This window comes from Ceratotherium simum, chromosome 11 (assembly GCF_057802395.1).
Source record: "Ceratotherium simum simum isolate JZ-2026a chromosome 11, ASM5780239v1, whole genome shotgun sequence".
NCBI classification, from domain to species: Eukaryota; Metazoa; Chordata; class Mammalia; order Perissodactyla; family Rhinocerotidae; genus Ceratotherium; species Ceratotherium simum.
Window position 1 is genome coordinate 71248833 of NC_141910.1, and position 72089 is coordinate 71320921.

Sequence of the window (72089 nt, forward strand, 5' to 3'; positions counted from 1 at the left end):
TTAACATTATATTAATACATGGTTATTTTTCTTGCGAGGAGATATGAGCTTCATGTATCTTTTCTTGGGTGGGTAAAATTTTATTTTTTCCATAGGTAAACTTTTAAAAGTAGCTTATTTATATTTTTTCTTCCTGGATGAACCCTTGAGAATGGGGACTATATATTTTTCTTAACTGGTTTGAGTGAAATTATATGATGAGGGAAATTTTGATAAATGAATACAATTCTAGTCTTCTATGTTTCTAAATAACATTTACTTCTCCCAATTATTCACTTGTACTGTTAATTATTTCTTGTTCAAGAGCCAATGGATTACAGTTCCAAACCAAGTTATAATCTTTTTAAGGGTAGGAGACAAATGGTATACTAAGTCATATGATATTAGCAATAGAGGAGATTAAAAAAAAAGGAAATGTCTTAAGAGGCCAGATGGATAATGTAAATAAATGATGTTAATCAGATGTAAATAATAGAGTGGACTGTGATAAATGGGAACTTTTTTGCTCCTGTTATGTATATGTTGTCCAAATAAAACACTTGTCAGCTTACAAAAAATTTAGCCTTCAAGCTGCCTGTTGCTAATCACAGATTCTAGTATATATCCCCATTTTATAGTTGAAGAAATGGGTCCAGAGAGATGAAGTGATTTCCTATTCAAAATGCAAATTAATAGCAGAGGTCAGGACGAAATGACCAGTTCCCAGGGCAGAGATCCGTGCACCAGCCACTTCAGGTGCACTGATTTGATGGCAGCCTCATTTGCTGTCAACACTATTTGTACCTCACATTGTTACCCTGTGACCTCTGAAAAACAAAAATATTTTAGAAATTGCACTTACTCTTTTTATCTCACACCATTTATCTAGTAGGTACTTACTGTTCAATTTACTGGTAAAAAGAGTCCTCTAGTCCAACGGGACCTTTTTTGTTTTCAGGCTTTAAAAACAATATTTTAAGTCATTTTACAAATAATTTATAAAAATAAGAACAAAAGGATAGTAAAAATCAACCTTATTAGAAACTTTAATAAGAATTTACACATGGGATACCCAAATTTATATTCCACTTTTTCCTAGTTTTAATATATATATCCCCCACATGGGTAATACCCTTTGAATGAAACTAACTCTCATCAATGGGCATGCACAACCATGGAACATATCTGTCTTGTAAATAACAAATCCAGATTTCAATGCATCAGCAATACTTCTTCTTGCACATGCTTTGTCAAAATGCAATTTTAAAAAAATATATTTTTGACAGTGAATAATTTGGATGAAGTGAGAAGAGAAGAGAAGATGTAGAATTCAATCCTTTTTGCTTCATAATTGCAAAAAACATTTTCATTTTTAGATTTGTAAACATTAATTTGTGTGATTGACTCAATGCTTTTCCCATTATCTGTTTCCTGCAATCACGTGCCTTCAGCGTTTGCCAACTTATGTACCTACCATGTCAAGTAAATTTGGTGCACAGACTTAGTAAAAGATGGAATAATTCAGCCACACATCCTTTATGCAAAGTGAGATGATCCAGATACCTGGCATAAAATATTTTGTGCTGAAATCCTTATTGGATGACAAACTGGCCAGGAACACAATATTTCCTTTTTGTTTTAGAAATATATTGTTCACCTATTGATTCTTGAGTTGAGCAAATGCATCCAGGATATTTTCTTCTGAGGTTTTGAGTATACGAACCACTTTACTGTGATCATTAATGTCTTAAGTGCTGCTAATGCCTGTTCATCTTTTGATTCATCTAATAATTGTGAATCATCTTCCTTTGTAAATTTTCTTCTCTTTGCTTTTATGGGCAGGAGTGTAAAATTCTGACTTCTCGACTACATTCAGTATTAACTAACAAAATTAGAATGTGATGTCTGTAGACGTCTTTTATACCTTCTTGAAAGATGATGCAATATTTTGGGCAACAAAATAAGAAAACTGAAAGATAATGCAAGAGTAAGGTTTTATTTCAGTTCTGCATCATTCTTCTGGCTGAATCCATCATTCTCCCATGACGTAATTGTTTTTGCCTTTTTAGCATAGTTGAGAATAATTGATGAGTAATAATGACATAATTCCTCAGAAGATAAAGAGCAAAATACTTAAGATATAGAAAAAATAAGAACACTAAGGTTTCACAATTTATTATACATTTATAGAGGGACTAAATGGATCCAAATAATTGCAAGATAGAATCCATTTCACTGAAATTTTTTTTAAAATAGTGAATTTTCTATTTGTATTTTGGGAGATTCCTAAGAAAAACTAAAAGTTATGAAATATCAGTTTTTACAAAGAGTTAGAAATATTTGTAAAAGAAAATTAAAATCTAAATTGGGTCTCATGGTCTCTGATAGTACACCAAGGGTTAATAAGTATATATCTTGTTCTTAAGATTAAAGTACATAATTAGATAACACGCTTTGATTACAAAAATGAAAACAAACTTCCCCAAAAAGCAAACTGATGCTAAGAGCCATATATGTATTTTAATCAATAGCAAAGCTTCTAAGTAGTAGGTAGAAAAATTTGCCAGTGATTTACTCTTGCATTTTTTCATTTTCTTCCTTAGAGTGGGACCTGCTAGATGACATATACAGACGGCATTTAGAAGATACTGGTTCTGAAGTAGAAAAAACATTCTGCAAATTGGCCTTATCCTGCAGGAAATCCACCTCAAATCCTGCAGAATATTTCAGGGCAAAGATTTCACACAATTCATCACTGGTGTGAGTTTTAATTGGAATACACCCAAAACCTAATAGTGATTTAGAGCATAACCGTTTGCGCTCCATAGGACTCCACCATAATGAGACTTCCTCTTCTACAGGGTGGATTATTTGGTCAGATGTTGTCTGAAAGCCTAGAAGCCTTCAACACTAAGTTTCAAGTGTGTATTGAAATATTTGTGCCCGGTTGTGTTTAGAGTTATTGTTAAGGTAGATAACTAGCAACTTCTTCCATTAGTGACGTACAAAGTTAATGACTTTTTTCATGCAAGAAGTTTCTTTCAATGCAGATCTGTGGTGGGTAATGAAAATGAATAAACAATTGCTTTATTAGATATCAAATATTTTAGTAGATGTTTTGTTCTGTTGTATTTATGAGTAAGAGATATTTTGAAGTCCTTTGTAAGCAAAGCTGTTCAAATTATAACCCGTTTAGATATTTTTTCTATTGATATTGGAACTATTTTCCTAAGCAGAGGTTCTGTCTGTTACTAATATGCTATTTCTTACTGTTATAGACAATGTTGTATACCATATTTTATAATATATATAAACATATATATATTTGAAATTTGCCTTCATTCAAAAAATATGTGGAGCAATTTCTGTTAAAAGACACAGGTGCAATAGTAAATTTAAAAAAAATAAATTTTATTTAGGAGAATCGCAGATAAAAGATAATAGATCAAAAAATACATAATTAGCCCTACTGCTTCTAAAACCCCATTAAAATGAGAACAAAGGCATTTTTTTTCATAATTTTTATTTATTTTTTTTCCCCCAAAGCCCCAGTAGATAGTTGTATGTCATAGCTGCACATCCTTTTAGTTGCTGTATGTGGGACACGGCCTCAGCATGGTCGGAGAAGCGGTGCGTCGGTGCGAGCCTGGGATCCGAACCCAGGCCGCCAGCAGTGGAGCGCTCGCACTTAACTGCTAAGCCATGGGACCGGCCCAAAGGCATTGTTTTGAAGACACAAATCCACAAAGACGAAAAGTTTAAGAAAGGAGATCAGTATAGAATTTTGGAAGCTGAGGGGAGATGGATGTGTGATGACTGAGTTAGCCCACCAGTACAAAGTACAAAAAAGTGCCTTTGGAAGTTAAAATCATAATAAAAAATTTAAAAACTCAGTAGAAAGTTCAAAAGATGAAGCTAAAGAACTCTCTCAGAATAAGAAGGACGAAAAGATGGAATGATATAAGAATGAAAGCCAGGAGGTTTAATATCCAAAAGACAGAGTCGTAGAAAGAGAGAACAAAAATAGAGGCGAGGAAATCATCACTGAAATACTAAAAACAACACCAAAGAAATAAATGAAGACAGTTTACTAGAACGAAAAGTCTTTCTAGATTGAAGTACTCTTGTATGCACAGTAACACAAGTTAGAATAGACTTCACCAACTGCTATCCCCAAACACACACACGAATCATATACATCCCTAAAGGAAAAGAAAAGGTCATCCTCACAGAACCAGGTTACATTTGGTCATCTCTCTAGAAATTAGGAAAGTTAAAATGCTAGAAGGCAATAGAACAGGGTTTTAAAAATTCTGAAAGAATTTTGATGATTTATTTTAAAAATATAAAGTTACATAATACCTGATATGATTATTGAGAGAAGATTTAGACTGTCGGGAGTTTGACTTTGAATTTGTGATAAGTGCATAGAAAATTAAGCAAACAAAGAAGCAAGACAATTATTACAAGGGAAATAATGATAATAAAAAGCTATGCAGCAAATGAAAAGCACACAGGACAGCACCTTGCTCAGTTGAAGATCATTTGTACTGTCGTGGGAGTGTCAACACTGAATACTCATGGAAAAGCCCCAGGTATTGTCTTGATGGGATGGGGAGATGGAAAGGTGCTCCTGCATGATGAGGGTGGGTGAGGGGGTAAATGAGAATTAATGGGTTAATTCCTTATCTTTTAATTTGGGATACTAATTGATAATGTCAAAAATCAAAAAATCAGGAAATAATAATAGAAGCATAGTATATAGAGATATAGAAGTAAATACAAAAGAATCAGTTAAAAGATTTGAAATCTCTGGGATCTACTATTCCACACAAGAACAGGTCGGTGTAGCATCTCCGAGCGGTGCCACCTGTTTTGAGAGAGTTCTGTGTGTTGCGTTATAATTTACTGATCACCCGTGATGCAACTAGTCTGCAGTTGGCATGTTTGGATAAAGGCTGATTTTCTTCTCATTGAAGGTAGTATTTTTTCTATATATTTCAACCTTTTTGTCAATTTCAATGGGCTGCAAACAGAATGGAGTAGAAACATGGTAATCCCACCAACCTAAATTGGAATTTTATTTTTTTATTAGTTATCTTCTCTCTCATTCGTGATACTGCAGAAGGCTGTCTCTTTCAGTGTGTGGTTAACGCCACAATTCTTTCCTCTTACTTCCATCTTTTTTCTGCCTCTCATTTTCTATAGATTGGAAACCAATTAAAATCATCTAATTCACATAAATAGGTTATGAGTAAGATCTGAGGGAATATCTATGAATAAATGTTCTCCTATGGAAAATGGACTTATGACATTTATTTTCACTCGTCTGAAGCCATTACTGTTTGATTCTGCCCCTTTCCTTTTTGATTTCACATGAGGCTTTTGGATAAGGACCTTGCAGACAAATATGTTGGGACTCCATCTGTTTTCATATTTTTCTGCATCTGAAAGTGGAGAATGAATACACCTTGCCCACTGTTAGCCTAACTTAGGTGAACACCCAGGGGCCCTGATTGTCAAGGCGGCATTCTAGTCATTGGGCTGTTGCTATGACAATAATCTTTCAAGTACAACCAAGTTGGTTGAGAAGGGTATGAAACATTTGTTTTAATCCTGTAACTGAAATTAATGATAGATGATATGTTAACTAAGATGAAATATAGGTACAGTTCATAACATGAGACTTTTATTTGAATAATTCCTTACAAATTATAAATAATATTAGGGATATAGTCCAAACATGATCTTGATTAGAAATGATAGATGTTTCAAATTTTCTCTTGATGTTGTCTGACTCATTGCAGACACCTAGAACTAGTTGTTGGAACGCATATTTAGCCTATCACTGGCTCAGTAATCAATTAGTGATGTCTGCCAGGGCCATAGGATTGCTTTCTTCTTTGACAGTCCGTTGTCTTTACTTGCTTTTTTGTGTGTCTCATAATTTTTGTTGAAGACAGACATCTTGTGTAGCGCAGTGGAGACTGAGGCAAAGACTTCTCATTCCTGGAAATTGGCGTACCTCATCTCTTTCCAGGCCTTCAGTGTGGAGGTGGAGCTGGAGGTAGTCTAGTCAAGATTGAGTAGCTTTTACTTTTAGTTGTTGCTACGGTTGCTCTCAGGGTTATGCAGGATTCTCCTCTTAGGTTACCTTGTGTCAAAGCCAGGAGTTGTTTTGCCAGAAGGTTTTTCTCGACGTCTGCTCCAACCTCAGCTTCAGGTCCTCCCTCTGCACCTGCACCCAGAGGTCATCCTCAAGCGCATGACATCTGCCAGCAGGAGCAGGTCTCTGCTGTTGCTTGGCACTCTGCGCTGGCTAGTGCAGTTGGCAGGGGCTGCTCACTGCTTTTCTGACTCAGCTTCAGTCTCCGGCAGGAGCTGCGTACCCAGCTCAGGAGCTGGGCCTTCTCGGGAATCTTGTCTTTCTCCAGCTGGAGGAGACTTGTCATGGCTTTGGTCCAGGACGTCTTCCTGCCCGTCTTCCAGGGAGTGAGAGATTTGGCCTGTTCCTGTCACGTATATCTTCACAGTTTTTCTAGACATGATTTTAAACATCTTTAAAACCTGCAAAATAGATATGGAAGTAGAATAGGAAAAAGTTTATAAATAAAATTTGTTCAAAATTGGCCCCTAAAAACTTTTCTGATTATTAATATTTAGTATTTGGGGACTGAAACAACATCTCTATAGTGTTTACAGCTGGGATTCTATTCATAAACCTATTTAAAATTAATAGCCTCTTGACATAGAATATCACAAAACTTAATGAGCCATCAGTTCTCACTACACGTTTCTCCTAATAGTGGAACTTGCTGGCCAAGCACCATAGATACAGACTGAGAATCCTTTTCAAGCCAACTGACTTTTGTGAATTGTCTGCAAAATCCCCCAACGGGTCCTCAGTACTTAAATACTTCATGAGAGGGGGCTTCTTTTTCAAATGTGTTTAATGAAGTTTTATACATTATTTGATTCTGTGATTGAACACAAAACATTGATGAAACAATACCATCCCCCGGAAGTGAGCAGCTGCTGAATGATATCTCACCGAGGATGGGCATTTGATGATTTCTGTTATCAGCTTGTAGCAGCAATGCTATCTTGTCTTCTCTCATTCTGTGACTGTTGTGGAAATGACATTGAGAAAATGAGAATTATTATGTAGAATCACATAGATCGAAGTTTAAAATACCCCAGATAGCTCAATCTACCTAAAATGTTCAGCATCTGACTGCTGTATTTAATAAAGTATTTTACTCTGAAACCATGATCTTCTCCCTTAAGACTCACAATCAAACAATTCTTCAACATTCCAGGACCTAAACATCCTTCTAGCCTGCCACGTTTTCACAGTCTCTCATCTTCCTCCAGTTTTCATTTCTTGGTTACTCAGCTTAGATTCTAGAATATATAATTACATCTTCCTTGAACCCCTCTTCTTTTATTCTAAATTTCCTGGCAGAATCTGAACCTTGGTTAAGTCCTTCCTTTCCAAAAACCCTTGGCCTGTACTGTGCAGCTGGGTTACAGAGAAAGATACAAGGAGGAGATGGACTCACTTTAATTGCTCAAGTTGAAGTGAATTTCCTGGGCCGCCACTGCTTGTTACTACATTTCCCTCGCCCACTCTCTTCCACTCTCCTAGATGTCTGGTTCAAGCCTTTCCCTCTCCTCTCAGACCTTCAACACTTTGTCCTCGTCCTCATGCTCAGCTGATGGCTTTATTTCCTATGTCACTGAGAATACAGAAGTCAGCAGGTCAGAAATCCTGCATGCCCCTCCCCCAGCACACCACTCACCCGCCCACTCCATCTATGTCTATACTCTTTCCTTCCCGCCCCTTGTGGTGAATGTGCTCTGAAAGCCAACTCTTGATTTGCATGCTAGATCCCATTTTTCTTTCCCACTCAGTGTTGTCATTTCAGCCCCTCTCTTCTCTGTATCATCAACTTCTCTTTCAAAAGCACACAAACATGCATTTACAGCTCACATCTAAGTAAAACAACAAAAACAAAACTACAAATAAACAGTTTCTTCTACACACTTTTCTCACCTTATCGGGAAAATCCCATGCTTGACCTGTCTTTTTTCAGTCTTCTCTCCTATTCTCTCCTTTGCTTGGACCTGTTCCAATTAGGGTTTCATCTCAACTATTCCATCAAAACAGCCATCTTCAAGATTCCCAATGACATCATGATGCCAATTCAAAGAATTAATTCTCAGTCCTGCCCCTAAATGACTTTTAGCTGATTACATCTTCCTTAAAATTACTTTTTCCTTTGGCTTCCCAGTCTTTCTTTTTCTTTTCTTTTTTGAAGTATAATTGATGAATAAAAATTGTATATCTTCATTTTTCTCTTAACTTCCTGATTGCTCCTTCCTCATTTTCTTTGATGGTGTGTCTCATGTCTCCAACCTCTAACTGCTGGAATATCCCGAGGCTTAAGTTTTGACTTCATTTTTATCTACGCTGATTCTCAAGATATCAGTATCTTTGAATATCATCCATAGGCTGATGAAACATTTATGTCTGTAGCCCAGACATTTCCCCTGAATTCCAGACTCATCTGTCTGACAGTCTTCTTAACAGTCTACCTGAATACCTAATATATATTAGAAATTTCAGAATTTAGTTTTGGACATATTGATCTCCTTTTCACTAACAAGTGACAGCAACAACACACTCTCCTTCCCAAAACAAAAAAACCCAAAAAACTTAAATCTAAAAAAAACCCTCTTTTTTCTATACTCTTCCACATCTCAGTAAGTGGCAAGAGTATCTTGCAGTTACTCAGGCTGAAAATATGGGATTCCTAGCTGGCTCATTTATGTCTGTCACACCCACATTCAATCTATCCACAAATGCTGTTGGTCTACCTTCAAACTTTTCACCATCTTCACTGCGTTCACCACCCACACTCAGGTACATCTTGGCTCTGTGTTTAACTCTTAACTGGTCTCTCTCTGCTTCTGCCCTCGATCCTATAAGTCTGTCATCCACACAAACACAGAGGAATCCTTTTAAAATATATATCAGATCATGCCAGTTCTTTGCTCAAATGCCTCCTATGGCCTCACTCAGAGAGAAAACGAAAGGCTTTCTATGGCCTACAAGTCTGCATTTTTGGTGCATTCATGCACACATCGCCCATTCCCTTCTGACATCCTCTTCATTCACTTTGTTCCTCACCCCTTCTACTCCAGCCACAGTGCTTTGCATGTGGGTCCTGAAAAATACCAAACATGCTCCCAGTTTGGAGCCTTTGCATGTGTTTCTGCTTTGCCTGAAATGACCCCCCTCTCCTCCAATACATATAGCTCACTTCCTTTAAGATGTTGCGTAAATATCACATTATTCGAGAGCCCTTTCCTGACCCTCCTCTTTTAAAACAAACCTCCACGTCCACTCCAGCACTCCACATGCCCCTTCTTTATTTTCCACATCTTCACTTGCTTCTTCTCCATCTTTCCTGCAGCAGTGTGCAAGCTCTACGGAGCCAGCTACTCTCGCTGTTTCGCTCACTAGTTCCCTGTGTCCTGAGTGTTCCTGGTATGTAGCAGGGGTGCCGCAAAGCTTAATAAATGAAGTATTCAGACCAGTGTGTAGCTTCATTTCAAATCTAAATATACAGCCTGTCTTGTAATTGTAATAAACCTATGATTGAACAAGCTACCAAAATATGTGATATGAGAGGCGTTGAGCATATGTTCATTTTTTGAAATAGGTAATTAAATTATCTTCAGAGGGCTAATAGTTTTCAGATTTTAATGTCCAAAGTTACCTGATTAATCCTCAAAGACGTATTAAAATAGTATTTACTTTCTCAGCTAGACCAGTATACCCAAACACACTCAGCTGAAATGCAAAAATACTTTTTATTTCATGGTACTATATTGTGTTTATTAACATGATCAATTGATCTTAGAATCTTTCTTAGTCACCTCTCCAGAAATCATTTTTGAGGGTATTCTATGTGCTATTTTTGAGGCACTATTCTAAACTTGGAAGAAGTCACCAGCAATGATGTAAAATATAAACTTGCTTTAGGAGATCACAGTCCAAGGAAAGAGACAAACATGTAAATATGAATGTGTATGACTCTTTGTGATAGTACAATGGAGTGATATACAATGGAGAAATGAAGAAAATGCTGTGGAAACACAGAGGGGTTATCTAAGGAAATTAGAGAAGACTTTGCAGCAGATGCTACAGGGAAACTGGGTTTACAGAAGACAGGGCCTTTGCTAGCAGAGAGTGCACAGAAGGGCACCCAGAATGTTGGAACGGCATGTGCAAAGTGCATGGAGTGGGTGTTTGGTGTGAATGCAATTCAAAGTGTGTGGGGCAAGGCGTAAACCAGACTCAACTTGGAGACAGCAAAGGAGATAACCCTAGGGGATCAGGGTTGTTTTTTTATCCCTTATCATTTAGTATGTACATAACAAACAAGTGTTGAGTGAATAAATAAGACTGCAGAGTTTCCACCTCTATCCAAGTACTTGTAGAGAGGAGGATATAGGCATAAAACAGGTATGATTGTAAAGAAGGAGTGTATGTGCTCCATGTCCTTGAGTGGGAGAGGTAGGCACAAAAGTGAAATTTGTGGGGTTGTTTTAATGAAAAAAATTAAATTTAAAGAGTCCATTTAGGAGCAAGATCATGATAAAAAGTGGATAATTTCTTGAAACAAAATTAGAAGTAAAAACACTTCTAATTAAAATATACTTCTAAAATTAGGAGTATAAATAAGACTAGAACTTGAAAACGTGTACATTTCAATAGGGAAACAAATCTCCATCTATTACCTTGAAGCCCTTGCCGCAGTGTGTGACGGGAAGAACAACAGATCCGAGAGCGATCTGGGAAGAGTCTTTGTTTCATTCTTTGTTCGTTTTAGTAGAACAAAGCAAGGCAAAGCAGTGTTAATTCCATAAAACTATTAAAGCGAAGAATCAACTAATACTTAATTGTTTAAAATGCATTTTAACACTAGAAATTATTGAAGCATCTTTTTGTACTTGTGCAATCCTTTGAGACTAGTTAGTCAGTACACTTCTTTACTTTTGAGACTCAGTTCAGCTCCTGTGGGCCTTTGTCTCATTCCCTCCAACCTCCATAATCAATATGCATTAATATATTATCTTCTGATTTCATTCTTTCTATATCTCAGTAGTATCACAATTCATCCTCAATTTTCTATTATCTCTTTCCTCTCCAAGCCCACCCCAAAGCTCTCCACATCTATTCCCTCTCTCTAACCAGTTGCATCCCCTGTGCCCATCTGAACCCCTATTCTTTTGTCAACCCAGGTCATTTTACATTTTTGCCAAACAGAAGTGGCTTGCCCCATCAGTCACCTGGGCTTGAAAGCCCTGTGTTATTACCTATTCCTCATTTCTGTTCACCCCACCTAATCAGTTATTATGGTGTATTCACACTTGCTACAAATGTCTCCTGAGTCTGTCACCCTATTGCCCACAATATTTCACAATTGGCCAGTTGGAATGCCCTCTTTGTGAGCTTCCCTTCTTCTTCTGTTCTGTTCCTAACCCTTCTCCTAGGTTCCCAGTGTGAATCTCCTAAAGCGTGCTCTAATCAGCTACACTCTGCTCCACACCTTTCTAACATGAGCAGAGTTAGGTCCAGGTTCTTCTGGTGACACTTGTAAGAGGGCCAGCACTTGCTGAACATTCACTCTACTGTAAGCATCTAACAACACTTGCTCGAGTTCACACTTTCTAAATGTGAGCGCTGGGACACCCACCAGCTTCCTAGACACCTCTGCAATAAAACCAAAGTGAGATTGCCAAACATGTGCAATGATCTTTGAACTTGGTTTTCATTATTTTATTCTCTTTCCCATGCTTCTATTTCTGTCAAATTATCCCCATTTTTAAAGGCTTATGTTAGGTGCTACCTCTTCCGTTTTCTTCTGTGTGCATCCTAGATCTGAAATTGTGTTCCCTCATTTAGATTCACGTAGAGTTTTGCATTTCTGTATTAAAATTCAGCATCTTCTGCAAGGTATTACAGTTATTTAAGTACATGCTTTATGCATGTAAAAAATACATAAAGCAATATTTTTCAGGCATTGAGTGGACTGTGTGTGATTAGAACATGGGTCCTAAAGCAGATGCCTGGCCTTCAATATTGTTCTGCCACTCACTATCCAAGTGACCGTAAATGGATTACTTAACCTCTCTGCATTTCATTTTTCTCAGATGTAAAACGGAGATAATAATAAGACCTATCTCCTAGGGTTGTTGTGTGGATTCCGCAAGTGAATGTACATAAATTCAAACTAGCGCTTGAAACTCAGTTAACACTCAGTAAACGGAACTCTTATGAGAGCAAGGTTCATGACGTCTAGGAAGCGGCACTGTGCCTCTTACGGGGATCATCTCAGTATATCCCTCTCAGGTGAGTGTGGGCAACAATTGAGAAACAGATTCTCACTGTCACTTCCACCACGTCAAGTAGGATTTGTGATTAAATATTATATGGAAGTAATACTTTTCTCTGCGTTTATTTATACACTTCTTCAATGTGCATCACTTGCATGTTAGATATTCAGGATTCCAAGACGAAAGCTATATCCTGCCCTACAGGAGCTTAGGATCCAGTCGGGGAGAGTATAGACCAGCGACTGCAGCTCAGCGTGTTGACGGCTAAGACGACAATGGCTGCAAGGCCGGATGACCCCCACCACGGCTGCCTGTCCTGTGGGGCCCTCACACGCAGCTGTTCCAGGTGCTGTCGATGGCTAAAGTCTTCACATCTACCATGCCCAGGGGTCTTAACCTTTTCAATTCGTAGGACTCTGTTAGCTCTGGTAAGAGTGTAGACTGCCCCCCAAGAATTCTGCTTCAACAAAAGGTTTAGAATTGAGGCCACCAAGGAAAACTGACCTTCCCCTAAAACCGAAATCAGAAGTTTAACCTAAGAAAACATTGTAAGAACTAAGAACCTCCTTGATAATGAGTATATTATTATTTAGGCACATAGTTTCCTGGTTTAAAAAACATGCTGGGAACAGAGTGGAAAAACTGGCAATATAGACCATTGTGAATTAAGCTCTGCAAGGCTTCCTGGATTTCTTAGACCCAGGAGAGGCACCAGTGCACCATTTCCTATGTCTGGGGAGAACAAAGGCTGTATGTTTTTCACCAGTGTCAACTCAATATCCATTACAGTGCTTGATAAATAGTAGGTGTGTAATAAACATGCAGTTAATGAATCTGAATTAATGAATTATCTGAATTAATACCTGTTACCCCAGTATTATTGAGTTATTATTCTCCTCATTTGCAGATAAAGTGATTCAAGAGGTTGTTTTCTGCTTTTTTTTTTTTTTTTAAAAAAAAGCCAGCAAGTGATGGAACTGGCTTTCAGCCACCTGAGTGGTTCCACAGCCTCTGCTCTGAGCAGATATTCTGACCTGTCCTTGACAGGAGTTTGTCTACACAGAGACCTCTCAGCACGGGGAGGAAGGGTGCGTATCCTCCAGGCTGGGGAGGTACACGGCTGGGGAAGGCTTGCTGCAGAAGCGACCGTTGATCCGAGCCCTGCGGACGTGGAGGAGCGGGCCCTACGGAGAGGCGGACGAGGCCCAGGCTGAGCGGTCCCTGGCGGGAGGCGTGGAGTGTGCACATGCAGAGCCTGGTCGAGAAGCGCCTGTGGTTCAAGGGGCTGCAGCTTACGTGTGTGCGTGCGCGTGAGTGTGTGAGAGAGTGTGAGTGTGTGTGTTTATCTGCGTGTGCACCCACAGTCAGGCATCATGGTGAAAGACAAGGCTGAATGGACAGATCAGGGCCACTGACTTGGCTTATTTTTGATGCCAAGAATATGGATCTCATTTTGAATTCAATAGAGGGTCAGCAGAGGGCTGTAGAGGGAAGGGCACTATTTATGATTTAGAAGATAGCTCGGCTTTCCTTGTGAAGGATGTTTTAAATGGACAAAGTGGAGGCTTCTGCAGTGTTCAGTGTAATGTCTAGTGATTCTTAATTCTATGAACTGAGGTATTTCCATGTGAAAAGGTTGATTAAGCTTGGCTTCTTGGACGTAAAAACAAAATACATAAAAATCAAACACACTTATCCTGTACTCAGGAATTATCTTTTTAAAAATTAATGAGCAGTATATTATTTACACTGTAGTTACCCAGGGCTGACATAACAAATCGTCACAAACTGGGTGGTTTAGAACAACCGAAATGTATTCCCTCACAGTTCTGGAAGCTGGAAGCCCGAAGTCAAGGTGTCAGGAAGACCGTGTTCCCACTGAAGACTCAAGGAAAAAAATCTTTCCTTGGCTCTTCCTAGCTCCTGGCTGTTGTCAGAAATCCTTGGTGTTCTTGGTTTGCAGACACATTGCTCCGTTCTCTGCATGGGTCATCACATGGGCTTCTGCCCTCTTTGTGTGTCTGTGTCTCTGCATGGCCTTCTTATAAGGACACCAGTCATTCGGCTAAAGGCCCAGCTTAAGCCAGAGTGGCCTCATCTTAACTAATTACATCTGCAAAGACCGTATTTCCAAGTAAGATTACATTCTGAGGCTCTCGGTGGACATGAATTTTGGGATGGACACTAAGCCAGTCCAAGCATTAAATCTCATAAAAACAAAGTGGACAAGGTTAGTTCGAAGAGACAAATGTTTTAAGTTGACAGTGAAAGTAAATAGGATAAAATTAATAATGGTCTAAGAATTATTCATCCTTGGAATATTTCACACCAAGTTGTGTGTGTGTGTGTGTGTGTGTGTGTGTATGCGGTGTATGCATGTGTATTGCCTTCTCAACATCCAAAAATGTTTCTGATTCCAGTGTTGTAGTTTATGTCATAATCTGTAGCTGTAATTCACAGAGCAGACACTCACAGCCAAATTTTCTCAGGTTTGTGAACACAATTTTTCACAGCTACGTTTTATGTCTTTTTCATCATAGCCTCATAAAAAGCAGCTGCAATTACCAAGTGTATTTTTATGGAAGCCACATTTGAGTCTGCGATATGTGTTCGCTCTTATATCATCTTGTCTGGAAAAATTGGGAGAAATAGTTGTGCAAAAAGGATATAACCAACAAGAAAGCCTAAAGCTCTGAAAAAAATGCACCGTACAGGAAAGATGGTGTGAATATTTAGGAAGCCATAACTCTCAGTCAGGAAATTGTTTCACTTTTAAGAGGCAACAGTAAAAAATTAGTGAAACAAGGGCCTTAATGAACATGGCACATTGAGATGAATAAAGATACGATGAGACTGGGGTTGGCTCTGGGGGACTATGAGAAAGGAAACGCGCATTGAGCTCCTGGGCTGTGTCCAGTCTTTTATGGCTTTCTCTGCAGGTTTCTCTAAAGAGTGAGTTAATTTTACTCTTGCATACCATGTTCCTTAGTGCCAGGAAGAGATGTGAAAGTCTTGCTTGCTTTCCAGTATATCTCACAATCACTTTACAGCACGAAGCTTCCTTCATTGAAGTCGGTGCTCCCGTTTTGTGGTTATTCACCAGTTTCTTGGTCTCTCCCTTTCTCGCTGGAGACTACAGTGCCTAGCCAGTGATATGGCTTTCCACCCTACTCCTGTCACATTTCTGAGTCGCTTCATAAGCTACATGGATGACCCAGTCAATGCTCCGGTCCTTCCAAACTCCTCTTCTCCAGTGAGTCCACTTTATTCACACACGTTCCTGATCACCCCATGAGGCTTGCCACCTCCGAAATAAATCACCATTACAATCTGACCACCAGCTCTCATCCTTTTAGCTCATTTTCCTTACACTCTTAATTGGACACCACACAAAGAGCTTTATTACAGACTTACTTATCATAGTGAAATATTTTAAATGTTCCATAAACTATGATCTATCCTTTTGTAACATTAAAATCTATTACGTGAAATTTTTACTGATACAGACGTGGGAATAATAATGAAGAGTAAATTTTAAGAAGTTGGAAATCAAAATTGTTTGCTGATGATGAGTAATAAGTTTGCAGAAGAAAATGGTGGAAAGGAGGTGCAGCAAAGTATTAACAGTGTTTATATCTGGTTCTTGGAGTTAGTATTTCATTTTATGTGAATTTAAATAAGTAAATCTAATTACATAGTAAAATAAATTAAAATACTTGAATTCAACCAGAATTTATTTGGGGACCATTATTTCTAAGCTCTCTGCTACCACTGAGGGCGCAGAGATAAATGAGTCACTTCCCTATGAAGATCTCAGAGAGAAAGATGAAAATATTATATAAGTAAATATCATTTTATTTCATAAGAGAAATTCAATTTATCCTTGTTTTTAAGCACTAGCTGTGTTTAAGAAAGAGTAACTATTGCGAAGCTGAAATACACACACATCTATGTATGCATGCATGTATTACGTATATATGGAAGCCTGCATGATTATTCTTCACAATCAAAATTGGATTATTTCTTGAATAAAGTGTAATGGCTTAAACTCTAACTTTTTCAAAAGACATGTAAGAAGTGTGGATTTTGGTATATGCGTTAAAGTTGAGACTGGCTACCTGATCTGGTCCCAATTTATTCCTGAAGAGCATTCATTGTAAGTAGTGCCATTAACAAAGCAAGTGGTCAGCAGATGCTTCCTGTTTGTGTAGCTGCGCCCTGACGGTCGTCCCTCCCACCCCATCAGGCATGAGAGGCAGCATCTGTAGATTGGGGAAGGGGAGGTTGACAAAGGAGAGTTAGATTCTTCCCATGTCCAGAAGGATAAGTGTTCTCCACTGTCTGGGGAATTTGGAGAGAGCTCTCAGAATTTCTTTCTTTCTTTCTTTTCCCTCCATAGGAGAAAAGAAAACAGAATATTCTAATTTAGAAATATTTTACCATTTTTATTGCAAGTTTATTAAAACTTGAGTAAAACCCAGTCCTTTGAGGGAGGTTTACTATTGTTTTTGAAATTCATGTCAATAAACAGTGTGAGTATCTCTATTAAGATAGTGATTTGGGATATAATAAGAGTAAAAATAGTAACCAGTAAGAAAGTAAAGACATGATAAAAAGGGATGGAAAGAGAATCGATGAGAAGAAAGTAAAACCAAGAAAAGCCTGGAATTTGTCCTGTTCTAACTAGAAATTTCAGTTGCCTAGTTCTAGTTAATCAAGTGTTTATTTTAAATTCCTACGTATCTCCTGTTGTGTGTATGTGTTATTCATTCATGCTCAAACATCCACTGAACTTCTTCTCTGTGACCTTCACATCTTAGCTGCTGGAGAATCACAGGTTAAGGCAGGGCCCCCTGCTACTCTGGACATTGAGTCTCCTAGTTGTAGGAGGAATGCGAATATGTGTGCCCCATGGCCTACGGGTACAATGGAAGAGAGCAACACACACACACATGCAAATAAATAAAATTTAAATTAAATAAAGTGAAAAGAGAAAAAGAAAATAAGGTGATTGTTAGGTGAACTAGTTAGGAATGTTTTCCCAAGGGAAATAAAACAAATTAAATATGGAGCTAAGTAGGAGTTCCTAAGGTGGAAAAGGCATTTCTAGAGGAGGGACGCCCTGCAAAGGGAAGGAGTCATAAGAGCCAGGACTGCTCAGGGAAACACATGCGGCTCCATGGAGCTGAGCGTAAAGGCTGTGGGGTGTGGGGCCCGCTGCAGACTCTGGGACCAGCTGCCTGGGATGGCATCCCAGTGCCTCCACTATGAGATCTGGATTTAATTAACTCTCTATAAATAAGATTCTATCTAATAATAATGGTTACCATAATAATCCCCTCCTGAAGGGTTGTTTCCAGCATTAGCTGAGTTAATACACCTGAAATACTTAGTTCACACTCAATGCGTCTTACTTACCATTGTTGGGGTAGGGGGCATTGAGAGATGCGGCTTTCGGGGATGGAGAATGAAAGCCAAGTCTTGAAGGACCTGGAATGCTATCATGATGACTTTAAACGTTTTCTTTTAAGTAATGGGCATTGTTGAAGTATGTTAAGAAGAGAAATATGAATAGTTTTGTGTTTTTAAAAGATTAGTCGTACTGCATTGTATTACTTAGAATTGATATAACTTTGATCAGGTATGTTTCTTTTGATTTTCAGCTAACAGCATATCTTTAAAACGTGCTGATGATATTTTTATTGCTACCATTTGGTTTGTGATCTTGGATAAGTCAGCTCTCTTGGCATCATGCTAGATGACTTTTGAGATCTCCAAATTAAAACATTCTATAAGCAGAAACAACGTGGTTTGGAGAACAAGATTGCAATGGAACTTTACCCATTGAAACTTTTCTCTATGTCATAAATTTTTTTGGTGCTTTATGCTTGATTGTTTTTATTCTGCTATGTGATAGGCATTGTTAGTCTCCTTTCATCACAAGGGTCCTAGGGCAGTGTCTGCTCTGCCTGGTCTCCACCACCTAGCAGCCATGTGATTGTGGGCTAGTTCCCAAGCCTCCTGATGCTCACCGTCTCCATCCGTGACATGAGGGTTATGATCTTGCCTGTCCCACATTTGGCTGTGAGGATGGCGGGAATTAGCGTGCAGTCAGCATTGTCACTGCGCACGTAGCACTGTATAAACATCAGCCCCGATTACCGTTCCTGTGTAGCAGCTGTGTGTCTGGAGGTTAAGTACATGTGGAACTTCCCTCAACCTGTACATGTGGGTGCCAGGACTTGGATTCCGACCTCACCCGAAGCCCAAACTCCTTCTGATGCTTCGTGCTCAGATATGTGGGAAGATGAAGAAGATGGAAGCCAACTGTTTTTCTGTGTCCTAAGGAGTAGATGAAAGAAGAGAGTGAAATTGTGACTTGAGGGAGAAATAGGAAAAGCGTAGAGATGAACTTTCTAATAGAAGAGATGGCTGCACACCGTAATGGAATGCTGAGAATTATTGAGTTTTTCTCTGGTGCTTTTTACAAGTAGGAGGTGAAGGTCTGCCTGTGACTGTTTTGAGACAGCACAGTCAGAAAAACCTAATCTTCTACATTGGGGGAGGTGGCTGTAGAAAAGGATGGTTTTAGTTTGGTATGTTTTATAGCAGGGGGGACTACAGTTCTCAAGCACAATAGCACAGTAAGCTGAAGTAGGCTAGATATAAAATTTTGGAAAGCCTTTAAATGAAAAGCAGGAAAAGAATTAAATTTTCTATTGATGTGGAGAGAAAAATTTTTGAATAGTTTCCCCTAAGTATAAAAATTGCTTATTCTCCTGAGAATAATGATCAGAATAGTCAAAAAAAATCTTAAATATCAAAGTACAAAACAAGCAACCTTTACTTTGTTTAGTTTTCCTTGGCCTACACCTTCCACCTCCACCCCAACACCCACACATGCACATTCACACACACACACGCACAAGCACACATGCATGTGAGCCTCATGTACACAGTGGTAAAGAACTCTTAGACTCAAGCAAATAATTATCACCAGTAAGCTGTTTTTTTCCTTAATTGAAGGCTTGAAGGTCAGGAGGACCAAAAACAAATGCAACAAATGTGCTGGGAAGACTAAACGCTCGTCAGTGCTTTCAATGTCAAAGGCCCAGTATCTGGCTAAATGCACTTGGGGTCTTTATGAGACAGAGGCAAATAAAGCCACGCATTCGCCACAAAGTAAGTGTCTTCATTTTGAAAGCTTCAAAGGGGAATATTAGGTGCTTTAAAAACTTCTTTGTTCTCTTCTAAGAAAATAATTATGGCGCAATTTATCCTAATTCAGATTTTAAGGCTTGATTAGAGATATGCAATCTTACCTTCAAATAAAATATATAATTTTCTGCAGTGCATGCATTCATTCACTCATTCTTCTTTCTAAATTACAGCAAATTGCTCCAATTTTAGTTGCTTGTAGCGTGCATTTAGGCCACTCAGAAGCCTGCCTGCCCCTCCACCTATGTGGGCCGTACAGTCACTAATAGAGAACGTCATTTTAATGGAGAGGAGTGAATTCTGTCATCTGGCAGGACCGTTAACACAAGAACACATCGTCCTAAAAGGAGAGGGAAACAGCTGTCTCATGGAAGCTTCCTCGTTCGTAGATGGTTAGAATTTGCCAGTGGCTTTTGAGAGATCTTCCTTGTTTTGCTCTGCTTTTTAACAGCTTTTATCCAACAAAGCTATATTTAATTTGATTGCAAGTCCACAAACGTTTGAGAGCCTCTGAGGAACAGGGCACTGCTTTTGGTGCTTGGAGAGGAGTCAGGTTGGAGGACAGCAGATGGAGACAGGTGAGATGCTACCCATGCTCATCCTGTGATGCTGAGGAGAGGGATGGCATAGGAAGAAGAAATCTATTCCTGGCCCTGTGATGAGGCCGTGACATGCATTAGCTCATCCATTTACCGTAACAAATTCACGTGGCAGGTGCTATTCTTATTGTGTCCATCTTCCTGAGGAGGAAACATGTTTGATTAATAGATGGTAAGTGGCAGACCTGGATCTGAGCTCAGAACTCTGAACTCAGAACCCATGGATACAACCACCAGATTATACTCAAAGAAGACTAAATAGTTTATGAAAGGTCAAATAGTAATTAGCAGTGGGGCTGAAACTGAACCCAGGCTTTTCTGATTGAAACAGTATACATTTCCTGTTGTGTTGGTTTTCTGCAACTGACTCAGATTTACACTCAAAAGTTGTCATTTCTTTGTTATTGTTATTGTCTATATAGATGGAAGAATTCACTTATTTTAGGGATGAAAACCTTATTCAGTTTGACAAGCATAATTGTCCAATGAATCCTTTTCAACCTTATAATGTTAATTTATATATTAATTTGTAACTTGAATGATAGCCTTACATGGTTCAAAATTTCAAAAGTACAAAATTGCCAGTAATAAAGAATCTCCCTGTCTCCTCCCTAACCCTTTGCAGCCACCAGTACCCCTCCCTACAGACCATCTACTTCAGCCAAGCCTCGTGTATCCACTGAGCTATGGTATGTATATTTAAATAAATAAACATACACATTTTGCCTAGCTTTATACAAACAGTAGAATAACAGACACATTGTTTGGGGCTATGCTAATTTCACTTAACAGTAGACCTGGGAGCTCATTCGATATTAGAACATAAATAGTTTTCTTGGTCCTTCTTTTATGGCCTCATAGCTTTCTACTTGGTGGATTTACCATAATCTATTTAACAAGTACCTATTGATGGTATTTAAGTTGTTTACAATCTTTTGCTATTAGAAAAACGATGTAACAAATAACCTCTCACGTGTATCACTTCATATAGATGCAAATATATCTTCAGAATATATTTCCAAAAGTGGACTTGCCAGGTAAATTGTATTTTAACATTGATAGGAAGCACTAAATTACTCTCTATAAAGGTTATGCCAACTATCTCCCCACTAACCAAGTATGAGATTGCAGCTTCCCCACACTCTAGGAACCACATTGCATTAAACTTTATGTTTTTTGCCAATCTAAGAGATAAACTTGACATTTGAGTGGTCTGAATTTGATTTGTTTTATTATGAGAGTTGAAACATCTCTTTATATGTTAAAAGTTATTTGTTTTCTTTTCTTTTGAACTATCTAGTCATGTGTTTTGCCCATATTTCTATTGATTTGTTGGCATTTTTCTTGTCAGTTTGTAGAAGTTCTATATATAATAGGGACATTAACCTTTTGTTGTACTATTCTTTACATTTTTTTCTTGTTTTGTCATTTTTCTTTTGACTTTGCTTATTTTTTTCACTTAGGAAAGTTTGGTTTTTATGCAATTATCAGTCTTTTATGATTTCTGGGTTTTGTGCTACATATAAAAGGGCTTGATTTGCTAAGCTATCATAAAATAATTCTGAAATTGTTTCTTCTAAATAGATTTCTGCTTTGAATTTTGCATTTAAATCTTGGATCCATTGGAGTTTATTCTGTTGTAAGTTGTGGGGTATAAATCCAATTGATTTTATTTTTTTCCTAGATTGCTACCTTACTGACTTAAAATGGTTTTATTCTTTCTTAAATAATATAGCTTTTACAAAATAGAATGTTTAAAATTATATATCTTTCCCCAATAATTTTACATGACATCTTTGTCATATACTAAATCCCTTTGTTTAGATGTATTTCTGAAATTTCTACTCTTTTACATTGATTTTTGCCAACTCACGTGCCACTAAAACGATGTTTTATTTATCATAACTTTATGACATTTTTTTTGTTATCTGATAGGACTGTGTCTTAATCTGCTCAGGCTACTATAACAAAACATCACTGACTGGGTGGCTTAAACAACAGACATTTATTTCTCACAGTTCTGGAGGTTGGAAGTCCAAGATCAAGATACCGACAGACTGGATTCCTGGTGAAGACTGTCCTCCTAGTTTGCATTGAGTAGGCTTCTGGCTTTGTCTTCTCATGGCGGAGAGAGAGAACGCTAGTCACTTTCTTATAAGAGCACTAATCCCATCATGAGGGCTCTACTCTCATGACGTCAAATAAACTTAATCACCTGCCAAAGGCCTCCCTCAAACACTATCACACCGGGGGTTAGGGCTTCAAAGTATGAATTTTGAGGAGATACACACATTCAGTCTATGACAGACTACAGTCATGCATCACTTAATGATGGGGATATGTTCTGAGAAATGCATCATTAGGTGAGTTCATCATTGTGTGAACATCATAGAGTGTATAGCCTGGTACGCACCTAGGCCATTTTGTACTAATCTTATGGGACCACCGTCATATATGTGGTCTGTCGCTGAGAGAGATGTTATGCAGCTCATGACTGTAGTTTCAATAGATTTATTATTTTCTGTTTTTCTTTATGTACTCATCATTACTTTTGTCTTTGTTAATCTCTTTCTCTTGCATTCCTTATTTTATGAGAAGAGTATTATCCTTCCTCTTGAATTGGAAATATAATTAATTTATATTTCTTATAATTTTTGTGACTGTTTGCCTTAAGACTACATATTTTCTACTGGACATTGCTTTATCTGCAGTCCAAAGAAACGAAAAGACACGGTGTTTAGTATTGTTATATTTCAGATATTTTACAAATTTAGTTGATTTTCTTTCTGACAGGAATATTTTCCCACACTAGGAGTTAAGCACATTGTTGGGTTTTGGCTGTGTAACCAATTACTGCTTTTATTGCATTGTAATCAGAGTATTTGAGACTGAAATATATTTCAACTCTTTGGAACGTATGAGTAGGTGTGTGTGCATGTGGCTGTACTTGTGTCAATTTTTTGGGAATGTTACTTGAAATAAACATTTTCTCTCTGTTTATGCTATAGGTTTTGATATATGTTAGACTTACCTTTTATTTAGATCTTTCATATTTTTTATCTTTGTTATTTGGCAAAAAATGATATGTCTCTATTTTATAGAGTGCTTCTATTTCTGTTTTTAATCATCTGTATTTTTACAGAATGAATATTAATGCTAGGTTTTTGTTACATAAATATCTATAGTGCTATTACTTTATCTTGATCTACAACCATCACTTAATAAAGAAAATATTTATTCTTATATTATGATTTGTAAATTATATGACTTTTGGCTTGTATTCACAGCTGTCTGATATTTGCATAACAATATTTTTATTTGAATTTTTTCTTATTTAATTTCCCTATTTTTTTAATATTTTCAAATATTCATAGTTTCCTGCTTTAGTAGTACTTAATAAATAGAGACTAAAGTTGAGTTTTGCTTAGTGATCCAATTTGAATTTGTTTTTTTTTGTTTGTTTTTAATAAATGAGCTCAGCTTGTTAATACTAACTTAGTGCTATAGCTGACACAAATGTTTTTAATTCTGTCATAATTTTATATATACTTTCTGTCTTTAATGATTTGGTTATTTTTTCTCATCTTTAACAATTTCAAGGAATATAAAATGTTCTCTTCATTATGTAACCATAATTTTTACAATTGGTTTTATTCTTATTCCTACAGTTACATATTCAATACTCAGAGCCAGTTTCTTTCCCAATTAATCATTATTAATTAAAGCTTTTTCTCTAGTGATGGGTACAATATCTCAGAGTTCTTGCATGTTTAAGGCAATTTGTTGTCTTTTAATTGAATAAGAATATAATTGAGTACAAGTTTTAGGACCACACATTATTTCCTTAAGTAATCTTTTCTTGTTCTTACAGTGTCTTTTAGCCTCAAAACTTGCAGCAGAGAAAACGATCTGATGTTAGTTTTCCTTTATAAGTGACTTGCTGTTTTTCCAGAATACTTCAAGTAATCTTAATTTTGGTTTCTAGCAAACTTTTTTAGCTTACATCTCAGTGTATACTATTTTGTTACAATGTTCTTGAAGATATGGTGTACATTTTCAATATATAGCATTGAGTCTTTTTTTTAATTTAAGGAAAGTTGTTTCACTAACCCCTTCCTCCTTCAGAGACTACAATTGTGCATATCTTGTCTTCTAAAATTTCCATTTCTCTTGAATCCTGTAATGCCCAAATACAGTAGCAACTAGCCACATACAGCTATTTAAATTTCATTTTAAATTAACTAAAATTAAAAATTTAGTTTTTCTATCGAACAATACACTTTTTAAGCGAAAAATAGCTACATATGTCTGGAGGGTACTGTATTGGGCAAGGTAGCTATAGAATATTCTCGTATTCATAGAACAATCTATTGGCTAGTACTGATAATCCTTTAAAAGGTTTTCTACATTTACATTTTATTTTTCCCACTTTATCATGTTTATGCTCCATGTCCATTACTATATTTTCACAAAGTGAATTATATATTTGAAGATTTGAAATTTAAATAAAGTAATTTTTTTTTTAATTGAGAATGAGAATGGAAAGTTCAAAGTGGTTGTAGAGAAAATAACGGTGTTTAGTGTGTGTGGGAGGAAAAAGTATGTTAGCTATAAGTCTTGTTTTACCTTTAGGACTCCTCTCTTTTCTGGAACAATACACCCAGTTGTCTCAGAGAAAATTATGAAGTGACTTATGTGTGTCTCTGTGGTCCTCAGCACTTCTTTATTGTGTATTTTTCTTCACATTACACACAGTGCTTTTGCTTCCCTATGCCCTTCATTTCTCTCTTATTTCCCTTAGTATCAGGTTAGGATTCCACATCAGTCAACTACGTCATAATGTGAGTGAGCACGAAACATTTTTATTCTAAATCTCCTCTATGCCTGGTGTGACAGCTAATTTTATGTGGCAACTTGACTGGATCATGGGATGCCCAGATATCTGATTAAACATTATTTCTGGGTGTGTCTGTGAGGATGTTTCCAGAAGAGATTAACATTTGATTGGGTGGACTGAGTGAAGTGGATCGCCCTCCCCAATGTGGGTGGGCATCATCCAATCTGCTGAGGCCCTGAATAGAACAAAAAGGTGGAGGAAGGTTGAAATCTTTTTCTGCCTGTCTTTTGAGCTAGGACACCTTCTCCTGCCCCTGGCACTCCTGCTTCTCAGGCCTTCAAATGTGGGCTAAAATGTACTCCAACAGGCCTCCAGCTCTCAGGCCTTTGAACTATCCCACTGGCTTTCCTGGGTCACCAGCTTACAGACAGCAGATCATGGACCTTCTCTGCCTCCATAATTGCATGAGCCGATACCTTATTTTATCTAGATCGATAAAGACATACATACATACATACCTACATACATAGATGTAAATGTCCTAATGGTTCTGTTTCTTTGGAGAGCCCTGACTAATGCACATGGGAAATGAAATGACTAATCATTGAGCAAATGATGAAGTGAGGAATAGGGCCTCATAAGGCCAGTAAACCTGTTCACTTCTTTGTACAACCTCAAACATGTTAAAATCTTAGTAATAAAACAGAACACTTAGGGAGGATATTGTAATAATGCCATATAATCTGAATTTTCACTAACAAGTGAGAAAAAAGAGAATCCATCAAAGTAAGCTTTATTTGACATCAACTGAGATATCCACGTGGGCCAAGCACTGTGTAGAAATAAAAGATGAATGAGCTTGTCTCCGTGCTTGAAGAACTCACGGTCCTTTAGGGGACGCTAACAAGGTGCATGAGAATTCATTCTTGAGGGTTCTTACATTTTTGATCAGGCTGCAGAAAAAGAGTGTGTAACCATCCATTTGTGACCATGAAGCTTGATCTCTGGCAGTTTAGAAAGTATATGCAGCCTTCTTTTTATTTGCCTTTTACTTTTGGCACAGATGCTCTAAAAACTTTTCCTATCTCGTTATCACCTGTCTAAAATATTCATGAAATTTTGGCTTCTTTTCCCTATTATATGGTATAGCTTACATATCAAAACAAATGATTCACACAAGCCTCTCATTTTCTGGAAAATTTGGGGCTGAATTTCAAGGAGTCACCAAGATTTCCTGGAGAGAACATACTGCTTTGTGTTTCTGGGAAACAATCAGACTATTTAAATCAACATCAAGGTGAAATAATAATCTCAGTGCAGGTTTTTCTAACCCAGACTATGTTCCAGCATAGTAGGGAGATAGCTAATGTTTAGAATATGGAGCTGAATTATGTGTTTCTCCTTGAGAGAATAAATGTCATGCTTATTGTATTAATGACAATAGCTACCATTTATAGAGAACCGAGTATAAATGGTTGTAAGTCATTTTATATACATTTCCAACTCTCCTGTAGTATAGATTTTCTAACTTTATTTAACAGATGCAGAAACTAAGGCTCAGGGAAGTTGAATGACTCACCCAAGGTCACATAATTTGTATTGAAACTACCTCTCTGTTTCTAACCCATATGCTTGTTTTCATTCTCTGGAACCCTCTGGTGTTGCAATGGATGCTTTCAGGCCTCAAACTTTTCCTTTCTACATTGTCTTTTCAAAAAGAGTAGACACTGGGTTAGGCAAAACGTTTCCCATTTCCCCTTCGGTCACCTTCGTCATGGTCAAACATTATGTGGAAGGGGAATTGAGATTAAGTCAGAAGGCCCAGGTTCCCATCATACCTCTGCTGCTCTCTGGACATGCACATGTGGCTCCACTTTACGGAGCATCGGTCCCTTTGTCATTCAAGGACATTGGGCTTTGTGAGCTCATAACAGTGCTTAGAGCTCTGAACATCCTCTAAGTTGGTAATTCTTACTACAGTGCTTCATCCACAGGCCGTGCTCTGTGAAACAGAATCATCTATACGAAAAGCCTATCCCTATGTGAATAGGTCCCCAGGCACTCAAAGGAGCTGCTAATGACCCAAAGAGCTAGAAGCTAGCAGGCAAGTGAGAGATGTTTGAGGGCAGGCATTTATGTCGATGCTCCTCAGTTCACGCCATAAGAGCCCCAATGTGACTCCCATTCTAAATTCTGTGATGTCTATATTGCACTTATTTGTTTGTGTTTATTCTCTGGCTAGGATTATTTGAGTGCTATCTTTCTTAATAAATTTACACATGTATCTTTGTTTCCCTAGAATATATGGCACCCATATGAATTCAATAATATACAGCCTAATTAAATGTATTCACCCTTGTCAACATTCTGAGTGCTGACAGAATTTGGAATTTCAGATTTCACGATTTTAGCATTGACCCTTAAAGAGATTATAGTATAGTGGCAGAGACGAATATTTGTACGATTCATCATAACACAAAGTAGTACGTAAAATACTAGCAATATACCTGAAGTGTTTGGGGAGCATCAAGGAAGTCTTCTACAGTGCATCATTATGTCGAGAGTTGTCTCTAAGCTCTGGTTTTCAAATCCACATTCAGTGCACCCTTTTTCTTTTTTTTGACCCATTGTTCCATATCTCATTTTTGTTCTCTTAACATTCCTATGCACTGAGCACATCAAGCCTTTCATTTGCTGGTCTCTTCTCACTAAGGGTGACTGTGATGGTTGATTTCATGTGTCAACTTACCTGGGCAATGGGGGGCCCAAATAGTTGGTTAAACATTGTTTTGAGTGTTTCTGTGAGGGTGTTCCTGAATGAGATAAATATTTGAATTGGTGGACTGAGTAAAGCAGACTGCCCTCTCCAGTGTGAGTGGGCCTCATCCCACCTTTTGCAGGCCTGAATAGAACAAAAGATGAAATCAGGGAGAATTTGCTCTCTGCCTGTTTTACAGCTGGGACTCCAGTCTTCTCCTGCACTAGGATTGGACCTTAACCACAGTCTAAGTCACTGCTCTGGAGCCCCACCCACCTGAGAGAGGAGGAATCTGAAAATAGAGCCTGAAAGCACTGACTCTAGAACCCACTCCTGGCCCCTCCAATTATTGGCTCTGTGATGCTGAGCAAGATAATGATCTGTGCTTCAGTTTCTTCATCTGAAAAATGGAGATGCTCATAATGCTTATCTCTTAGAATTAATATGAAGATTAAATGAATTATATGTGTAAAGTGCTCAGAACAATGCCTGGCACCTGGTGATCACTATGTATGGTTAGATACTATCAGGAAAAGAAGTCCAGAAGGAAAGTTGGGACCTTGAGGAGTGCCAAGATTTAAAGGGGAGTGCTGACAGAAGACCCAAAAAGAAGAGCCCGTAAAAAGAAGGAATAGTTAAAACTAGAAAGGAAAAGAGTAAAGAACAGAGTCCTAGGAGCTTAGAGAATGAAAATTTTCAGGAAGAAGGAAGAAATATGTTGCAATGGTAAGAAAAACTGCAAAGAGATCAATAAGGTAAGACTGGAAATGGCCCATTGGATGGAGGAGCAAAGAAGACTGACGACCGTGGCAAGAAGATGCTCATGGTTTGCGGGCGAGAAGCATGGTGCGTGCCCTTGTGGGGGGCTGGGACAGTAAGGATGGTTGGTAGCAAAAGGGGAGGAGATAGTCAGGAGAGGGCTTTTGATGATCATAGGCTAAAGAGGTGAAAGGTGGTGTGGCAGAGCTTGAAGGGAGAGTGGGAGTCTATTCTTTATTTTGCCTGCTACTGAAAAAGCCATTATGATGAACAATATCTAGTATAGACTAAAAATATGCAGGTGTGAGTTCTAAATCCATGAGTTCCTAGGAGTGAGACCCAGTGCTATCAGCTAATTTATCCATATCATTATTTAAAAAAGATTTCTGAGTGCTCACTCTGTGCCAGGCACTCTTCCAAGCACTGGGGATGTATCAGTTAACAAAAAGCAAAACAAAACAAGACAAATACTCTTGGTTATTTGAGGGATTGGCTCTACCAAACTGAACAAGTTCCCCAAACAGTAAGGTGATCAGACATGATTTAGAATGTTTAAATTCAGGGTGGCAAGTGCTTGGGTATAAGTCAGCAGCAGTGCTTCATCAGACTTGTTCTCACCTGAATAAAAATAGAGGCACATTTACCTGTCCTCTCACCTCCCATGGTGGTGGTTCATGGTCATGGGAAAAGGAATTTATTTGTAAATGATAAAAGGTAAAAATGATTTTTAAAATGATAAAAAAGATTTAAAAATGATAAAAGTAAGGGTGTTAGGTTTTGTTTTGTCGGTGACAACAATAGTGATAGGTTAAGCGGATCGTACTCTAGCCCCCTTGCTTATTGCAGCGTGTGGTCTGAGGGAAAGAGCACTAGACTAAATGTTGGAACACTGTTTTCAATCCAATCTCTGCCCGTTAGGCTGTGTAAACTCGGTTTAATGGACATTTGTCACGCTTGAGAATCCAGCATCGGAACCTCTTCCTTATGTTTGGGGATTCCCTTCAGCATGAGTCTTAATGAGAGACAGAGTCTCTTCTTATTAGAGAAGAAGAGCTTCACAGATTCTGCCTCTCCAGCCTGCCCTGAGACCCTGGCCTGATGTGTCACTGGGCTCCACTGGTCGCAAGTGTCCACATAGCTGTAAATGCAGGTGGAGTCCAAGTGCAGATGTGGCAGTGGTATTGTGCAGGTAGCGATTGCATTGAGATCCTTGGCCTGACCCACGTGTGCCAGAGGTGCAGCTGTGGGTCAGCACCGTGCACCCGTCCCTCTACACATCTGGTCTGGGGTGTGGTTTGGGGTATGAGCCTTAACCGCATAGCTTTAAGACTGCTGCATCGGGCCACCTGGCAATCCTGTGATCTACTGATAGCCTTTTACTAAAGTCGTTTTCTGCTGAAATTGGCCATGATCAACTTCTATTGACAGAAAATGAAGAAGAAAAAAAAACCCTTGACCGATACCCTTGGATAAATCTTCATCCTCTCTCAGCCGCATCTTGTAAAGTGGGGTTCATACTACTAACATCTTTGCTGTAGAGATCAAAACGGCCCCATTTTCTGAAGGGGCCTCAGGGTCCCTAAGTTGCTGTGTTAATGGAAGGGAGGGTTTTTGATTTAGTTCTTTTGTTTTTTGGAATTTTGTCGTCGTCGGTATCCTCTCACCATTTGCGGCCGTGCTCCGACTCGCGGCTGAGGTAGTGCATTAAAGGAGTCATGTACAGAGAGGCCTCTTTTCAGTGGCCACATCAAGTCATTGAAGTTTCGCAAGAGAAATTCTACATTTGGCTTCTCATGCAAATCTTGTCTCAATACTCTAAGCTGGGAAAGAAATTAGAAACCTTTGTTGTGAGATGCCCCAGGGCGCATGCGGGACAGAGGCAGGGAAGTGTGTGCAGGAAAGATAAGAGAGGAGGAGGGCGGGGACCAGTGTACCAACTACTGAGGACTCGCTATATTCCAGGCACTGGGGTGGGCGCTTCCTGTACATGATTTTACTTAATGCTCCCTGGATTATAAGATCCATATGCAAAGGACCTTGACTATTTTGCCCCCATCTCTATCCTAGCAACTACCCATTGGAGAATCGGTGCTCAAGTATTTGAGTGAATAATAATTGAATAAATAAATAAGCAGCATTTCACGACAGGGATTCCAATCCTCAAGTTGCAGAGACTTGAAAGACAAGTAATTCTTCCAAGATTACAAGCCAGAAAGCGTAGAGCAGGATGGGAAACAAGGCTTGCCTAACTAGACAATTCTGTGTTTTTGCACCGCCCCACAATATCAACCCAAGGAGATGAGAGTAGAGGAGCTCAATGTGGAAAACAGGGAGGTAACGAAGAAGAATCAACTTCCGTATAGTAAAATAAATGCACAGATTGAAGGAAGCGCTTGCAGACACAGCTCTCCTCCAGGCCTGATGTGTTAAGTGGAGGCTGGGAACAGGAGGAAGCACCAGGGACCTGCTCCCTCCCTGACAGCCTTCACTCCCATCGTGGCCCAGCGCCAACTCATTCGACTTTTACATCTCTCCTATGCCTTGTTGGGAGGTCACTTCATGCATTTATGCTTCTCTGCCTGAAAAATTTCTCCCAGGGTGTGTGGTGTTGGTTTATTTTTCTCCCTTCCCAACAATTCCTGCTTTATTCTTTTAGCTCATCCGGGTAGAGGCAAGACTATTGAATAGATATTTACATCATTTAATAATTCCTGTAATTCAATTAGATCCCCTCTTGAACTGCTTTATAGTGTTTACTTTTACTGTAACTTAGTGTACATATTCTGCGAGAGCATGTCTTCAGCCTTTGTCTCAGATGGAGCCCCATGGTTATCATTATAGAAGAATAGCCCTGGACCCCAAAAGCTTTCAGAGTCAGCATCTCTCAGGTCCAGCGACTGTGAGAACTCCTTCATGGACATTTCAGTAGAGTTAACAGAATTTGCAAAGGTACAACCTTGTGAAAAAGCCACTGCTGTTCGGAAAAGATGAGGAATCCAGCTTGGCTCAAGTACATGACAAGTGGAAGAGGAGGTGGAGATTGTCAGTTGATGAGGTTCAGAACCAAGAAAACACATGATTTTGGGGAGGTACCTTGGAGTCACATTGTGATGTATCTTAAATACAAAGTCAAATACATTTTTAGGCAAAATATTTTTTTTCTAGAAGCATAAGGAAGGATGCAGAAAACTGAAGGTGAGAAAACTAAACAGAAGTTATTGCAAAAGTCTCTCCAAACTGATGGGATGCTGAGAAACGCAAATCATGGTCTAACTGAAAATGAGTACTTACCATTGTTACTGCTGTTGTTGTTATCATTATTATTATTAATCGCTACCACTCTTTACTTCCACTCATAGCCCATTGGCTAGACCTAGACACGTGGACCAACTCCCTCCATGGGCGTGGGGGTGCAGGAGCACATGGGTGTGTGGTAACCAATCAAGAACTCCTCTGCAGTGGGCAGTTTTACTTGCATTCTAATAGATGAGAAAACTGAAATTCAGACAGCCTAAGAATGCATTTTTATGAAAGACATTTAGATAATTCTGAAAGATATTAATCATATTATAGTTTCATATAAGATTGTTTCATGAAATGGTTTCATTTTTAAATTTGTGCCTATTGCAAGATACTGTTATGCATGGAAAGAGCATTAGGCTAGCAGACAGACTACTCCTGCTAAACCAGGGGGTTGGTCCAAATCAACACTAACATTTCATCTAGGCATTCATTTCTAATGTTTCATGATTCCAAGAAAAGAACTATGAATATCACACTTATTTATCTAATTTATATCAACATCTTTAGCCATGACAATTTTAGACTAATATTTCATTGGTAAAATTACAGAAATCATATACTATACTTATGTATTTGCCATATTGTCAAACATTAATATAGGTTCAAAATGTATGGAATTATTAGGTATGAAATTTCCAATACGCAAAAGTTAGTTTATGTGGGAATGGCCGCACAGAGAGCAACTTTGCTTCACTATGTTCATAAGCCATCATGGTGTAATGGATTTGGAGTTCTAGACTCCTGGGTTTAAATCCAAGCTTTTCCCCCATGATATTGAGAAATTTAATTGATTTCTTTGAAATTTAGTTTATTCACTTATAAATTCAAGTAATAATATGTACTTTACTCTTTAAATAGGGATTAAAGATTATGACCTCATAAAGAGCTGATCAGGTCGATAATTGGCCCTTTACTGATCCCCCATTATGTGAAATTCATTGTGATAAGCACTTCTCCCATGCTCCTTTGGATAATGCACACAACATCCCTATATTATCTGCTGTTCCCTCTCGAGGAAACAGAGACTCCAGGAATTTGAGGTATTGCTGAAGGTCACACAGCTAACAGCTGGCAGAGCTGAGAACTGACTTCACGTCTACTTATTCCAAAGTCTATACTCTTCCTGCTGCGCAATATCACTCCTGACATGGGGCCATAGGAGGAGGCTTTGTCTCTTCCTCCACCATATAGGGTTCATATTTGGGAAGCTAATCAACCTAGTATTAATCAATTATTTCAATATATTTTTTAAATTGATAACACTCTGAGAATAATATAAAGACCCATTGTTTCTCCTTTTTGAAATTCTATTCAACCACTGAGGCAAATATTAGCTGTCTAGAGTTAGACATCCAGAAAGCTTAAGATCATTTTTTCACTTTATGAAAGCTTTTATTCCTTCACCATAATTAATCATTGCTGAGAAATGGTCCACTCTTCTGCCAGAGTTACAAAAAGAAAGCTCCATGAGGCGAGCTGGAAAAAAGTAGGCGTGGTGATTGTGACCGGTCTCACACCATTATTTTGAGCCCTTCTGGGAAATGTTATCAGTTGGCTGAAGGAAAGCAATGCCCCCTTTACTGAGAATCCCCCAGACATATGGCTCCATGTGGAAACACAGATAGACAGAACAGTTAGCAGTTGCTGCTGTACCACTGGCTTATTTCCACTTTACGGCTTCGTATGAAGCTAAAATATCATGCTGGGGACATATGCTTGCTGGCTCTGCACTTACTGCCTGCAGCTCCGCACTCCCGTATTCTAATGGTAATACCACAATCTGTTCTGTGACAGCTCAGGCCAGATGATATGCATGCTACTGACAGGGGCATCCTTTCATGAACATTGACTTCTCAGCACCTGAATATTGGAGCAATCAGAGAGAGAGTTGACCCTCCACACAATAGAGTTAGACTGAGGACTAGAGGAAAATAGCAGACAGCTTTCAAAACAAATTCATTTTATACCCAGCAGAGCTATGTTTAAAGGCATTTTCCTGCAGGGGGGAAGCTTTCTAAATTTAACACAGAGGGCTTTTGGAATGGTTTTCCTGTTTCCTGTTGGTAGTCCTGGAGGAGGTCACTCCTGGAAGCCCATGTATGTGGAAGGTCCGTGTTGTACTTAATCTGCTTCTTGGATTGGCTCTGAGCCCAATACTTTGGAGTGAAAAGGAAAATGGACAGGGGGCAAAAAAATTGGTTTCCAGTCCTGCAATGAGAAACTCGCAATGTCCCACACCCTGTGGACATGCCCTTTCTTTCCACCTGCTGAATTCTCTGTGCCCTGGTACTAGCTATTCAATTATATCATCGGAAAAAAAATGATTTATATGTATGATTTATATATATTATGTATATATTTGAAATAAATATATATTTAGACACACACAAACTTATATATATACATACACACACATATATATTCTCCAATAATGCTTAGCATCAGTATACACATACATATCTTAACTCTCATTTTTAAAAATCTGCAAAGTAGATATTATCATCACCATTTTGCAAAGAAGGAAGTTGAGGTTCAGAGAAGATAATAAGGCCAATAAGTCAAATCAGTAGAAACTAAACAGCCTCCTACTATAAATTCCCTGAAATCCCAGATAGAATGAACATTCTTTAAAATGCATCCTTACCTTGTAAGAAAGATAAATTTCGATGTGTCAGAAGTGAATGAAGCACAGAAAACCTGAGATCTAAGAGCAGGAGCCTATGTGGCCTTCCCAGGAGGCAGCAGAGTCGGGCTGCAGAGTGAGGAGCCTAGGGTGTGGGCTGTGACGGTCACCTCGGAACACCTCGGCCTCTGGGAAGCAGAGAAGTGGAAACGAGACCTGCAAAAAGCCAGGACTTTTGAAGGACTTGACTCCCAGTGAAAGGATGAATTAGAAAAGAAAATCCCCTTATGAACACAGTGAGATGACAAGAAAGTTCACCTGTCACTCCCTAGGCACCGGGGAAAGATGAACAAACAAACAAGTTTCCTGAGGAATCAGAACTCCAGCTTTCATTGCCCTGAGCTTTGGGTTAGAGTTCATGGCGGGCCTGTAGTCAGGGAATCCTGAAGCCGATAAATTAACGTGAAACTTGGTCCCAAGCTGCTCCTATCCTGGGGTGCCTGGCAGAAGCAAGTATAAAGCTATTCGGAGGAGATTCTCCTTCCCAGTACCCAAGTGCAAGAGACTTCCAGAGGAAGAGACGCAGGTGAACGGGATGAATAGGAGCGCCGCGCCTGTACGCTGCACCTGCTGCTTCGAGAAGCTGGAATTTGTCCCAGTCAGCTGTGACACACAGGAACGCCTCTCGGTTCAGGGAGTACAACAGAAACATGATCCGTTTTCTCTCTAGCCTACGTTATCTCTTCAAGAACTTCTAGCTTAAATATCACAGGAAGAAGGTGTGGTTGTCCCACTTCCTCCTAAATAGCTCAGCCTGCAGTCCTTGCATGAGGAGTGGGGCCACTCTCAGACCAGTCCTGCTGCTCTGCTCCATTCTGGACCAAACAGACCTTGGGATCAGGAGCTGGCAGAACCGCCGGCATGAATCTAGTCTAGTGGAGTGTCCCAACCCGTGCCCTTCACTCTTCCTTCCCTGCCTTCCTCACTGTCTCATTTGTTTCCATGAGACAAGCACTGAGTTCGCTTCCATGTCTCAGACCTTCTTGATGTGATCTAAATTAAAGTAACAGAATTGGGTTGGCCAGGGTGAGCCAGGTCCCAGATCTGTAGGATATCCCCATCTGACCTGAGCAGACCATTTTGGAGGGGTTAACCTGCAGTCTGGGCCCTCACCTCTTTTAATGGTTTTCTCTCACAGAGGTCTCTAGAGCCTTGGACAGTGCTATCATATGGCCTCATATAAGCTTCATTTCCCTTCTCAGAGGGAAGGCACACCTGGTGACTCTTCTCTTTCTTTGTCTCCTTGATTCTGGGATGGGTCAGAAGTTGAACCATTTGCAGAGGAGCGTATCCAGAGGAGCCCTGGGTAGAGTGATCCTTCAATCTTGTCTTTATTTGTCTGTGGCAGAAAAGCCAGACATCTGCACAAATCCATGGTGCTCCAAGGGAAGTGACTGGGTAGGACCAGAATGTTACTGTGAATTAGCTTTTTTTACTGCCATTAGCAAAATATTGTAATATCGGTGACTTTAGAATCGGCTGTTTAGAGATCAGAGACAAGAGCAACTAGAAAATCAAAATTTGGAGCTTTGAAGGGTTAGGAAAGACAAGAACTCTAGACCCAAAAAGGAAGGATACAATTCAAAATGATCTTGAGTAATGAAAACAAAAACAAAAACAAAAATCTTAAAAATCTCAGTTCAAAAGAGGGATTCAATAAATAAAAAAAGGTCAGGTTAGGAAAGCTGTCTTCCTGTTCAGGCCTATTTTTCCAACAACCCCAAGGTAGCATCATCAGTGTGGGAGATAGAGGCTTAGGGAGCAGGAGGGAAAACTCAGCAGATTTGAGAATCCTGTCTAGTCATAAACTGTGAGTTTGGATACTGACACATGGAGCTAGAATCAGGGAGACCGGAAGCCTGCCTACTTCTGAGAAAACTGTGTTTCCAAAGAAGCCGTTACCCTAAGCTTAAAGAGCTGTAACTATAAGACCATCTTTCACCCTCCAAAATTCTAGCAGCACGAAATAGCCTGTGAAAGTTGTGCAAGCTCAAAGAAGGGCATACTTCCCTCTGCCCACCTTGGATATGGTCATGGAAGATAACCTCCCAGAGGGTACGTATGAGAGCACAGAGAAAAATGGACTAGGGAGTCACTACAAGAAAGTAGACTGAGGGCCTAATTGAGAAAATTCCCCTACTGCTAGAATGAGGGCATCCTCACGGGCCTACTCAGGACCGGGCCAAAATTGCCAGGGACCTGTGGCTGCCATGTTTCCCATTTTTCCATTTTATAGATCAGGTTTGGGTTATTGTGGTTGTCCTATAGTGGCTCCACCATTGATAGTGAATGGGGGAGGAGGAGTGATAAGGGAGGCAGATAAAGTTTGCTTTGGTCTACAGGTCACCAGATCATGGATGTAGAAGAAACGGACAGAGGTATTCCAAAATTTACCTCCCCCTGTATTAGTTTGCTAGGGCTGCCATACCAAAGTACTGTAGATGGGTAGCTTTTTATTTTTCTTACAGTTCTGGGGGCTGGAAATCCAAGATCAAGGTCTTAGCAGGTTTGGTTTCTCCTGAGGCCTTTCTCCTTGGCTCCAATTCTCGGAACTTCAGTCCCAAGGAAAAAAGAAAATATCAAATAACTTACAAGGTCAAGAGGTTAGACAGGTATCAGAATTCTCAAAGGCAACATAGAAAGGTAACAACGGAGCATAATTTCAAGAAATGTAAAGAAATAAAATGCCAACCGAGCTGTACTTGAAATATCAAGGTTACAGGTAAAGAATTCTGAAGATGCAAGAACACAGGAAGGACTGTAGACACATGATCTTGCTTAAGAAGCTTCCAAAGAAAGAGCTTCATCAAACCAAGAGATGACCTGGAAAAATCAGCAAAATGATTCATGATGGACAGCACACATATATATACTTTTAGAGCTAACAGTAACCAGGGTGAAGCCACGGCTAGAAGAATAGCGTGTAGAAGTTGTATATTTCAGCAAAGTAGAGATGATGCAACCAAAACAGATAGGAAGGGGTGGGGGAGAGCAAGGCAAATGTAGTAGAACCTCACTGACTGTGAATCCTTAACAGTTAGAAGTCAATGGACAGCATGTCACACGGACCAGGTGAGAAAGTGTTATGTAAGAAAAAAGATGATTAACGGTTCTTTAAAACTTATACGTGCAAAGGTAACTACTAAAACAAAAATCCTTTCCTAAATACCAAAATGTTTTTTAAATATCAAAGAAAACAAAACAGAGGAAGAAGCACAATAAATATAACACAGCATACACAGTTTTTATAACATAAAATAACGTGAAAAAGTGGAGACCAAACATACCAGTCATATTAATAAAGGCAAATTGGCTTAACTCACCTATTAGAAGAAAAAGTATTTAAACATGAAATCATAAAGCAACACTCAACTATATACAGTATAGTTGTATAGCTGCAAAATACACGCTAAAACATAGTGATTCTAAGGGCTTAAAATAAAATGGTGCCAACTTGAGGCAATAAGAAATTGGGAATTGCAATACTGAACACAGCCAAAGCTGAATTCAGGGTAATAGGGCAGGATGTATTCAACTTACTCTAAAACAATTTGAGAGAAAGAGAAGAGTGATGCAAAACCATCAATCAAAATATTAAAAATTCACGGATCTGCATCTTCTTGCAAATTTTCTTTGTTTGATATTATTTTAAAATTAAATTTAAAAATATTCTTCTTTCTGCCCATTTTGCAATCCTGACAAAGGGATCATTTTAGAGTTTATGCACCAAGATGAAAATTACAGAATTGGCAAATTTAAAAATTTGTACCTCAGATTTATTTTTCAAATTTGATTAAATGCTCAAGAAAATTCCTCACTCAGAATTTTCACTCTTCTTTCAAAAGTTGGCTCAATCTCATTGTATTAGTTTCCTGATAGTGCCGTAACAAATTGATAAATCTAGTGGCATAAACAAAGCAAATTTATCTTACAGTTCTAGAGGTCAGAACTCTAAGATGGGTTTCACTGGGCTAAAACCAAGGTGCCAGCAGGACCATGTTCTTCCTAGAGGCTCTAGGGCAGAATCTGTGTCCTTGCTTTCTCCCTTCTAGAGGCTGACCGCACTCTCTGGCTCCTGGCCCCTTCCTCCATCTTCAAGGCCAGCCATAGCAAGTTTTGTCCTTCTCACATCATCTCTCTGACCTTGCTTTGGCTGCTACATCTCCTTTGATGCTGACTCTTCTGCTTCCCTCTTCCACTTCTAAGGATCCTTGTCATTACACTGGGCCCACCTGGATAATCCAAGATAATCTATTTTTACGTCAGCTGATTAGCAATCTTAATAGCCTTTTTCAGGTTCCAGTGATTAGGATGTTGACATATCGAAGGCCATTATTATATCTTCCACATTCACCTATGAAGCTTCCCCAGGAAGTTGCTCAGAAAGAGTTAAGTGCTTCTTCTTTGGTTTCCCTATTGCACCTTTCATACGTCCGTAGTGAAGTTATTTTCACCCTTCATTGGGCTAGCACCCTGGTAGCTTATGAGTTCTGCAAGGAGAGGAACGTTGTTGTTTCATCAGGATCCCAAGTGCCTTGCACGGCTAACTACATAATACTATCCATGCTATTACTAATACATATATTATCCACATGTCAATTTATAACCTTGTTGTTGCTTTAAAATAGCCACTCTTCATTAGAAAACATTGTCAATCATAAAGCCTGATGGTATTATTTTCCGTGTTTGTACGTCTTCAGTATATGTTGCCTGGAAATCTCAGAATTAATTTCTAACTGAATGACTACAAAAGATCATTTTAGGATCTAGTCCTTGTCTATGTGTTCAGCCTTAATTTACTACTTGCTACATAATGTCCTATATTTTACCGTAAAGAACTACTTGATAGTAATGTTATGTCTGGGGGATTTTGATGTGCCAGGATTGTGCTAAGTATGCTTCACCTCCTATTGTTACTCAGCCATGCCCACAGTTCTCTTGCTCTTTCACTCCTCCTCTGTTGGCATGTGCTGTTTGTTGCCTAGTTGGCCTGGATCTTGCTTCCCACATTGTACTATAGTTATTGCTTTCTATAGATGTGTCTCCTGCTGTTAAATTAAAAATTTTTGAGGGAAGAGATCCTTTCTATTTTTATATCCTCAAAGAGTGCAATAGGACTTGACACATAATACACATTAATTAATATTCATTGAATGAGCAAAGAAAAGTGGCCCTGTCACATGGAAGTATGAACTACTGAGTAAGGGTTAGAATGCTGAATGTTTAAAGAGTAGTTCAACTGGCAAGGTTGTGGCGAGTTAAAGAGCCTGATCCCTGGGATCTTGGGGAGATCACTTTTTCTCTCTATTGCCCTAATAGTGGGAACCTGTTTAGCTTCACTGAGCCTTAGTTTCCTCCTCTGTAAAGTGGATACAATGATATGATTTCCCCTTGTAGAAATGGTTCCAACTCTGTGCCAACACACGTTCTAAGAGGTAGAGATACAGCAATAAACAAAACACAAATAAACATAAACAGTGCCTGTCCTAAAGGAGCTACCATTTTAGTGGGGAAAACAAGGAAGATTATATACATATATGTATATGTACAGTCATGCACCACATAATGACATTTCGGTCAGTGACGGACCACAGATACTACAGTGATCCCGTAAGATTAGTACCATATAGCCAAGGAGTGTAGTAGGCTATGCCATCTAGGTTTGCATAAGTACGCTCTATGATGTTCGCACAATGACAGAATCACCTAACGACACATTTCTCAGAACGCGTCCTCGTTGTTAAGTCACGTGTGACTGTATATGCCAAATAGTGATGAAGATTATGAAGAAAAATCACGCAGAACAAGGGGATAATGAGTATCCCCCGGGGCAATGGAGGTAGGACAGAGATGCCTGTTAGACTGGCTCGTAAGGGAAGCCCTTGTAGCTGTGGAGACTGCGATGGCATCCCGGCAGAGGCCTGAACAGCACGAGTGCATGAGCCTGAGGGATACACCATGGAAAAGCATTTCAAGCAGAAGGCAGAGTAAGGGAAAAGATGAGAGAATGTATGTAGACTCGTATAGTGCCTGGAAAATAAGCAATATAAGCAGGCAATAAATGATGTTCTTTCTTTTTCTGTATGAAAAATGTCCTTTTAGGAGAATTAAATGTACGAGGTGCCTGGTATATAATTAGACGATCAAAAGTTACTGCTCCTCCTTCGTTTATAATCTGTTTAGTGAATATTTGTGGTGGACCTACCATCATAAAGATATTTCTTTTATTGTGTGATTTGGTCATGGAGGGTCAATGAAAGTAAATGGGAACATGTGGTGACGGTGCAGTTAAGATTCCAGATTAATAATTTCATCTTACTTCTTTACCTTTACATTCATAATACATTTCTAGAGGCTATCGTCAAAACAGCTAACATGACATTTTAAAGAATCGTAGCAATTCAGTTCTGTAACTACTGGAAACAAAGACACTTCCAATGTGCAGATAATTTGTATGGCTAACACCCATTGCTTAAGTATTTGAGCCTGTCCAGGAGATATAAATATCACTAGGCAGCACTCAATGAGTTCTGGGAAATGAGAGCCTGATATATGGGGCAGCTGCTACTAATAAGCTGCATCCCTGCCTCCCCTTCTGCCTGTGGCCTCAGGAGAAGGGAGAGATGAGCCTGTGGCCTTCCTTCCCTCAGGGAGAGGGCCCCTCAGCTGTTGGCTTGCTGAACAACAGCAGAGGGAGGGTAGACCAGCTGGCTGGGGACAGACCTTTTTTCACTGTTACCTCCCTCTTGGGAGATGGGCTCAAATAGAAATGCAGAAGAGAGAGGCAGGCCGCCCCGGGAGCAGTGAACTGGGCGTGGAGCTGGGAAAGGAAGGCAGGATGCTCTATAAGACAGGCCAGGCCAGAGTGAAGCAACTTGTCTGGCCTTGGATATGGGACTTGAGCAAGGCGCCTCCCTCTCTTTCTCTGTTTTTTCTATCAATAAACTAGAAATCATTGGCCAATCTCCTTATATTCCCATCCAGCTTTGAAAAAATTGTCTCCCTGGCCTGTTTTAAAAATTAAATGAGGTAATGGACATGATAGTGCTATAAAAAAGAAGTGTCGTGTGACTATATGGCAGTATTTAGTATTCTTTCAGCAGCCCCACTTTCCTGAGCATTTTCCTCTTTGACAGATTTCCTTCATGGAGAGACCATTGAAGATCCTAATGAAATAACCACCTAGCTACAGGTCAGGCATTTCTTCACTTATCACCCATTCACACTTTCTGTCTCCTTGCTTTCTTGCTTTTCGTATAACAGAAAAATAACATATAAGGGATATTTTAAAGAGGAATATGTCAACCAGGTATGTACCGACATCATGTATTATCTGCTAAAAAAGTAAAAAGAACTCTAAAGAATAGCAGATCTAGAGGATCTAGAGATGCTCTATTGAGGCATTAAATCTCCACTAAACATCTATGGGAACTTTTGCTAGTTTCTTAATCTTTTTGACTTTTTCTTATCCATACAATTATAATAAATCACACCAGATGGAAGTAAATTATCCAAGGCAGGCTGGCACATAGGTTTTTCTCAGTGACCACGTTCCCTCTTCTCTCATGTATTTTTATTTGTAATCACAGGGTGTGTATAATTTGTAATGACTGCTTTTTTTCACCAAAATCTTGTTGGAGAGGCTATATTTAGTTGTTCTTTTGTGTCTGAACCTCAAGGTCATTTCCATTAGAAAATATTATTGACAGTTCCCCTGTGGACACCCTTCTGTGCACAGGTTCTTGTTTCGGTTGCCAGGCTACCTTCCTAGTTGTGCCAATGTCAAGGTCATGGCAGTGGATAGGTGTGTCAATTTCAGCTCAGTTTCTCAGCATTGGACACTTCCGTTCTAAAATGATTCAACATGTTAATAGGCATAAAGTACTACATGCCTTTCTTTTGCTTTTAATTTATATGTTACGTCGTCACTATTTAGGCTAAACTATTGAGCCTAAATGAGCTTGTTCCTCATTTGTATGAAAGTAAGATCAAAAAATTTGGTGGGGCCTTGGTGAGGAGAAAAGGAAAAAGTGTGTGGAATAACTTCTGTTTTCTTGGGCAACAAATTAATCCCCAGAAACGCACTAACTCAGGCTCTCCCCTGCTCAGAAGAAATACAGTTTGATGGTTTGTTTCTATCATACTGTGGGAGCAGGCAAAGATGGGCCTCTTGATGGCAGGCAACAGTAAGAAGGCATGTCAAAGATTTGAAAATCAAAATCATGCTTCCTGGGGATGAATGACAGAGATAAGGTGTTTCAGCTGCTTTTTAGAAAGGGCCTTTTGTATTCAGATTTTTTTAAAGGGTAATGATACTCCATTACTTTAAATAATCAATAGCTCTTTTGACAAAATAATAATCATATGTAGAGAGATTTTGGATGAAAAGATCTCATAATAAATGTATGACAACTCTTAGCACTGGGATATCCATTAACATTACTGTCTAATTCTAAGGTAGCAAAATGTCTGTTAAAACCTTATTTTTCGCCCTGAATACACTCAACACTTGTAAGTATATCATATCCTCCCCACAATTCTCAAAAGTGCCCTGCTATTTTGCCTCAAAGAATCTGACAATAACTTTGGCATCTAATTGCAGGTGTGCTGGCCTGGCTGTATTCCTGCTTCAGAGGAGATGGATACCCTCTTCTTACTCCGGGGAATTTATGTTTATTAATCGTAACCCTTCTTTTCTTTTTTTTTTAACCAATTGTGCCTGGGGCTCTGCCCTGGAGAGAAGTCTAGATCCAGGCCTGGTCAGCCTCAAGCACTTCCCAAGTGAATTGGATGCTCAGGGGATCCTACTAGGCCTGAAATGACCTGTCCAGAGAAGAAACCAGGACTTAAGGAGAGCTGGGGAGTGACAGCAAAGGGCTGAAGACCAGGGCTGTTAGACAGAGAGAAGGGAAAGGCAAAAATACCGGAAAACAGCATCTCCACTTCTGAGCAATGAGAATAGTTGTGTTCTCTCTACAATGACGCAAGCTGCTTCTTTCCACAGTCTTTGCATTTCACTAGCTTCTTACGTAAACCCCGAACTGAAGAGTCTGATATTCCTCTTTGCACACATAAGCACTCAACACACAATGGCTTACATAATCCTATTACTATCATCACTAAACTATAATTATTGTGGAAATCAGAACGTTTGCATCAGCATTCCCACCCTGTCCTCTCTGGGTAGGTCCATCAATAAAAGAAGCCAAATTATAATTAGGAGCAAGATGTGTCAGTTGAAAGGTCCAAATTTTTTGTAACTCAACCCATATGAGCCTGATATCACGCCTCTCTCCAGGGTAGAGCCATTCTTCTCTCAGAGACTAGAACTCCAGGGTCTATCGACCAAACATAAGAGGCCCAGACAATACTTGGCCCTATTTTCTAAGCTTCTTGTTACACCCAACTCCTTTCCTAGTAATACATTAACGTCATGCACTGCATAATGGTGTTTCGTTCAACAATGGACAGCATATACTGTAGGATCCCAAAAAGGGAACCCCAACTCCAGCCTCGGGAAGGCGCGGACCCACAGACACAGAAGACCGAGCTTGATGCAAACGCAAGAGGTAAGAGTTTTATTAAGCGGAGCTCCGGGCCGACACGTGTCTCTCGCAGGAGACAGAGGAGTCGACCCCGGACCTTAAAGGGCAAATTCTTATATAGGGTTTGGAAGCACAAAGCGGGAAAAGGTTGGCGCGGTCTTACATGATTGGCTAATTTAAAACATTTAAACAGTTACATTTTATGGCGCGAATTGCTATGGCGCGAAGCGATTATCAGGTTACACACACGCGTCCCCATCTGGACCCTCCACCCCGACCCTCCCAAACTTATCCCTCTGGAGCACTCTCTTGTTCTCAATTCTTCCCCGAACAGTTTAGGGTGGGTCTTTCATGAATAGAGTCAGTCAGGATTGATAAACGTTCCCTCCTATACCAGGAATCCTTAGGGCGTGGAGGTGCCTGTCTCTAAGGTAGTAACTTTTAAATTTTTAATATAATTTACTTCCTTCAATACGATGGTGCACCCATAGGATTAGTACCGTAAAGCCTAGGTATGTAGTAGGCTATACCATCTAGGTTTATGTAAGTACCCTCTATGATGTTTGCTCAATGATGAAACCGTCTAACAACGCATTTCTAAGACCATGTCCCGTCTTTAAGCAACGCATGACTGTACTTTAAACATGCAAACACTTCAGTCTGGTTGCAAACACTTCAGTCTGGTTGCAAACAAGTTTTGACCTTTGTCTCTAGGTGACTTCACATGCCCCTGCTTGGACCATTATATGTTGATTTAGATTATATCTCCCAGGAGACAGCCTTATAGGTCTGAGCTATTTGCTGTACCTCATTGTCACTCCCTCCTACTGACTGCAAGAGCTTAAGAACATCTATCAACATACTGGTATCTGAGTAGGAGAGCTTGAACTCTGTCATCAAGCTAACCTCTGGGACGGTGAGCACCCAGACCTGCTTCAGCTCTCCATCTCCCAGCTGCTCCACCGGGTGGATGCTTGGGTCAGGCTGACAGATTTTCTAGCAAGTTCTGTTCAGTGAACCTTCTGTGACCTACCTTCTGTCACTTTGAGTGCTCTGAGGGGTCTCTACCCCTGACTAAAATTTACACTTGACATCAATCGTGCTGCCTCATATGGTCTTGGGAGGAGAAGAGATTGGGAAAGGTGGACAAATGGTCACGAGTTATATTCACAATTCAGCCACCTGTCTATACACAATGGAGACATGTGTGGCCAGGAGGTTGTGGTCTCCCCCAAGGTCACAGAGGTTTGCAAGACAAACTTCTTAGAGGGCTGTACAGGAAAGTGATCCTACCACAGTCAGCAGCTCTGTCAAGTGAGTCTGTATTGGGTAATTTTTCCTTAGAGACTTACTGATTCATCCAGTTGATGGGTAAAAATATCGTTGGCCAGGCAGCACCTTTATGTGAAGGGACTGTGCCCCTCAAAATGCTGGGACATTAACCAGTCCTTACTGTGACATTTATGGCATAAGACTTGTCATCATACGATAGAAAGTGGAGGAAAGAGGTGCTTTCTAATCACCTCCTTTGTGCCAGGAATTGTGTGAAACAATTTACAGATGTTGTTTAATTTAACCTTCACAACGTACCTGACTAGGAGTTACGTTGTTGCACTTCCACTGCAGAAGACAGTGAGGGTGGAGGAGGTGATCATGTGCCAAATCACACAGCCATTACAGAGCAGAGCTGGGGTTCCATCTGGTTCCGGGATTGAAACAAACCTGTTCTCTCCTCTACACTGTTTGCTTAATGAAAATTCACCCCATCAGAGAAATGGAAGGAAGAAAGGAAGGAAGGAAGGAGAGAAAGAAGGAAGGAGAGACGGAAGGAAAAGAAGGAAGGAAAAGAAGGAAACACACCATGTAGACCCCAGAGGCGGATCAGTGTGCGAACCTTTGATCATCTCTCCCCTAGGAATCCTCGCAAGGTGCCTCAGTGGTCATTCCCAGGTTTACTGCTCTCCATGAGCTCTCAGCTCCACTCCTAACACCTAATGTGCAGCAGATGACCCCAACTCTAGCCCATGTTCTCTGTATACCCTGCCTCACCCACGGTCTCCCAGACAACACAGCCCCATCCTTCTCAAGTGAAAAGAACCCCTCCTTCCTCTCCGTCCTGGCGCCATATTGAATCATGCTACCGAGAACAACCATTATCACCATGTAGTCATTAAGTGTTGTCCTTGAGGTGAGCGTTGGACTACATACTGGAGATGATGGCAAGATGCTTAAGAAACTCGGCTTTGTGTGTAAGACAGAGCCCCACCCTTACAGAGACAGGTCTCATGGGTTGTTGGACAGAGAAAAATCTCTTCACCTCTCTGACATCTCTCATGTGTAAAACTACAACTAATAATTCCTGCCTGGCAGTTCTGCTGTGAAGAAAAAAGATGATGCATTAAATATGTCTAATATTGGACATAGTGAATTCTCAATAAATGGAGGCAACTCCTACTTTTATTAATATCAATTATTTATTTTGGCAAAAATGCCCATATATGTGAAAATGTAGCATAAAATATTGCCATGTATTTACTTGAGAATTTAGACCAAACGACCAATACCAGAAACCTCCGTCTCCTGCTTCCTCTCTCAGATGACCTTTCCTTTGTCCCATTCTCTTCCTCTGCTCACCTCCAGGCTCTTTGCGTCTTTCCCCTCCTCTCCCTTCTCCCGCCTCCAGGGAAGTAGGGTCCACCATATGCCCAGGCTCCAAGCTCCTTTATGCCTTGAGTCCCACACTCCCTGCCTGCTCCAGGATTTTGCGCCTACTGTCAATCTCTCCCTCTCTGGCCCCTTCCTTCCTTCTTAAATGTGTGCATGGATGTATAGGAGAGACAGAATCTCAAGCAGTTCTTGTGTTTAAACTTTACTGGTACACCGTGCACACTTCCAGCAGCAGTAAGCCCTGGGATCAGAAACTCCCTGAACTATTTTTACTCCTGAGAGTTTCCAAACAACACCGTGAGCCCTTCCGGGCTGGGCTCATCTTCTCATTCATCTCCGGTCTGTGGCCTTGTGGAAAAGACTCTGTATATTTCTGGAATTTACATATTGCATTTCATTAATAGTTCCTGGTATGTTGTCCAGTTATGAGGTGAGTTTTCACTCCTTGAGCTTGATGGGAGAGTAAAGCACAAGAATCCCAATCTAGGAGTTGCCAGAGCCTTCCGCAGCCCGGAATTCATGGACTGTGAAACCGCCTCTCACTGCAAAATGGGAAAACTGAGGTCATTAAGGGCTGGCTGCTAGAGGAAGTTTCTTCGCCTGTTTTGCAGTTGTTACGGATGCTCATTACCCTGCCCCTAGAGGTATGCAGCGTAGCGACTCCGAGTCCCGGTTCTGGAGCTGAGCGCCTGTGTTCCTGATATAGCTCTGTCGGCTATTACCTACAATGACTTTGGGCAAGTCATTTAACTTCTCTGGGCTCCAGTTTTCTCCTCTGTAAGTGGGGAAAATGATTTGTGTAAGTGTTGCAAAGAGTAAATAAATGAATACTTGTAAGTCATTTAGAGAGTGGCTGGCACTAGGGAAGGCTCAGTAACTATTAGTTGTTACTACTGTTGTCATCGTTGTTATGGGATTTGCCCAGCTACCTACGAAGAGAGAAACTCTAGGGGTTTGCAGAGTCGTGTTGAGCCTCTGAGGGCTCATACAGGGGTCTGTGTCCCCAGAGTTGATTAGTCAGGGTATTGACACTAACTGCTGAAGGAAACAAGCAAAACCTCAGTGAGATACAATAGAGTTTATTTCCTCTCGTGTCATGCATCATTTGCTTAGCAGATGGCATTGTGGTGATTCAGGGATTCTGACTCCTTCCTTCTTGTGGTACCAGAATCTGCTAGATCCTCCTTAGTGTCTTTCAATGGATTCTCTCGTTCAGACAGGCAAAGATGAGAGAGAAGCGAAGAGAGCAATAGAGAGAATCAATCACGTGGGACATCTTATCTCCAAGCTTGGAAATAGTTTACGTTGCATCTACCTTTCTCCTATTATCTCAAGCTCAGTCGCATGGCCCCCGTTTAACCACCAGGGAGGCTGGAAATGTCACCTTCTCGTGTGCTCCGGAGAGGGGTGATTGGTCAGCTTCTAGCCAGTCTCTGCCACAGGGGAGGGATGCCTATCGGACGGGACACCTCAGTGGAAAAGAATCAGAGATCTCAGCTGCTCCCTTAAGTTATTCTGCACGGGCTCTGCCTCGCTGGCTGTCTCTCAGCGGCTTGGTGTAGTAGGAAAAATAAAACAGAAAAGAATGCTTGTGTCTCACAGACCGAAGTTTGAATCCTAGACCACCCCTTTCCCCAATGATTAGCTGCGTCAAGTCAGGAATGTACTGAGATTCAGTTTCATCGTGTGGAGCAGAATGACAAAATTTGCCTTGAAGTGTTGTTGTGAAGCGAACATTTTTAAAACTATTTCAGATATGTGTTCCCATGTAAATCGTGTTTCTACGGGAGGGTCTCTCTAACCCATTGCATTCATGGGTTTCACAGTTTCAAGAAAGGGCAGCTACCAGCTAGAAGGAGATCTTTCTCAGCTTTGACTGACAAATAGAGTTTTGTTAGAGTTTGAAGCAAAATGATAGGTTTAAAAGCAAGACTTTAGGAAGACAAAGAGAGAGAGAGAATTAAAAAAAAGATTTTCCTTCACTATATCAAGAATTAAACGTGAAAATGTAAGATCACTATAGATAAACCTCTCTGCGTGTATGGGATACACATAGTGTATGGAAGTGTATGGATAAACCTCTATGTTTATCCATAGTGTAGCAAATGCCCTTATTTTTGCCTCTGATATTCCTGCCTCTTGGCCGTGAGGCTTGTGGCCTTAGAGGAGGAGGAGGAATTGTCATCAAGAAGTGACAGTCCCGGGGCCGGCCCCGTGGCTTGGAGGTTAAGTGCGCGCGCTCCTCTGTGGCAGAGCTCGGGTTGGGATTGGGGCGCGCACCAACGCACCGCTTCTCCGGCCATGCTGAGGCCACATCCCACATACAGCAACTAGAAGGATGTAGAACTATGACGTACAACTATCTACTGGGGCTTTGGGGAAGAAAAAAAGGAAGAGGATTGGCAATAGATGTTAGCTCAGAGCCGGTCTTCCTCAGCAAAAAGAGGAGGATTAGCATGGATGTTAGCTCAGGGCTGATCTTCCTCACACACAAAAAACAAGGAAATGACAGTCCCAAGACCACTCCTTCCAGGGTGGTTTGATGGGTGGGGAAAGGACACAGAGGAGGGTAGAAGACTTCTTTCTCTTGCACCCAACATGATAGGAGAGGCAGCTGGAGCAACATCCAGACAGGCAGGAGGAACTCAAGGATGCGAGGGCCAGTGGAACAATGCTGCAGGCACGCCAAGGGAAGGCTTGAAAGAATCTAGAAAAAACTCCTACTCTCGCCACTCACCACCTGCATGGAGAATGGCACAGCATTCAAGAGGCCAGGCAGAGGCAGCACTGCTGGCTTCTTGTGATCTGTGTGTGGGTGCGGGGATGGGCCTTCTTGCACGCTCTGGTCAAGGGACACAGGGCTTCTGAAGGCACTCATAAACCAGCAGATCCTGGGGTCAAGATGAGGAGGCTGAGCAGCCTAAGATGTTGAAATTGGGGGCAAAAAGCCAGGTACATGTGCTCCAGGAGTGAATGCTCAAAACTCAAAAGGCCAGACGGGGCCAGCTGCACCAGAGCACTTAGCAGCGGACACGGTCAAACAGACTGGCCACCCCGCAGCGGAAACCAGTGAGGAACGATACTAAGTGTACAGGATTGGACTAATATTCGCTTTTTGTCGATGTCCTCCTCCCAGCCAGGCGCTGAGGAAGGTCAAGAAGTTAGAGAGAGGCACACCCCCCCAAAATTATTATTGTTATAAAAGAGATAAAAATAAACTCTATATAAATTATATATCCTCCTTATATTGAGAAAAATTGGAGGATCCTCCAACAAGATTTCTATACTCAAATAAGATGGTGAAAATGAAATGTTCAAGAGCTGTCTCCCGGGGTGTGGCAGGTTCGGAGTTATGGCTGTGATGCTGAGGAGAGAGGGAGAGTACAGTGAAAAGAGTAGCCTGAAATATTCCTGGTGTGCACAGGGGGTGACCGGTGGCGTCTTTCACCCGGAGTACCTCCGTGAAGATGTCTGGACAAGAGATGCAGGATGTGCGACAACTCCGGATACTGATTGTAGACACAGGCAAGGACGCCATTGCCTGAGCTGCAGAGGAGGAAAAGAAAGCACGCAGGCCCTACCCATGTGGAATATCCGGGTCAGGAGGGTGAGGCTGCCAAGGGGCCAGAGAAGGAAAAAATGGGGAGAGTCCTGGTCACCAAGCAGAGAATAGTTCGAGAAAGAGAAACATCTTCAAGGTATGTTTTCACAATTCATCTTCTTTTCCCACTCCAAATAACATCCATCTAATCTAGAAAATATACTTGATTATCCCGTAGTAGAATAGGATTTGTTGTTTTTAATCAGAAGAACTCCATCTGACTTCAGAGTCTCAGTTTCAAGCTGCATGATCTTTAACAATTGCTTCAACTCTCTGAACCTCACTTTCCTCCAGTACAAAAGGAGAGTTTTAATGATCACAAGTTATCCTACAAGGCTCTTATAAGACAAATGAGATGACAGAGGCTGAAGTGCTTTTGATGCTTACATGCACATATGGATGTTGTATCTTTGTGTGTATCATCAGCCGTGGGTTCCTCGGCTCAGGGGCATCCTCTTACAAAGTCGATCCTTCATAAATGTTAATCTAATTAGTGAATGAGTAAACGAAACTTGCTCTTTAAGTCTTCCTTCAAAATGTGCGGTTCCCATACAGAAAGCATGTTTACACTTGACAGATATTCCAACAAATTGCAAAGAAAGGAAAAAATAGCTTTTGTTACAGATGGCATGTCTATAAAGCCATCTTCCAATAGTTCAGCTTTTTTCTAATTTCAAGTAGTTCACATGGTTCTATGTTTCTGCAGAAAAGGAAATCTTCCAGTATTGCTTTATAACTGAAGTAAGCGAACACTTCACAAATACATTTTTACCTAGTTAAGAAGTTAATTTCTCTAAAGAGTAATTGCACTATTTGAAACACTGATCCCAGACAGCCAAACTTCCAAGCTCTATGCTTCACATTTTATTTTCAACTTTTTCAGATTTATTTTTATATCCTGTAATTTAGCAATTTATATCTTTATCTATCAATCAATCATCCATCTATATCTGTGTTTTTTGTATCTATGTCTATATTTTTAATCTATTGATCTACCTTGTTTACCTAACTGGATTATAAAGTCTGTAAGAGATAAATCATAAATAGCTAATTCTTTCTTCATAATGTACCCTAATTCTGGAACTTTCCATACCACTTCACACAACATGCTTGTTAAAGAAATGTTTGTTAAGTGAATGTATGAATGAATGGATGAGTAAATGAGTGTTAAAGTAAGAGAGAACTTGTATTAATTTATACTTTTCCTGTTTTTCAGAGTCACTGTAGGCAGTAAAACTAATATAATTTATGAAAGTGTTTACATATCAACAGTGGCTTTTTTTTTCAGGTAGAATGAAGAGGTACATTGAATGAAATTATCTATGAAAATGCATATCTATTACTCTCTGCTTATCTATTTTCCAGGTATGCGACTCAAAACACCCAAGAATTCATGTCCATACCTTGCCTCCAGGTTATCTCTAAAGCATGTTGTTTTTCTCTAGAATAGTTTCACCTGTTTGTGACATGTGAGGATCAAGATTTAAAGCCTTTTTAATTTCTAAGATTTAGGATCAGGTCCAGTGAACATAACACTGTCTGACAATGTAAATTCTTTCAAAAACTGTTTTTGTGGGAGTGAGAAGCCTGCCTTAGGTGAGCAATTTCCTCATCAGGAATCCCTGAGCCCGCCCCCCGCCTCTGGGAACTGCCATCAGGTAATTTAGTGAAGGTATGATATACCTGCTCAATTCTCTCTGATTTGAAAAACACAAACCTTTTAAGGTCTTTAATTTTGAAAAGAATGTGTTATTTTATTTTATGTTTTTTTTGAAATGTTATATACTTAGATAAGTTTTATTTCACTCTATGTCATGCTGATATAGCACTTGATGTGAAACTACTGATAATCTTTAGATGGATGGCAATTATTATCCATCTGATTTGTGATTTCCAGCCTGAGGAGAGGGACAATTCTTGATGTTATAAAACTAATCTTATGTTGTATCTTATTTTATACTTTTCAAAATATTCCATAACATTAGCTTATTTGGTCTGTGGTAGGAAGAGCAGAGATCAGTCGTCCCACATTATAAATAGGGAAATAATGCTCAGAGAGGTTAGGTGATTTTCCAGAGGTCACACAGCGATTGGCAGAACTGTGACTGAAACATGGCTCTTCTTTACCTCATTCTTAGACCTGCTCCACTGAAGCCATGAACAGCCTCCAACTCCCTGTGGCCATAGAAAGAGCAAAGGTGCTTCTATTCTAGGTCTAACTCCACCTGAGGCTGCACTACACTGTATACCTTTAAGTTTCAGATTCCACTCACTCCCCATAATACATTTTCTGTAACTAAAGTAATTCTAGATGGTTTCTACCACTTACAAGTTTATAATTTTTATCATAAACACAGTATGAAAAAGGAATAAAATAAAAAGGACTCCAGTTTTCTCATCAGTAATATCTATCCTCATGCAGCTGCACAGGGGAGCAAGTTAGGGAACTGATGTTCCTTCAACAAGAACAAATACAGCAGTCCATAGTATCCGCGGGCCATTGGTTCCAGGAGCCCCCAGGGACACCAAAATCCGCTGATGCACAAGTCCCTTAGTTCGCCATGAGTATCCGCCTGCAGGTCCTGTATCCACCTGTGATTTCCGCGTCAGCGGAGTCAACCAACTGTGAATTGTAAATAGTACGTGATCTGCAGTTGGTTGAATCTGAGGATGCAGAGGGTCGACTGTGCACATGGAAGGAAAACTACATGCCAGTCCCTGGTCTAGGAGCTGGGGACATAATGGGGAGTAAGACTGAAAAGATTCCTTTCAACGTGTTTTAATGGAAAGAGGTTAAATGTAGAGAATAACATGACTATTGTTTGTTCTTATTGTCTTCTCATGTCAGAGAGAGCTATGAATCACTATTTTGTAGAGTATACTTAGCTCTAGACTATGAATGCATTAGGATATCTTGGTTCTAATTTCTCTCTTCAATTGTGGCTGGTCTGGTGGTGTAGTGGTTAAGTTCACACACCGCTTCAGTGGCCCAGGGTTCGCTGGTTCAGATCCCTGGCGCGGACCTACGCACTGCTCATCAAGCCATGCTGTGGCGGTGTCCCGTATACAAAATAGAGGAATATTGGCAACAGATGTTGATGTTAGCTCAGGGCCAATCTACCTCACCAAAAAGTAAAAAATAAAATAACTAAATAATTGTTTCATATCAACCAAGATATTTAAGTCCACTGGATACCAGTGTCCTCGTGTCTAAAATGAGGGGTGTGATCATTTCTAAGTCTCTTCTGTTCTGACATCCAGTGTTCCCTCGGTGCAGAGCGGCCCTGATGTGCTGACTCATCGGTGCTACTGCGGAAGGCAGAGGAGGCCTGGGGAGAGAGATTTCCCTGCAAGAAGTGGCCCCGTGACCATCCTTTACTCTGTGCTCTGGTTTCCTGTGGCTTTCAGTACAGGGTCAGGGGTGAGACTTTCCCCAGAAGCTCATTCTCATTTCTCTCAAACAGAACTCAAACAGGAGTCACAAAAATGATAAGGGGGTGAGGAAATAGGACCCAAGGGGACTTTCGAGGAAATGGATGATTTAGCCTGGAGAAAGAAAAGCTGAGGGGTGACTTCATAAAAGTCTTTAACTTTACAGCAGGTTAAAGGAAAAGTTCCTGAGCCATAAAAGAGATGGGTTATGGGTGGAGGCACAGCGTGCAGGCTCTCAGAGGCTGGTGGTGAGCTTCCTCTGAAGCAGAGCATCATGGTTGACACTGAGCGCCCTGCTCAAGAACTTGGGTGTGAAGCCTCCAGCCAAGAACACAGCCCAGGGACCACCAGCACAGCTGGGTCTCTGCTCTGTGCTCTGCCAGGAAGGGTCGCCCCGGCTCAGTGAAGAACCAGGCAGGTCCTGCTTCTCTCTGTGGAACTTCTGTGGGTATCAGTCACCTGAGCAATGTATGTTCTAATTTTCCTCCATCCCTACTGTCAAGAATTCAACTCATCAAAAATTGATTGAAATTTTTTTATGTTTTATGTTAATATTTATTTTCTTTGATCTTCTTTGGGTTTTCTGAAAATGTTTTTTCCTAATCTGTAAAATAAAGATGAAAATATCCTGACCCACCGCCTTGCAGAGTGATTGTGAATATAAAAGCAAAGATAATCTGCACGATTTCAGGGCACTTCACAGAAGTTTGCTATTACATAGGAGGGAGGGATGTGTTGTGCCACAGCTGGCTTGTTCTGGCTCACAAGAGCCAAAGTCAAATATTGAGGAATTTTGAGAGCCAAGCGTGAAAATTTTGGTAGCTTGAAACTAGCTATGGTGGGCGTATTTATGGTACAGAAATTGGCAAATGCTCTAAATCAGGGCTTCCTTTGCTCCCCTGGAGAGCCACTTTAGTAGCACTTCCCTGAATATGAGTGCATTAAATGAGATTTATATTTATTTATATTTGTTTGGAAAAAGGGAAAAAATTTCAAAGGCAATATTTTAAAATACAGTGTTATAAGTCTGTATATATAGTCTTTTCAGTTAGTGTGTTCGTTGGGGCCACGTGACAGGAAGGGGCAGGGCCAGTGACTGCATCAGTCAGAAGTATGCATGTGCCAGAAAAGGAAATACACTGCTGGAAGCAGAACTACGTCATAGGAAGTGGAACTACATCAGAGGAGGAGGAAATGCGTGACAAAGCAACAGGAAGGTGGACGAGACAGGGCTGCAATCAGAATATTCACGTGAGTCACATCCCACTTGTCTGTAGGTCTCAGAGTCAGAGGACTAGTATCTAGCCACGGTACAAACCCGTCAGAGACACCAGGCAGATGCTGCTCCATGTCTGTGGGCAGTCTCTCGATCACCTCACAGAAGGTAGTGTCCTCTGTGGCAGCCATGGCTCAATAAGGGATGAGTCACAGTCCACTGGGTGTTATAGTCAGAAAGTGGGCATGTTTGAGCTTCTCTTTAGTTGGGTCATTCACTGGGGCTAAGTGACAGGAAGGGGCAGGGCTGGGGATTGCATCCGCGGGAAATGTGCATGTCCCAGAAAAGGAAATATGTCGCTGGAACCAGAACTACATCATCAGAAGTGGAAACATGTCACAATAGAATGGGAAGCTTGGTGAAGTCGAACTCAGCGAAGTCAAGGTCAGCGAAATCCAAGGGCATTTCCTGTTCCCTTGAGTCGGTTTACCGATTTCTATGACGTGCTTCCACTTCTGACGACGTAGTTCTGGTTCCGGTGACATATTTCATTTTCTGGGACATGTACACTTCCTGCTGTTGCAATCACTATCCAGCCCCCTCCCTGTCATGTGGCTCCAACAAACAACCAACTAAACAGAAACTCAAACGCCCACTTTCTGACTATGAAACCTGGTGAACTCTGACTCATCACTTATTTAGCCATACATTTATGTATATATATGCATATGTATGTATGTTAAAGTTCAAATCATGTGCAATTTTTTTATAGGAAACATAGAAAGTCTTTTCACCAGGTAAAAGCTGATATGGAGGGATGCCGATGACACAGGTCAGACTGTACGGCAAGTTCATCAGCTTTTACTCCCCCGCTCTGACAGAAGCTGACACTGACTGCTACCTCACTTGTAGATGGCTGCCTGCATCTCGGCACGTCTACACATCTATGTGGTTCTTTGTTGCACTCCCATCCCTGATTCTCTTTGGTGCCAATGGAGGTCCCAGGAGGCTCTGGCCTCCAGCCTGGGTGCCACCTCTCCTTGTTGCCTTCTTTACCTGGAATCAGAAGCAGCTGGAATCCTCCACCAGTGTGCCCACACAGGCCTACACGTCTCTTGGTTTCATTGCAGATGGAGTTTGTAGAGCTATTTCTTGCCTTTGTTTTATTGTTGTTAATTGTTTTTAGAGAGAGACGGTACCATACTTACCATTTTGAAAAGTAAATTTGGCTTTAGAAAACCGTTTTATTGAAAAAATAAAAATGTTTTTTATGTTACCTATTTGCATATGGTAATGATATTTCCAAAGACTTGATGGTTGTTGATAAAGAAGACTTCTAGTAATCAATACCAGAAGTTGTCCTCAGAGAAAGGAACATGACTTACAAACTACTCCAGAATTGGCTGAACAGAATGTAGTGTATTTGCAGGGAGTAGGGCTGAATTTTTTTAATTGACTATTTCCAAAGCATCTGGGGATATAATAATGCATATAACATGGGTAATTATTGTATACACTGGATATGAGAGAAGACAATTATTTCCACTACCAGACTGTTTGTTCTCTGAATGTGAGACCCACAGCCATCATTTTTCTGGTGGTATTCTCAGCACCTAGAATAGTGGCTGGCACCTGGCAGGTGTTTGATTCATACTCATTCAATGGGTGAAAAATCAGCATTCAGCAAGTCATAACTTCACTCTGGGAACAAAACCCTCCTGATTATACAATTTGGAAGGGAGTTGGTGTGGTAGGAAGAACATGAATTGTGAAGTCAGTTAGACTTTTGTTAAAATCCCTGTCACGTTATTAGCCTGGATAAGCTGTTCGTTGTTTTTGACATTTGTTTCCTGTAAAATGGAGATCATAACTACATGGCAAAACCCCTGTGAATGTAAATCAGAAACCATATTTAAAATATATATAAACTATTTTAAACATAAGCTATATTTAAAGTATTAGCACATGACCTATGACATGGGATGCTTAAATAAATATGAATTTCCCTCTTGCCCTGGGAATCTAGGACCCTCTCTCAAAGAGGCCTTTATTTGGTAACGGGAAGGGGCAGTCACTTGATTCAGGACCCAGGCAGGGTGGAGCCACAGGGGCTGCACCATTACACGCATCTGGGAGGAGGCTGATGCAGCAGCAACTTTCTCATGGAAAAAGCTCCTATGTTGTATTTTAATGATTCATTTGCACGACAAAGAAAAAATGTGCTTTTCATGACCATGAGTTCAGCGTCAGTGAATTCATAATAGTGCACTGATGATATGGGATAGAAAGTGGGTACACATGCGTCAGGAGTGTGAAGCCTTGTGTGCAAGTGGAAAAGTGACCCCAATAAGCCTCCTGCTCTGTCTCTATGGCTTTGGTCGGCTACTCAGCACAATCAGCTGATTAGACCTTCAGAGGAGCAGTGTAATTTTGTCCTCTTAGAGAATCTTACCAGTGACTATTTCTGTTTGACAGTTTAACGGTTGGAGGCTCTCGCTGTAGTTCTATGGTTACCTAGGACCATTGCTGTTGATTTATTTCTCAATGGGGAAATAATGCTTTATTCAACAACCCTCTACTAAGCTGGTACCTGGTGCCAGGTGTTGTGCTGAGCTCCAAGAATGTGAAAATAAAATACAACACGGTCCCTGTCTTTCTGTCTGGTGAGAGCCAGAGGCATGCAGTCAGTTCATCTCACTGAAACGTCCTGAGTGATCCTGTGGCAACGCATGTAGGAAGCTCTAGGAGAATTGACGGGGTAAACAAAAAAGCCCTTTAGGGAACTGGGAATGGAAATGACATTGACTGAGACTTAAATTACTCCAGGCTGAGAAAGCAACGAGCCCCTCAGCGGAGCCAGGCCCCAGGAGGACGGATGCTGCGTGTGCCATGTGAGTCCTCTGAGACGCTGGGACTGGAGAGGGCTATTGATTTCACCTTGGCCATCCCCTCAGACTTGACAATCTTTGGTATCCTCCCTTGAAAGATTTTGTTATAGAACAAGCTGTTCACCTATACTGTGAATTTGACCAGGGCTTCACATCTTAGTAATTCATATCTCCACAGTCTGAATTCTTTTCAGAGAGCTGTGCCTTACAGACCTGCCCTCCTAGGAGGAGAGGGAGCGTGGTTTAGGTCTATTACAACTCATGCCTTTAATGCTGGGTGCATTTCCTGTTAGTAGGCATGCCTCCATCTGAACTCCTGACAGTAATAAAATTACAGCTTTATTTACGGTGACAGCAGTGCTGGGCTGTCGCCTGGCTGATGACTCATGAGCGCAATACATTATTGGAGTGAGGGCTTTCCTGATGTATGTCTCAAAAGACATGAGAAACGCTTCAGTAACAGGTTAAGTTAATTAATGAGGAAAAGTCAGAGAAGAGTGAGAGAGACTTCAAGATGAAGATACAGATAGAGATGGCTTTTTTGTTGTTGTTTTGTTTTTTTTTTTATTTTATCTGTGGGCTGTTCCAAAAACATTCAAAACTAAATTTAATTCCTTTGACTTCTCAGGGAGCAAACTTACCTCCCATTTTCATTAAACAATTAAGATGACCACTGTTGATATTCTCTCATGTTTGGCCTACTGAAGATGCTTTTAAATTATTAAATTAAAATTGTATCACTTGTGTGAAGAATGTTAATAAGGCTGGATAGTATATTAGGAACATGAACTCCAGAGAGAGAGGCAGATCTTAGTTTAGTTTTTGGCTCTGCCACTGTGTGACTCTGCAAATGTTATTTACCTTCAGTTTCTGCTCTTGTAAATGGAGGTAACAGTCCCTAGTGAGTTGTTATAAAGTTTAAGTGAAATAAAATATGAAAATGCCAGCATAGGGTATGTGGACTGTGAATACTCATTAAATAGCGGCTCTTGTTTATACTATGGTAAATGAAAAATGAATATTCCCAAGAAAAACTGAGACAACTTGTGTAGACTTTACTTGTAAGGTCTTCAGATATCTGTTATCATCAGTTGGCTCTCTCCATTTACAAAAAGAAAAATAGAATAAAATATAGTTATCCATAACCAGATGGTTATGAGTTAACTTTCAGGTAAAAATATATCAGTAAAGAACTCATAACATCTTAGAACGAGGGGATTTGTTCCACTTTTAGAAGTGGCTCGTGATGAAAATGTGGAGTTTTGTAGAAACGGAGAGGAGCTTGAGGTTGAGGGACCTGGTCGGGTCCACTGTCCCGCCGCTTCTTAGCTCTGTGACTTTGGGCAAGTCATCCAACTGCCTGACTGCTCCAAACCTTCTTTTTTACAGCCACGAAATAAGGATGGTAATACCTCCCTCTTTGTAGTGTTTTAGTGGTTTAACAAGGTACCGTGAACATGTCTGACCAGTGAAGTTACAAAATCAACACTTTCCATGCTTAAGCCACGTGAGACCAGCGGTCACTGAGGAAAGTCTATAAATCAGACCAGAAAAAGCAGCATGAGTCTGGTGAAGGGCATGCCGGTCAAAAAAGGACAAAACTCAAAAAAGGTCTAAGCCCATAAAGAGAAGGATCTTGAGGATCCTGAGAGAGTTGCTAGGGTAACATCGGAAGACCGAGCACACGGGGAAACCACGGTCAGAGCAGTAAGGTAAATATCAAGCTGGCATCACAGCCTGAAAGTCGACCAGACTTCAGGGTCCAAGACCAAGCTTTGGAGCAGGCACACAGCCAGCCAGGAGTGGGAACCAGGGAGGGGACCGCACGCGGGAGGACTTGTTGCAGTTCCAAGCTGCCTTCCACAAAGACGGCCTGAGGGCTGGCCGCACTCATTTCCCACCTCAGTTACCTTTCATAATCATATCCTGTGGAGCTGGTAGTCATAGGGCTAGAATTGTCATCAGAACCCAGCCCTGCCTGACATGCAACACCTATCACGTTTGGCCTGTTGGTACCACTGAGAGTGATTTCACATGTAGAAAGACAATACCGGGCATTGTTGGAAAGCTGGCTTCCACATTTCAAGAAAATCGGGGTCGGGTCTCTTTGTTTGGGTGCTCAGGCAAGAGGCAAGCTCTTGCGCCTGAAGCGTCTGCTGAATGAACAATCTCTCAATGTCGGCAGGAATCCTAGTGCAGCAACGACTGAGAAATCTTTCTTTCTCTTCTGTGCTATTCCCTCCAAGCTAGAGGCTAGGATTACTAAACTCCATTCCAGGAGCAGTACCAACATGCATCTTTCTATCCACTGTCCTGTGATACTGTGAAAGAGATCATTTCTACTTAGACACTTAAACCCGTGTTCTCTGTCACATTTAACGGTAGGATTTCCCTTGCCTTTATTAGGTTCACATTATTCAGATACTGTATAAAAGGGCCTTTGTTTTACTGAGTTAGAAATATAAATCAAGTCTTTGAGTGGTGGATGACTTTGATAAGAAACTCTATTTGTGGATGCACAGGGAGCTGATATTCCACATCTGTTTAACTGCACTCATTTACCCAGGACTGCTCTGGCTGGCCTGGAAGGTCAGGTGACTGTGCAGGCAGCCACTGCTCTGCAGCTCAGAGCAGCTTTTCTGCTCTGTTTGTTAAATGGGGTGTTAGTTTGCAGCACACTGACTTAAAGCATGAGCTCTCCGTAGGCAATATTCTCCTGTGTGCAGTGGGGGTCTCAGCTCAGATTCCTGTGTCAGTTGAAAACCAAACCTTTCTTTTGTGGAAAACAAATTGCTAGCACTTTGGGAGGATTCTAATGAAAGAACCCAACCCAAGGTGGTTCAAAAGTGAGATGTCACTGCAGCCTGAAATGCGTTGGTTGGGCTGCTTGTCTTGGCAATGAGTTGACCTCAATTAAAGAACTAGAGACAATAAAAGAAAAAATTAAAAGTAGAGACAAAACTGAAATTAACATTTATTGTCTACTTCGAATTAGTTTCCATACTAAGAGTCTTACATGGATATTTACTTAATCTTCTCAATAAGCCCTCTTTTACAGAAGAAGAAATAGAGGTTTAGATAGATCCAGTTACTCACTCAAAGTCACATTCCTAGAAAATAATAGAGCTGACTCCAAAGTCAATGCACCTTCTGTTAGCTCTGCTTAACCTTGTGGCTTCATGCTCTATCATCATATTATGTAATAGTACATGATCATATTTAACCTTGGGTGATGGTGTTTCTTGACTACTTAGATTGGTAAATGAATCAGTCACATAAGGGTTACTTAAAAAAATTTTTTAATACAAACATTAAAAAGCAAAACAAAGATATCTATGTATGCCTGCATTTGGTACTTATATAGATAAAATATTTTATGGTGTTATTATTCTTTTTAAAAATTAATAAGCATAACTTTAGAAATGAATGAAATCTATAAGACTAAAGGCAAAAGAAACTCTATATAAGTACTGTAGGCTAGTTGATAAAATTGTTTCTCATGTGGGTACAGATTGATAATTCTTTTACCACTATATATGTATACTGGAGTTGAACAATTAAGTAAAGGGATGGCTGCAAATGATGAGTCTAGCATCTCACTGTTGGAGCAGGAAGTTACAGACAAGCAAGGAGAGAAGGTCAGAATAATCCATGCAGTAATGGATTAGAGTTAAAGACATAAAAAGCTCATGATTATCTTAATCTAGACACAGAAGCTTACATATAGAAATATTTATAGATGTGTACATCTAAGAGGAGTATCCTTACATCTAAGGTGTAAGACGAAACAGGAGCCTTTGGAGGAATGCCTTGTTCTAAAACTAGCACAGAAATTTTACAAAATGATTCTAGAGCATCTTGCACACCAGAAAATAAAAGTGTTCAAAAAAAAACACACAAACTTTAAAAAACACCAAAATAATGAGACAAAGGAATCAACTGAAAGAGCTTCCAATGGCTAAAGCTGGAAAAAATGAGGAAAAAAAAAAATATTGGATTATCACCCAAATTAGAAAATAAATACCCATGAGTCCGTTCTGGTATAAATAAATGACTGAAGAAATAAATGGAGGAGAATAGACAAATATCCCATGCAGAAAAATTCCAAATAATTTATGTAGATATTCTACCTTCAGGAAGATTGAGCATAACTTGCTTCTCCTTAAGCATGGGCTTAAGGTAATTTGCTTCCAAAGATTGTAGTATGGAAAGAATAGTATGGAACAAAGAGTAACTTGACAGCAGAGGTGACCTCATCAGTTGATCAAAGTCAACATCGACAGTGATAAGTCATGTTCGTAGTATGCATCCTTCATATAGTGTGATGAGAATGGCATTTCACCTCTGTAGTCTTCCCCAAAACTGAGAAAAACATCAGAAAATCCAAATTGAGAGACAGTCTACAAAATATCTAACCAAAAGTCTTCAAAATTGTCAAGGTCATCAAAAACAAGGAAAGTTTGAGAAACTGTCACAGCCAAGAGGAGCCTAAAGAGACATGACATCTAGATGTAATATGGTATCCTGGAACAAAAAAATCACATTTGGCAAAAAGTTAAAAAATCTGAACAGTGTAAAGACTTCCTCAATGATAATATATCAATACTGGTTCATCAATTGCAACAAATGCTTCATACTAATGTATGAATTTAATAACGGGAAGGCAGTGTGAGAGATATGGGAACTCTATATCATCTTTGCCTTTTTTCAAAAATCTAAAATGGTTCTAAAGTAAAAAGTTTATTTTAAAAATCAGTAAAAACTTTTAAACTCTAATAGACTAAATGATTGAATACATTTTTAACTCAGGATCGCTGCACTTTCTAAGGGTACAATCAGACTTACAGGAAGGAGTGGGTAGAGAGTGTACTGGAGGGCCAGAGAAGAGGCTCGAGTGCTTTTGAGTGCCTGCAGGGGGCACTGCACCCTGATCACTCCCCTGTCAATGACCAATGTCCTGTCTAGATTGACCAGCTGGAAGATTTTAGGCTTCCTCTCACACTTCTCTGCCTGGGGTCTGAAAAGCAAAGTGCGTGCCTTGGAACCCCTTCATGGCCAAGCCTTTGGGCACTGGAACGGAGACAGTGATATGGTGTGTGGATGTGACATCTGTGTGAAATGACTCAGGGGCTCCTGGCACCTGTCACAGGTCATCAGGTGGGATTTTAGGCAGGTGTTCTGGGCTGTGTGTTTTAGTTAAGGTTAAGCATCTGTACAGCCAGCCCTGGTGGTCCAGTCGTTAGGACTCGGTGCTCTCATCCCTACAGCCTGGGTTCGTTACCCTGTCAGGGAACCACACCACCCGTCTGTTGGTTGTCATACTGTGGTGGTTGCATGTTGCTGTGATGCTGAAAGCTATGCCCCCGGGATTTCCAATACCAGCTGGGTCACCCATGGTGGACAGGTTTCAGCCTAAGATGGAAAAATAACCTGGCCACCTGCTTTCAGAAAAATTGACTATGAAAACTCTGTGAATAGCAGTGGAGCATTGTCTGACAGAGTGCCGGAAGGTGAGAGAATGGCACAAAAACACCGGGCAGTGTTCCGCTCTGTTGCCCACAGGGTCGCTAGGAGTTGGGATCTACTTGAGGCCACTAACTTGATTGGGTCACCTGTTCCTTCCTACTTCACTCTTAAATGAATTCTAGTCTATGGATCAGAGTCCAAATTGATTGAACTGTCTGTCACTAAGTGATTGACACAATATTTACATGTTTTATCTCCATGATTACTTCATTCCTGAAAAGTTTTCTGTGGCGTACAAAGTTATATTCAATTGTATTATGAGAAAAAAAAGAAAGTAAAGCCAAAAATAAGCTGAAGGACAAAGGTTATGAAGAAAGATAAAAAATGAAACCACAGGTGGGAGATGACTACATAAAAGTCTGCTCTGAGGTTCTGGTTTTCTAACAATGGACACAAAATATGGTTCTGTGTTTTCTACCAAGCAACATATGAAAAGAAATAGAGTTCCATGTGTAATTCACAGTGAGATAAACATGAGTCAGTTGGAACCAGCACAAAGACAGCTTTCAGGGTTCTGAAAATGTTCTGTTTCTTGGTCTGGGTTTGTGAAAGTTCACCAAGCTGTGTACCTCTGTTAAGTGAAATTTACGTATTCCACTTCAATGAGTTTTTAAGTCAACGGAAAGGATTCAAGTTGAGGAGAAATTGGTAAAAAAGCAAAGGGGGATATTTGATATCGGACATTAGGAGAAGACAAAATATCAGTTGCTTTGGCTACTTTTCCCCAGTGAACTCTTTTGTAGAAGACGCTGTACCATAGGGTGAGTAATGCACACTGTATCCACCTGTCATCCCCGTCTGATTAAAGGAAATACAGCAATGTTATTCATAGGTTTCTCAGAAAACCAGTGGTGTCATGACAAAGTCTTGTTAAAATTCTGTGAAAGTGGGTTCTGAGCTGCTGTTTTGTGATCCTCAGACGTACAGGGCGTCTTGCTCCTGGTCTGGAGCAGTCGTCTGCTACCCGGCTCACTGCTAGTCTCTTGTCCCACTACAGTCTGTTTCCCCACAGCAGACAGAACGTGACTCCTGACACTCAACCTAGAGCCTGCCAGACCCTGCACGATCCTTCCCTGCCCACCTTGCTGTCATCTTTTCTGGTAGTGGCCCCTCTGTCACCAGCTTTGTTCACATTGACTAAAGACAGGCTCACTGCCATGGTTTCTTTGCTGCCTCTGCCCTTGCTGTGTCCTCTTTCTTTAGGTCTTCACTTGTCTGCTTCCTTCTCAACATTCAGATCTCAACATCAACACCATCTTTCCAAAACCCTTCCCAGATGATTGTCTCCCTCCTAGCCTCCCCACTCTATCTCCATTCCTATTTAATTTTCCTCATAACATTTATTGATATTTGAGATAATTATATATTTTTTACCTAGTTAATATTTATATCTTCCAGTGAGAATATATATTTCTTAAAGATAGAAATGTAATGGGGCCGGCCCCCTGGCTTAGCGGTCAAATGTGTGTGCTCCGCTCCTGGCGGCCCGGATTAGGAACCCTGGGCGTGCACTGACGCACCACTTCTCCGGCCATGCTGAGGCAGCATCCCGCATACAGCAACTAGCAGGATGTGCAACTGAAAAAAGGAGGAGGATTGGCAATAGACGTTAGCTCAGAGCCGGTCTTCCTCAGCAAAAAGAGGAGGATTGGCATGGATGTTAGCTCAGGGCTGATCTTCCACACACACACACACACACACACACACAAAAAAGAAATGTAACCTATCTTTTTACTGCTGGGTACCAAAATTGAAGAATGGTGCCTTGCATATGGCCCAGATGAAATAAATGTTTGTTGAACACAGAAGCATTGAATGAATGAAGAATGGAAAGAGAACATCGATTAATGGATCAAACGCATATGTTTCTTGTAATTCTCCCTAAATAGCGTTACTCTCAAATCAGCTTTTGGCAAATATGAAATAGAGCCGTGATTTCAAGGTTATTCTTGTTAATAAGTGCCTGCGGGGTAGGTATTCTTTGTTGCTGGATACATATAATGCCCTAAATTTCTTCAGTGCACTGGCTACTAATTCCTTGGTATCATTTTTAAACCACTCTTAAATCAATAAAAGCTTGCTACAAGTAACTCTAAAGCATCTTTAGAGTTTCCCTGTGAAAATCAGCTTGACTGAAAATCCCTTGTACACCTGAGCATCAGCCTTTTGATGTTTTTCTTCTCCAAGAATCTTATGCAGCAGTCCAAAAGATGTCTCGATGTATTTCCGTTTTAGCCACTTTGGAGAATGACTGCTTATCTCTGATGTGTGTCTTTCCACCTTGACCCAGGGTTTCCTCCAAATGAATTTAGTAAATGTCATAGAGTTTTTGTTTTACTTAGGATCACTCCAAATATATTCTCCAAATTTGAAGGCAATCCCTCTAGTTGTTTTCCTAAGATATGGTAACAGAACACAGCCATAAAATTGTTTTTAAAAATACTGGAATACAAGAATATACATGGGTCCAGAACTCCTAGAACCCCTGATCCTCTTCCATGAAGCAGTGACTGTTGCACTGCAACTGGGAGAGTGCTGGTGGCTGGCTCATGGAATTCCCGGTGGGGATATTCTGGGAGGTGGTATCAGGGCCCTCATAAGAATCCCTATATTGAAGCCCTAACCCCCAATGTGATAGAATTAGGAGATGGTGGGTAATTAGATTTAGATGAATTATGAGGGTGAGGCCCCATAATGGGATTAGTACCCTCATAAGAACAGGAGGAGACACTAGAGCTATCTCTTTCTCTCTGAATGGACACAAGAGACCAAGTGAGGACACAGCCAGATGACAGCCATCTGCAAGCCAGGAAGAGGGCCTTCCCCAAAAACTAAATCTGCTGGCACCTTGGTCTTGGACTTCCTGCTTCCAGAACTGTGAGAAATAAATGTCTGTTGTTTAAGCCAACCAGTCTGTGGTGTTTTGTTACAGCAGCCAGAGGGGACTAGGACAGTCACAGTGAAGGCATTGGAAGAGGAGCAGGAGCTGGGTGTGTGGGAAGCTGGTGAGGGGCCATCACTAGAAGCCAATGAAGCAGCCAGAATCCGTTAACAAGAGTGGTCTAAGGGGGAAAAATATGGTCGTGCCATTTGTGAGCATAATGCCATACTTCCATAAACTTTTGAATAAGAACAAAAGGGTTTGGGATGTGGGTGTCAGAGTTTTTTGCTGAGATCTGGGTCACTGATTTAATTTTTGTAACTGCTCCTATTACATATTTTTCCCTACCTGGTATAATTCTGGAAAATATGAGTTAAAAAAAGATGTATGTAAATATCTCTACTCTGTAAGCGATCCCAAGCATCTTGAGAAAAGTATCTTCTCTATCTTTATCTCTTCAGGACCTGGGTATGCCTAGTCATTTCCATTGGTGAGATGGAAGGTTCAGAAATGGTCATGACCTTGGAGTAGGTCTCCCCACAGTGATGATGATGGGGGTGGGAGAATCCGTTTGCAGCTGCTGTGGGAATTCTGTTCTGGGAGAGGGGACACCAAATCTGAAGGAAAGGCAAGCAGCTATTTAGAGTCCTGTTCAGATATTTGCATGTGGAGGCAGGGAGATTCAATCAGAGTGCTTTTGGCTGCAAGGAGCTGAAACCTTGACTCATCTGCTAATGAAGAAAAGAAAGACTTTTATTATCTCAGTGAAAAGGACGCTCTGAAGTAGGGTGGCTTAGGGTAAAATACTCATCAGTGTCTCGGGGCTTCCATCTTTCTGCACATCTTTTCTCGGGTTAGCTCCCCGCTTGGTTGCAGGAGAGCTGCTACAGTTCTGCTACAGTGCAGGGCCCCACATTCAGGCATATCCACGTCCAGCAGCCAAAGACACCACTCCTGTATATATGGTTTATTTTGTTTTATTTATTTTATTTATTTATTTTTTTTGTGAGGAAGATCAGCCCTGAGCTAACGTTCATGCCAATCCTCCTCTTTTTGCTGAGGAAGACTGGCCCTGGGCTAACATCCGCGCCCATCTTCCTCCACTTTATATGGGACGCCGCCACAGCATGGCCTGACAAGTGGTGCGTCGGTGCGTGCCCGGGACCGAAACCCGGGCCGCCAGCAGTGGAGCACACGCACTTAACCGCTATGCCACAGGGCCGGCCCCTTATTTTGTTTTACTTTAATTAAGGAGACATCATTTCTCAGGAGCCCCCAGTTGACCTACCCTCACATCTCACTGGTCAGAAAACTACATCACGGAACCAATGACATAAACCAAGCACTGGAAGGAAGAATGGAATTGTCATAATTGGCTGAGACAAGAGGGGATTTAGCTTGATTTAGGCATAGGGCCATTTTTTTTCCTCCAAAAAGGGGTTATACTTAGGGGTCTGATAACAGAAAATAAATGAATAATGGCTGTTGCGTAGGACATCAGCAAGGGTTAATACGGGGGGTGGGCAAGGCAGAGGGTTAGAGGAGGATTGCTTCCTAATGCTACGGGCCAAATTGGCTCAAGCGTGGCCACATACTGGGGGATGGGGGAAGATCTGGGGCGGGAGTCTCCCGGGAATGGAGTACATGGTGAAGGAAGAGCAGGCAGGGTGAGCACCGAGTTGGTTGCAAAGACAGAGACTCAGTCATGGCAGATGGAGACAGCAGCCTAATTATCAGAAATGAGAGGGACACAAACGCAGGCCTGCCAACTTTCCAGACTCCTTACCATCGTGTCTTATTTGTAATTCAGCAGACATACCATGCTCACCTCTTACCTGCCACTTTAGTACACTCACACTTTTTCTGTGTTCACTGAAGACCAGGCTCCTCATCCTCTTCTCTGTACCCTAGATCCTATTAAATGCCTCCTCTTCACTCCACATTAGCTCATCCTCTGCCCATCACAGCACTTGTCACCTACATTGGAGTCTTGGATTACTTCTTCAGACTCTCACTAGCCCTGACTCCTTGAAAACATGACAAATATTATTTTATCTCTAGAAACTTTCCCATAGCCGGGATCGTAACAGACAATCAATCCTTGCTGAATGAAGACCCAGGTTATCTCCTAAAACCCTTTAACCCAAGGGCACAATTAGTCAAGGACTTGGAGTGTCGCCAAATTTGTAATCTAGGGGCTAAATGATTCTTGTTGAGAGGAAAGTCCGTTAAAAAAAATGTGGGAAGTAAGCAAGGACAAATTCTTATGGATATATAAGGTGCCATATTTTTATTTTTTCATAGCACAACAAAGGTATAATCACTTACCTTGCAGCTTTGGAAAACCCAATTTCGTTGAGACTCTAAACTTTGTATCTTAAATCAGTACGTAAAAGACCCAGTTGTTAACTTTGCATTGTGAATCCGTGGAATTGCTTTTGTGTGACTTTATTACTTGAGTGCATTTGAAAATAATACAATATCTGTTTAAGGAAGATTGAGCAGAGGGGTTATTTTAGTCTGTTTATTTAGTTTATTTAGCTCTTTAAAATAAATATCCACTAAGTAATAGTAATCTGTAGATGAATCTCATCAAAATGCTTTAAGGCAACCACAGTTGATCATTATTACTCTTAAAGAAATCATAGCTATCCAGGGAAAGGACTATTCTTTTCAGTGGGGCTATTACAATCTGATTGTACACTCAGGGAACTGCTAACTGTTTTGTGAGATTTCCTTTTAAGTCTTGGTTTTAAAAATTAGAAGCTCAAGATAAAAACCGGTAGCCGTGTTTTTAGACATTTTGTAGCTGTGTGACCTGAGCTTCCGAGTCCATTTCTAGAATGAAATTGTATGTTATAATATCTATTATACACATCTTGTCTCAAATCGAATGTGGTAATGCTTGTGAAATTGCTTTAAAATTATGAAATGCTGCAAAAGCCTTGATGTTATCATCTTTTGTGGTATTACCATAATGGAGAATAGAACAAATTTGATAACGCTCTCAGCCTGGAGCTCAATTGAGGACATAACAGCTACTTCTGAAACAGTTGAAGGGATTAGGAACACCATTCTTGTCAATTCTATCCCAGAGGATTCAGGAGTCAAGAGAGGAGGTGGGGACATTATTATGATTCTTGTTATGCACATCCGTGTGATTTTTTTCTACGGAAGAAACAGACACACCCCCTTCCTTTGTGATACAAACAAGATACCTGAGTATTTCCTCCATTAGCCACATATAGCACCTCACATCGCTGGTTGTAAGATTTTTAGTTGATTGCCACTGCTCAAGCACAGACAGCAGATTTCCAAAGGACTGGAGAGTGGGACTGGGAGTGATTTGATTGGACACAGGACCAGAGTTCAGTCTGCACAGCATGTTAATAAATTTCTCCTCTGCCCCCAACCTAACCCTACCCACAGCCCACACATAGGCGTGCTGGGCTGCAGTCATGCCCAGCTTCTGCCATCGCTGATTGTAACATTCTCACTCACATCTCTGTGTATTTGCATGTGCTGTTCTCTCTGCCTAGAATATTCTTCCTTCTCTTTTCCACCTAGGAAATGCACACGTCCCCCTCAAGACAAACACTAATGACAGTTGAGTCCTTCTAAAGAGCCCCAAGTACAGCTAGTGACTGGCTTGTTATACTCTTACAGTGCTGTTCAATGGCAACAGTCATGGCATTCACCACACTTCTATACATTTTTCTTGAATATAAGATGGGCTGAAGTCTTATTTTCCTCCTCTGTGGCAGACGTGGTACCTAATAGTTGTGGAAGACATAAGTACACGACTGTACGTAATGCTCTACGTTCTAACATGGAAAGTAAAATAATGGAAGATTTGAGAGGTTTGGCTGTTGGAGGTGGCCTTAGCCTTTGAGCCCACCTGGAGAATTGTTCAATGTTGAGTAAGACCCTGGCATCCTTTATCAACTTCTCTTCAAGACACAAAAGGAAGTAGGGTGGGACAATGTCTTTTTTACACGCTAGAAAATATTAGTGGACTTTGCATTAAGAAAACTTAATATTTTAAAATTAAATATTTTTCTTTATTCCCCTTTTAAAAAATCCAATCTCCTTTGAACACAAATCATCAGGCCTCACCCTGTCTTGTTGCTGTCATCTGCCAAACTCCCAGTCATTCCTGTTCATCCATTAGCTCGTGGTTCCTGTTTTCCTCTGCCTCACTTTTCCTGGCATCCTTCCAGGTCACTTGAGTATTAACAGAGATGAGCCTTTCAATTCTCTGGAGTCTCAGTGTTTTACCACCTCCTCTCCAATGACCTGTCTTCCATACCTGGCTCAGCTACCCACTGTCATGTCATACCTGGACTTTGCCAACGGATATGGAGACCTTCCACTTATACTATCTCCATTGCCCCTGTTCATCATCTTATCACGTACCCTATTTGCTTTAGCCTCCACCGTCCTGCACTATATGCACCCTCATACAAACATCCTCACCCTCATGTCCCCCACTCCTCTGTCCTCCTCAAAGGCAGAAAACTAAGCCTGTCAAGTCAACTCTCAAGCAAACCCAGGCTGCTCCTGTAGCCACCCATGGCTGGATATATTTACACAACTATGCCGTCTAATACCTCTTCCAGTTAATGTCCCAAAGCATTGACAGACACTTATATCACATTTCCCAACTAAATCTAATATTCTACTCTCAGAGTTGACTATTTCATACCTTCTGTATCTTTAAACTCCTAGCGCTCTCATGTCCTCAACTCTCAGCTAATGACCTCACCTCATACTTGAAAAGAGATGCACTAATCTCTCTGAATTTGTGTCCACTTACTATGATTTTCTTCCTATTTCAAAGACAGAAAGATTCTGGCTTCTGTCTAAAGTTAGTCTTTTCTTGTGTTCTGCATCCCATCTTCTCCCACATACTCAAGAACCTGCTCTGGCAGTATCTTGCATCTCTGCATCATTATCAGTGTCTCACTCTTTGCTGGTAACGTCCACCAGCTTACTGATCTCACTCATGTTTAATAGTATCCTTCTAAAATATTAAACCTCTTTTGATTGCACATCTCTCAAGCAGAGCCTCCATTTCTTTCCTTACTCCCCTTCCCAACCTGATTCTTTCTATTTCCACTTTCTCACGTGTTTTTTTAACCTACTTCATCCGGATCTTTGTTGCCACCATTCAAATGAAATATTTCTTGTTAAGGCCAGCAGTGACCTTCCTCTTCTCAAATTTACTAGTGATTATCTCTTCCTTACCTTAACGAACTGTTCCACAGCATTTGGCACAACTGACCCTCAGTGCTGACTTCTCTAGGTGTCCATGGTGTCAGTCTCTCCTGCTTCCACCATTTCTTCTCAGTCTCCTGTTCTAGCTCCTCATCTCTGCCAGAACTCTAAATGTGTAAGTGGCCTAGATTCTCTCCTTTTCCTCTCTCTCTTTTCTGTCTCCATTGTCTCCCTAGATAATCTCATCCATTTTCAATGGCTCTGAATACAATTTGTATTCTGATGTCTCCCCGGTTTCTTATGTCCAGACTTGGCCACTCCTGTCCTCTCTAGCCTCAGATATCTACTAGCTAGTCATCAGCTCCAGTTTTCTTTTTTGTTCAACAGAGGGGTTATAGACTCTAGCACATTCTCTGTACAACATCCACAGTATGTATTTAAAAGTGTACAATGTCATACAATTCTTTTGCTTAAAATCTGCCAATGTTTTATGATTATAATTATAATAAAGTCTAATTTCTCATCATAATCAATCTTTCATGATTTCGCTGCTACTAACAACTCTTGCTTTT